We start from the raw sequence: 69996 nt of genomic DNA on the forward strand, positions 1-69996 counted from the left end.
CTTCTGCCCATTTTTTGATTGGGTTGTTTGTTTCTTTAATATTGAGCTGCATGAGCTGTTTATATATTTTGGAGATTAATCCTTTGTCCCTTGATTCATTTGCAAATATTTTCTCCCATTCTGAGCATTGTCTTTTCGTCTTGTTTATAGTTTCCTTGGCTGTGCAAAAGCTTTTAAGTTTCACTAGGTCCCATTTGTTTATTTTTGTTTTTATTTCCATTACTCTAGGAAGTGGGTCAAAAAAGATCTTGCTGTGATTTATGTCAAAGAGTTTTCTTCCTATGTTTTCCTCTAAGAATTTGATAGTGTCCAGTCTTACATTTAGGTCTTTAATCTATTTTGAGTTTATTTTTGTGTATGGTGTTAGGGAGTGTTCTAATATCATTCTTTTACATGTAGCTGTCCAGTTTTCCCAGCAGCACTTATTGAAGAGACTGTCTTTTCTCCATTGTATATCCATGTCTCCTTTGTCATAGATTAGGTAACCATAGGTGCATGAGTTTATCTCTGGGCTTTCTATCCTGCTCCATTGATCTATATTTCTGTTTTTGTGCCAGTACCATATTGTCTTGATTACTGTAGCTTTGTAGTATAGTCTGAAGTCAGGGAGTCTGATTCCTCCAGCTCCATTTTTTCCCCTCAAGATTGCTTTGGCTATTCAGGTTCTTTTGTGTTCTTTTCTCTTCTCTAAATGTTTGATAGAATTCACCTGTGAAGCCATCTGGTCCTGGACTTTTGTTTGTTGGAAGATTTTTAATCACAGTTTCAATTTCATTACTTGTGATTGGTCTGTTCATATTTTCTATTTCTTCCTGGTTCAGTCTTGGAAGGTTGTACCTTTCTAAGAATATGTCCATTTTTTCCAGGTTGTCCATTTGATTGGCATAGAGTTGCTTGTAGTAGTCTCTTAGGATGCTTTGTATTTCTGCGGTGTCTGTTGTAACTTCTCCTTTTTCATTTCTAATTTTATTGATTTGAGTCCTCTCCCTCTTTTTCTTGATGAGTCTGGCTAAAGGTTTATCAATTTTGTTTATCTTCTCAAAGAACCATCTTTTAGTTTTATTGATCTTTGCTATTGTTTTCTTAGTTTCTATTTCATTTATTTCTGCTCTGATCTTTATGATTTCTTTCCTTCTGCTAACTTTGGGTTTTGTTTGTTCTTCTTTCTCTAGTTCCTTTAGGTGTAAGTTTAGATTGTTTATTTGAGATTTTTCTTGTTTCTTGAGGTAGGATTGTATTGCTATAAACTTCCCTCATAGAGCTGCTTTTGCTGCATCCCATAGGTTATGGATTGTCGTGTTTTCATTGTCATTTGTCTCTAGGTATTTTTTGATTTCCTCTTTGATTTCTTCAGTGATCTCTTGGTTATTTAGCAATGTATTGTTTAGCCTCCATGTGTTTGTATTTTTTACGTTTTTTTCCCTGTAATTGCTTTCTAATCTCATAGCACTGTGGTCAGAAAAGATGCTTGATATGATTTCAATTTTCTTAAATTCACTGAGGCTTGATTTGTGACCTAAGATGTGATCTATCCTGGAGAATGTTCCGTGCACACTTGAGAAGAAAGTGTAATCTGCTGTTTTTGGATGGAATGTCCTATAAATATCAATGAAATATATCTGGTCTATTGTGTCATTTAAAGCTTGTGTTTCCTTATTTTCTGTCTGGATGATCTGTCCATTGGTGTAAGTGAGGTGTTAAAGTCCCCCACTATTATGGTTATTATTGTTATTATATTATTATTACTATTGATTTCCTCTTTTATAGCTGTTAGCATTTGCCTTATGTATTGAGGTGCTCCTATGTTGGGTGCATATATATTTATAATTGTGATAGCTTCTTCTTGGATTGATCCCTTGATCATTATGTAGTGTCCTTCCTTGTCTCTTATAACATTCTTTATTTTAAAGTCTATTTTATCCAGCTTTCTTTTGATCTCCTTTTGCATGGAATATCTTTTTTCCATCCCCTCACTTTCAGTCTGAATGTGTCCCTAGGTCTGAAGTGGGTCTCTTATAGACAGCATATAGCTGGGTCCATTTGTATCCATTCAGTGAGCCTGTGTCCTTTGGTTGGAGCACTTAATCCATTCACAGTTAAGGTAATTATTGATATGTATGTTCCTATTACCATTTTCTTAATTGTTGGGGGTTTGTTTTTGTAGGTCCTTTTCTTCTCTTGTGTTTCCCAGTTAGAGAAGTTCCTTTAGCATTTGTTGTAGAGCTGGTTTGGTGGTGCTGAATTCTCTTAGCTTTTGCTTGTCTGTAAAGCTTTTGATTTCTCCATTGAATCTGAATGAGATGCTTGCTGGGTAGAGTAATCTTGATTCTAGACTCTTCCTTTCATCACTTTAAATATATCATGCCACTCCCTTCTGGCTTCTAGAGTTTCTGCTGAGAAATTAGCTGTTAACCTTATGGGAATTCCCATGTATGTTATTTGTCATTTTTCCCTTGTTGCTTTTAATAATTTTTCTTTTTTTATAAATTTATTTATATTTATTTTTGGCTGCCTTGTGTCTTCCTTGTTGGGTCTTCATTGCTGTGCACAGGCTTTCTCTAGTTGGGGTGAGCAGGGGCTACTCTTCATTGCAGTGCGCAGGCTTCTCATTGCAGTCGTTTCTCTTGTTGCAGAGCTTGGGCTGTAGGCACGCGGGCTTTGGTAGTTGTGGCATGCAGGCTCAGTAGTTGTGGCTCGCAGGCTCTAGAGCGCAGGCTCTAGTTGTGGCACACGGGCTTAGTTCCTCTGCGCATGTCAGATCTTCCCAGACCAGGGCTTGAACCCATGTTCCCTGCATTGGCAGGGAGATTCTCAACCACTGCACCACCAGGGAAGTCCCAATAATTTTTCCTTGTCTTTAATTTTTGTCAATTTGATTACTATGTGTCTCAGTGTGTTTCTCCTTGGGTTTATCCTGCCTGGGGCTCTTTGCACTTCCTGGACTTGGGTGGCTATTTCCTTTCCCATGTTAGGGAAGTTTTCGACTATAATCTCTTCAAATATTTTCTCGGGTCCTTTCTCTCTCTCTTCTCCTTCTGGGACCCCTATAATGTGAATGTTGGTGCATTTAATATTGTCCTAGAGGTCTCTTAGGTTGTCTTCATTTCTTTTCATTCTTTTTTCTTCATTCTGTTCTGTGGCAGTGAATTCCACCATTCTGTCTTCCAGGTCACTTATCCGTTCTTCTGCCTCAGTTATTCTGCTATTGATTCCTTCTAGTGTATTTTTCATTTCAGTTATTGTATTGTTTATCTCTGTTTGTTTGTTCTTTAATTTTTCTAGGTCTTGGTTAAACATTTCTTACATCTTCTCAATCTTTGCCTCCATTCTTTTTCTGAGCTCCTGGATCATCTTCACTATCATTGTTTTGAATTCTTTTTCTGGAAGGTTGCCTATCTTCACTTCATTTAGTTGTTTTCTGGAGTTTTATCTTGTTCCTTCATCTGGTACAAAGTCCTCTGCCTTTTCATTTTTTCTGTGTCTGTAAATGTGGTTTTCATTCCACAGGCTGCAGGATTGTAGTTCTTCTTGCTTCTGCTGTCTGCCCTCTGGTGGATGAGGCTATCTAAGAGGCTTGTGCAAGCTTCCTGATGGGAGGGACTGGTGGTGGGTAGAGCTGGCTGTTGCTCTGGTGGGCAGAGCTCAGTAAAACTTTAATCCACTTGTCTGCTGATGGGTGGGGCTGAGTTCTCTCCCTGTTGGTTGTTTGGCCTGAGGCGACCCAGCACTGGCACCTACAGGCCCTTTGGTGGGGCTAATGGCGGACTCTGGGAGGGTTCAAAACAAGGAGTACTTCCCAGAACTTCTGCTGCCAGTGTCCTTGTCCCCTCGGTGAGCCACAGTTGCCCCCTGCCTCTGCAGGAGACCCTGCAACACTAGCAGGTAGGTCTGGTTCAGTCTCCTATGGCGTCACTGCTCCTTCCCCCTGGGTCTTGTTGCACACACTACTTTGTGTGTGCCCTCCAAGAGCGGAGTTTCTGTTTCCCCTAGACCTGTTGTAGTCCTGCAGTCAAATCCCGCTAACCTTGAAAGTCTGGGAATTGCTCCTCCTGTTGCCAGACCCCCAGGTTGGGAAACCTGACGTGGGGCTCAGAACCTTCACTCTAGTGGGTGGACTTCTGTGCTATAAGTGTTCTCCAGTCTGTGAGTCACCCACCCATCAGTTATGGGATTTGATTTTACTGTGATTGCGCCCCTCCTACCATCTCATCGTGGCTTCTCCTTTGTCTTTGGATGTGGGGTATCTTTCTTGGTGAGTTCCAGTGTCTTCCTGTTGATGACTGTTCAGCAGTTAGTTGTGATTCCGGTGCTCTCACAAGAGGGAGTGAGTTTCAACTTCTTTCTTTGAGGAATTAACATTTTACTTTATTGATTAGCTGGATCTTTCTAATCATTACAACAAAATGTTGCATTATTCATACTAATTAGGGGACGAGCCATTCCAAATAAAAGTTCTCAAATAATCCCTACACCTGGAATCACTAGTTTGGCCAATCAGAGGTTTTGCCTTGCTATGTTTAAATTCACAGGGTTAATTTGCATATCATTAATGTACTAAAGGCCTTCTAAACAGTTAATTTTCTAAAAAAGAGTTAAGTAAGACTCGTGTTTTAGCAAAAATGTGGTCTAATTTTTTTGTTTAGTATCTAATAATAACAAACATTTATTTAACATTCATTCTGTGCCAAGAACTAAGCATTTCTTATTTATTAACTAATTTAATGTTTCTTCAAACTCTATAAGAGAGGCATTAAGTTTCTACCACCACATTTTACAGAAGAGGGAACTGTAAAATGTTCTTCTTTCTTCCATTGCACCAAGAGGGAAACACAGAGGGAACGTGCCCACATTCACATGGTTAATAAGGGGTTATTATAATTCATATGGTTTCATAATAAATTCATAAGTTAAATTATGAATTCATAAATTCGTATGTTAAAGCCCTCACCCTCAGTACATCAGAATGTGATCTTATTTGGAAAAAGGTTCATTGCAGTTGTAATTAGTTAAATTAAGAGGAGGTCATACTGGAGTAGGATGGGCCCATAATCCAATATGACCGGTGTCTTTATAAAGAGGGGAAATTTGGACACAGACATGCACCCAAGGAGAAGGGCATGTGAAGATGAAGGCCGCTATTTGTTGATACTTCTACACTCCATGGAGCACCAGATTGCCACCTAACCACCAGAAGCTAGAGGAGAGGCACAGAACCGATTCTCCCTCAGAGTCTTCAGAAGGAAACAACCCTGAGGCTTGTGCAACCTTGATCTGGGACTTACAGCCTCCAGAACTGTGAGAATAAATTTCCAGCGTTTAAGTCACTCAGCTTGTGGTATTTTGTTAATGGCAGCCCTAGCAAACTAATACAGGCATGGAGTCAGGATCAAACTCAGGCAGGAAGCCTCCAGGATGGGCATGCTTATCACCTCACTCTGCAGCTCCAAAAATAGAGCTAAGCAAAATAAAAACACTCCCTGCTCCTTCCTCCCCAAATAAACAGCACAGGAGGTACCAGCTTGGAAATCTATGCGACAAGTAAGACATTGACTACTCTTTTCAGATACACACAGTATCTGTTCTGTGTGCCCTGGAACCCCCTCTTTCCTGATTGAGGGGGCTGATGGAGTGAATGATCTGGCCAGACATTTTTCATAGACCTGCAGACTAAATTCACTAACCCACCTGCCTGACTCTAAGCATGTGCCCCTACTAGGGCTTCAAAATCCCCGTATTTGATAGATTTTTGAAAGCTGCATCATCATTCTGAGATTAGTAATATCCAGGTTTGTGCTGTTTCCTTTGGGTTAAAATTAAAAGGATGTGTCCTAAGGGTGACAGTAGAGACAGTGACCCTCCCCAGTAGTCATATTAAGTTAGTACAGACAGGAAAAGGAAATGGCTCTCCAGGTGGCTGGGCGACCTGGCCCTGGGCTATGGAAAGGAACCTTAGGAGAGCATGTTCTGGAACCTTGAACAAGCACTGGCCCCGGGGGCCACAGGCTCTGAGGTAAGGGCAGCCTTTGGGTAGAGGGAGAGCTGCAACCAAGTCGGAGCCACGTGACTTGGGCCTGGGCATGGGTCCCTGCTGCCAGGGCACGGGGTGTGGGAGGTCAGGGTCTGGATCCGGTGTGGGCCCACGTGCCGGCAAGCTGGAGACCACCATCCGTCGGGGTCAGGGAAAGGCTCTGAGGATTTTGAGCTTCATTTGTGCATTTTTTTTTTCCATTGCACCAAGAGAACACCAAGTGTTTACTACACGAATTCCTATGAAACAGCTCCAAGAAAAAACCCACACGTAAAAGAAAAAACAAAAACAAAACGAACAAAGCCACACACAGGGACGGGGTGGGGGAAGGCGAGTGGTGCCCCCCCTCTTCTGCGCCCGGGCCACTGGGGGGCGGTGAGGATCTGAGGGCCGCCGCACTTCCGCACTCGCTCGAGATGCTGAGCCGGGCCAGGGTCCCCCTCTGGCACCGCGGGGAGCCCTCCACGCCCTCATTATCTCTGGGTGACTTAGGGCCACCAAGCCTGCTCCCAATGCCCCAACGCTGTACGGCTGGGCTGGCTCGTCATGGGAGCACCTCTTGGCCAGCAGGCTGAACTTTGGTGCGACCGCCATCTGCGGTGTTTGAAGCTTTGCCCCAGCAAACCGGGAAGGCCGGCCCTGGGTCGGGGCTTACGGGGTGGGCGTCTAGCTACGATCTCCCACAAGGCGCGCGGGAGGCTGCGGCGGCGCGTTCCTTCTCGCGGAGAGTGGGGAAGCCAGCCTGGGCGCGGGGTCGGATCGCCCAGGAAGCCTTCTGCGCGCGGGTTGCTGGCACTTCTGGGAGAGACGGGGAGGGAGGGAGGGAGGAAGGGCGGGGCGACCGACCTTAGGAATCGCCTGCAAGAGCGGGCGCGAGCCGGGCCTGTGCTGCGCCGAGATGTCCGGAGGGTCAGCCAGGAGCCTGGGGAAGGGTGAGGCCTGCCTGCCGCGATTCGCGGCGACCCTCAGACGCGTGTCGGAGCCAGGGCCTGGGGGCTGGGCTGCTCCGGAGCGGAGCCACGCAGGAGGTCTTCCACCCGCGGGAAACTGACCAGGCCCGGGGGGGGGGGGCGGCGGGAGGCTGAGAGTTCCCGCTGCTGTTGGGGCTGTAACCGTCTCCGCTTCTCCCCGCAGGAAGCGCGCCCCCGGGGCAGGTCCCCGAGGGCCTGATTCGCGTCTACAGCATGAGGTTCTGCCCGTTCGCCAAGAGGACGCTCCTGGTCCTGAAGGCCAAGGGAATTGGGTGAGGATCAAGGCGCGGGCCGCTCCCGGAGCCAGCCAGGAACCAACAGCTGCGGGAAGAGCGGGCGGAAATCTTCGATAGGGTCTCCGCAGCTTCCTTTACTACAAAATACATCAGCCTTTTTTTTTTGGGGAGGAGGGGGACAGAGAAAGTTATGAACCCTATCCTCGGGGGGCGGGAGGAATGCCACAGACACCACCAGTCTAGGACACCCCGTTTAGATTAACCATTTTATGGATCAGAAAAGCTGAGGCTCCAGTAAAGTTAGTGGCATGCAGAGATCCCTCGAATGGTAATCACAGGCAGCTCTTTTAGCTCTGGCAGACCCCTGATTTCTGCGGTACTTCCTTCTCTATCACCCCGCTTCTTTCATGTGCTGTTTATATTGTTTGCTGTTATTCTGAGACTATAGTCCCTTCCTGAATAGTCGGTAATTTGCCCCCTTGAAGAGTCCAGACGTTGACCCTCCGCTGGACAGAGTGCTGAGTTAACTGTACTGTGAATATTCCTATAGATTGGGTTGTTGGTTGAGTGAAATAAAGTGTTTATGTCTAAAAATTCAGACTTTTGGGAAGCCTCACTGAAAGTATTAATGTGATTGACATATGGGTTATCCACAGGAAATATGCAAGTCATTGGCTTTTCCCTGAGCTGAATAGCCATTGAACCGCCTCCCTTCCAATGACCTTTGGAATCTGTTGAACAGACATTAGATACCTGTAGTGTGGAAGTTTAAAACAAAGCCCCCATGACAAAGAAATTTTCCATGTATGTGCTTAGAATTTGTAAACTAATTTTAGTCTTCTTGGGGGAGAATTAAGCAGGCAATTCTTTTCTCTAAAAAAATAAGTAAGATATATTCTAAAGAAAAAAAACAAATTATCTTTGAATTAGTCATCACTTCAGTAGGATTTGCATCTTATTTTGGATGAAACAGATTGTGAACACATAGCAAAATATTCAACAGTAACATTTATCAAAACATTATTTTATCCAACTCTTGTAATGTTTACTGTATTAGTCAGGATTCTTTTATTGCATTTAAGAGATACCCATTTCAGTTGGATTGAAAAAAGACATATCTTGTGCTCATACAATTGAAAAGTCCAGGAGCAAGAGACAGCTGGATCTGGGGCCACAAAGTCCTGGGTTAGTGCCCTTCTGGAACTCTGGGTTGAAAACAACCATATCTTATTGGGACAGTTTCCCAAAGGAAAATTGCAGTGATTTTACATAAAAGTGTGTGTATGGAGGGTGAAGGGTGTAACAGCTGCCAGGCAGTGCGAACAACAGAGGTCTGCTGTGTTTATGGATCAGTTTTGAGTCCCAGAAGGCTTTGATTAGAGAGGTACTAGATTTTACCACATGACAGAATTTACTAAAGCATGGTTTTCTCTAAAAGGTGCATCTTCCAACTTGTTGCAGCAGATATGTTGCCTTGTTGGCTCACCATGCCAGGTTAGCAAAATGCATGTGTGTTCTGAGAACTTTCTTTATGACAAAAGCCCAGGATTTACCTTTTCTTTTCATACTATAAAATTTCAGAAATGTTGATAATTCCTTAGCAGGGAACGTCATTTTTCTTGCAGTGGCTTGTATCTGAAGTGTCCGGTAATCTGACAGGACACGAACCTTTTCGTACATACACACAGATGCCAGTGTTCAATCTGGCTGTTCCTTTGTTTCCATGGGGGGAGGGATTGCATATTTAAATCCTCAAGATAATGCTGTTGTAGCTAGCTGCTGAGGTGGATGAGGAAATAGGAAACAAAAGGTGCTGGGTATATTATTTTTGAGTAGCTAATCTGTTCTATTGAACACTCATCCAGTTTTGACAATGATATGGACCTGGCTTTAACAATTATATGAAACTTTCTTTTCTCTTATTTCCCCTAAAATCTCTTAGGCAAGATACAAGTTAGTTCTAAAAACAATCTTAGTATAGCCTGGACTTCACCTGTTTTTCACACTTAGTGTGATTTACCCATGTAACATTTTAAAAAAGTATCAAGGCATGGAGATTTAATCGGAAAGTTTATTTCGTGGATGGATTTTTTGGGTTCCCTAATATTCTTGAAAAAAGTGAGGAACTTTCTATTAAAATTAGCAAAAGGAATTGAATTTTATCATGTTGATTCTCATACAATGGAGTGGTGGGGTGTGGAGAAACTCAATTAGTTGGCTCATATATTTTTACAATTAAGATACTTCTTAGTCCCAAATGGAGTATCTAATTGACAATCTTGAAGCATTTCCACTTATTTATTCAACAAATGTGTACTGAATACCTATCTGAAAATGTTTATATTTCTTCATAGCATTTAAATCTACTTATAACTTTGCTGATTTACATGTTGGTTTATGAATATGACCAAGACACACAAGATCCCTGCTTTCATGGAGCTTACGTTCTAGGGAGGTGACATAACAAACGTAATTAAGTAAGCAAAGTAATTTCAGTTACATATTATCAGTACAATGAAGAAAGTAATTCAAGAAATATAAAAAAGGCCGGTGTGGGGTTTCCCTGGTGGCGCAGTGGTTGAGAGTCCGCCTGCCGATGCAGGGGACACGGGTTCGTGCCCCGGTCTGGGAAGATCCTGCGTGCCGCGGAGTGTCTAGGCCCGTGAGCCATGGCCGCTGAGCCTGAGCATCCGGAACCTGTGCTCCGCAACGGGAGAGGCCACGGCAGTGAGAGGCCCGCGTACTGCAAAAAAAAAAAAAAAAGGCCAGTGTGGCCAGATCATAATGACCAAAGGAAAAGTCATAGGAAGCAGATGTGACAAGTAAGCAGGGGCCACATCAAGGGGTATAGAGTTTATCCTCATTGCAATGAGGAGCAAGCGAGGGGTTGTAAGTAAGCAGGAGGGTGGCCTCATCCAATTTACTTTTGTGTGTGGAGAATGGACCGTAGGGAGGTTACAGTGGAGGCAGAGGGGCTGGTGGGACTATTGTAGAGGTCCAGGTGGCAGATGACCTCTTAGATGAGGTGGCAGTGTTAAAGCTGAGAAGTGGATGAATCCAGAACGTGATTTGAAGGTCTAGCTGACAGGTCTTGCTGATCCATTTGATTTGAGGAAGAGGTGGCAGGGGGAAGGAATCAAGGCCAAGCTGACTCCGAAATTTCGGGTCTGACCAGCTAAGTGGATGATAAGACCAATGAGGCTTTATTCAGGAGTACAAGAAAAATGTTACTCTCTTCATTGTCTTCTATGTGTTTTTCAGGCATGAAGTCATTAACATCAACCTAAAAAATAAGCCTGAGTGGTTCTTCAAGAAGAATCCCTTCGGCCTGGTGCCAGTTCTGGAAAACAGTCAGGGTCAAGTGATCTACGAATCTGCCATCACTTGTGAGTACCTGGATGAAGCATATCCAGGAAAGAAGCTGTTGCCAGATGACCCCTATGAGAAAGCTTGCCAAAAGATGGTCTTTGAGTTGTTTTCTAAGGTGTGTGTTCAAGAAATTTCAGCTCCTATATAACACCTTTGTTTTTTAAGCTAAATCACTGCTGTCACTGATGGTTCAGTGATTTGGGTGGGGAAGACAAACAGGATTATGCTCTTGTCCGCTTGGACATGTCCTACGAGCCCTTTCATGGTCCAGATCCTTTTTACTTCCCAAAGTTACACCTCTCCACTCTTCTCCTAACACTTTATATTCCTGTCATGCTGAATGTTTTTATTTTTCCCAAACTTGCCACCTTCTTCTCAACTCTTGCTGGAAGACTCTTCCCCCTTCTCACTTTGCCTGGTTGTCTCCAAGTCCTCTTTCCTGTACAGTCTGCGCTCCTGTATGTGCAGAACGTGAGGATGCTGAGGGCCCACTATACTATGCCGTTTTATAAAGGACTTGTGTATCAGTGGATTTTGGTATCTGCTGGGGGCCCTGGAACCAATCCTTCAAGGAACCAAGGGACAACAGCCTTTGCTCAGATACCTTTGTCTTCTAGAAGCTTGTCCGGGCTGGGTTAGTGCCCAGCTCTGTGTGCCCACGTGTGCTAACTTTCCCCTGTGGGGACTGCCACCTTCTTGCCTGTGTGTTGTACCAGGGCTGTGAGCTCCTTGAGGGTGAGGGCCGTGTCTCCATCACTGTTGGCCCACTGCCTAGGCTTGCGACCAGCCCTTCCTAGTTATGTGACGGTGAGCTAGTTGCTTATTAGTTTACCTCTGTGCCTCAGCTCATGTGTAAAATGAGTATAGTAATTGATCCCATCCCATTGATAAAAATCAGTTAATATAAAACACCTAGAGTCCAACAGATGGTAGATACTCAATGTTAGCTCTTGTTGTTCTAGCCACATTGTCTAGTTGTGAGCATCTTCTGTGTGTTGGCAATAGCTCCTTGTGGACTAAGTAAATGGCATTCCTATAGGAGAACTGTCTGTGTCTTAATTAGCATCAAAGTTAAACATTTGCGTGAGTTCAAACAATTAGTATTAACACAGAAATGACCAACAGTAGACAATGCGAATAGCATGGTCAGGTTATATCTCTATAATTCTGTTACTTTTGTCAGGATATATCTCAGCACAGTAAGAAACATCGTATCTCTAGGGAAAGAAATGGTTAGAGAAATATCCAGAAGGTGAGACTTGTAGGGAGAATATTTTCTTAAAGGAGACATTGCAAAGGGAAGTCAATGGGGAAGGAAGAGGGAGTTGTCTGGCTTAGCAGAACGAGAGTGAAAGAATACTAGAGATGGTTGCCATCAAAGATGATGGACAGGGAATATGGCATTTACAAGAAAGATGCTGGAGAATTTTTAAAAATAGTAACGAGATTCATTGTACTGTCCAGAAAGAAAATGAGCTAACAGCTGGAGATGCCCACCATTACTTCCCTCACACTCAGGGAAGAGGTGGCCTTAAGCACTATTATGACACCACCCTCCTGGCCCCAGTTCAGCAAACCAAAAATGCCCCCACCTGCATCCACAGCCAAATCATCTTCTCTCCTGGGAACTTGGAAATGAGACACAGAGACTAAGACAATAAATGTTGAGGTTTTAGAGGTGTATGTATATATCATTGGAGACGGCAAATCAAAGTCACACAAAAAAAGAATTTTTAAAGAATCAGAAATTAAGAGCATTGCAAAGGGATTTGACATTTGGAAAATAACAAGGAGCAGACATTTAAGGAGAAGCAGAGATGAAAGACCAGGCAGGCCCAGATAGAAACGTGGAAGGAAGGGCTGCCTGCACACCTTCAGTTCCAGTGATGGCAAGCTGTACCCTGGGATGGATGGGCTTCCAGGACATTCTCCTGTATTTTTAAAGTGCCTTTTTACTTCCACTGGACGAGTGGACTTTTGTCTCTTGCAGTGAGACAATACCAAAGACCGAGCATTAAAACACAAACACTTCCACCACAAGCATCAAAGCATCTGACAGGACACCTGTCAAGTCTTCAGGTCATCAACCACTTTGAACTGTCTTCTCATGCCCTCCCCAAGATAGAAATCAGGAAAATCCCCTTCCCAGCTCCCTTTGCAGCTGGGGCCAAGGTCTGGACCTAGACTCTTCCTCTTAGACACACACATGTTAGGGTTCAATTCAGAAATGAGCCATGTGGGGAAACAGGCTTGGTGTGGGGCACTGGTTCTACTGATGAGGGTGGCTGGTGGCAGAGCTCCTGGCTTTCAGGAGCTGCGGTGGTTGCCAGGTTGAATTCCAGAGTGGCATTGGTTACCTCAGAGTCCAACTTCTGGCAGCGGCACAGACTGTAGCATCTAGTGCTCGGTTCACTGGTGGCAGTGGGTGCCTCCCATCAGGTCAGTTCCCAGCATGATTCTGAAATGTTCCAGACCTGTTTGTTCAGCCTCTCAACAATTCTGTGAGCCACTCAGTGTCCTTTTAGGACATTTTTGACCCAAGCTCACCAATCGGCTTCTCTTATTTGCAGCTTATAAAATCCTGACCAGTACAGCATCTAAGGCCACAAAACTGTTTTTAAGATCAGTACCCGACCTCTGTGAGCAAAGGAATTGGTGTACTTTTGAAGTTTCTAGAACATCCTGACACTGGGTCTATGAGGGTTCTATGGCGCTTTCATATGAGGGGGCTGGTATAGTTAGCGTCACACTGATAAACTAAGAAATTACTCTCTGTCTAGGTACCACCTTTGTTATTAAGCTTTCTTAGAAGGCAAAATAAGGAAGACTGCTCTGGCCTGAAAGAAGAATTGCATAAAGAATTCAGCAAGCTAGAGGAGGTAATTAATCCCTTCTCCTTGATTTTTATTGAAGTGATACATTGTATCTGCTGTCACCTTCTACTCTTTTCTTCATACTCCCATTTCCAAAATCACTTTAATTAGCAATAATACCAAATAGGAAATTTTAGTTTACAACAGATAGCAGCTGTAAGCTGTTGTGTTTAAGATACAAACCAAAACACCTAAAAATGGTTTGTCATGGGCTTGCTTTTAAAACATTTTATCACACTGACATGAAAATATCACGGAAAAATTTCACCCACATTTCCAGTTTTTCACCTGTTATTTTTCCATGCTTGTTTTCAGTCCTTGAACATATATATTTTTTATATATATAAATTTATTTGTTTTTGGCTGAGTCAGGTCTCTGCTGCTGTGCACGGGCTTTCTCTAGTTGCAGCGAGCAGGGGCTACTCTTCATTGCGGTGTGCGGGCTTCTCATTGCAGTGGTTTCTCTTGTTGCGGAGCACGGGCTCTAGGCACGCGGGCTCAGTAGTTGTGGCTCGTGGGCTCTAGAGCACAGGCTCAGTAGTTGTGGCACACGGACTTAGTTGCTCCGTGACATGTGGGATCTTCCCTTCCCTGACCAGGGCTTGAACCCGTGTCCCCTGCATTGGCAGGTGGATTCTTAAACCACTTCACCACCACCCTTCACCCTGTGTATGACTCCTGTACAATTTATCCATTTTAGTCCTGATAGACAGTAAACATTTCCACTTTGGGGATGTAACAAATAGTGCTTCAGTGAACATTCTTATACCTATCTTTTGGTGAACATATGTTCACATTTCCAAGGAATATAATTACTGGGTTATACAGTATGCATGAACTCAGCTTTAGTAGATACTGTTAAAACATGGTTGTACCAAATTATTGATACATTCCTATCAGCAGTAGATCCACACCCTTACTAAGTTTGTCTTGTTCATTTTAGCCATTCTGATGGATGTGAAGTGGTATGACATTTTGGTTTTAATTTGCATTTCCCTGATGACTAATGTAGTTGAGCACCTTTTCAAATGGTTATTGGCCATTTTGACCTCCTCTTTTGTGAAGTCCAAGTCTTGCCCAGTTTTCTGATGGGTTTTCTGCCTTTTTTCTTTTTGATTCCCAGGAGTTCTTTCTATATTCTGAATACCAGTCCTTTGTTGGATATATCTATTACAAAGGTCATGCACTCTGTAGCTTGTTTTATTTTTCTCCATTTTCCAGTTTATTTTATTGACCGTTTTGCTTCATCCCAAACCAAGAGATTCTAAAGCTTAAACTAATCAGACAAAAAGCCAACTTGAATATGTCAGGGTTAAACCTGCTGCTCTCACTTTCTTAACTCTTGCCTTCATCATTTCTTTTGATGAATCTTACCAGATGCACAAATAACAAGTACTCTTATGCTGTTTAATGTTCAGGTTCTGACTAATAAGAAGACAACCTTCTTTGGTGGCAGTTCTCTTTCTATGATTGATTACCTCATCTGGCCCTGGTTTGAATGGCTGGTAGCCCTGGAGTTAAATGAGTAAGATATCTGAATATTTTGTGCTTAATTTAGGATAATGATAACTGAAATAGTATATACTAACCTTTTTTTATGAACAAAAATTAACATATCTCACTCAACTGGCATGAATGGGAGCAAGCACACAGAAGGAGACTTGGACGTGCCAGGGCATGTCCTATACCTACACTCACCATTTTTCATCCTTGGGGCCGGTAGTGGGGGGAGTTCTGTGACATGTAGTAAAATGTTTTAAAAGTAATTACTCCTTCCCTCCTGGTTAAAAATCCATAAGGATGTGCATTTTCATAAGGATTTCAGGAAGGATTGTATGACCAATTCTACCTCCCATTTACCATCAAGAGTCCCACACTATTTTCCAAACTCAGTGTTTCAAAGTTTGGCAGCGACCTTGGCTTACTGCCAATTCTTCGAGCTTAGAGCTATTCAGGGTTACTTTTAGTCACAATCTGACCATAGAATAACAAATATATAACATTCTTGGTTGTCTTTCATGTTCTCATTTTAAAAAACTATCAGCCTCCGTTTGGACAAGTTCTCATGCTAACTGAGCAAGTCACTTCACTCTAGTCTTAGATTCCTCTTCACAAAACAAGGACCTCTACAATATCTTCCAAATCTCATATTCAATGATTACATGCATCTTAAATAAGTATTTTTAAAGAACTATTTTTAAAAGTTAGAGGAAAACAATATGAAACTGCAGAGTGGTAATAATGATATATAGGAGAATTTGCAATGCCTTCCTACTTAGCCTTGCTCACACCTTCATTCTTTCCATCTCCCACAGGTATGTAAACCACACTCCAAATCTTAAGCTCTGGATGGAAGCCATGATGAAAGATCCTGCAGTATCATCCCTCTTCATTGATCCAAAAGCCTTTCGAGGTTTCTTAGATCTCTACTTGCAGAACAACCTCGAGGCCTGTGACTATGGGCTCTGAAGGGGACAGGATATATCGGATAATATATCGGTTCGCTAATATGAATAATAACATGCTTTTATTTTACCAAGTGCTCTCACGTCTCACTGGATCACCTTCTCTGATTTGACACTATGGCCTTACTGTGGGCTTTCCTCAAGTCCCTCCTGCAGAAATGTAAACACATTTCCTGTCTCAGGATGCTCAAAGGATGCTAAGGGTTCTATCACAGTCCATGCTGAAAACCTCTAAATCACCTCTAGTGAGAGCTGAACTTCAATCTGGATTTCTAACTGCCCATAGGACATTTCCACTTGGATACCGTGTTGTCATTTCAAGAGATGCCCTTTCAAGTTTGTCTTCCGGGTTCTAAGTTAAGAACCTTTCAATTTTTCATTCTTTCCTTTCCATCACTGACTCAGTTTTACACCTTTCTTCTTACTGTTGTTGCCACTGAAGTCCAGACCCACGTCACCTCAAAGCCAGGTGACTAGGTGGTCTACTTGTTCTCCCAGTCTGCAGTCACTAAGCCCTTCAAATCCTTCCAACCAAATCTTATGCTGGGCACACAGAAGGTGTCCCATATATAAGTGAATACTGTGAAGACCACCTCCATCAGTTCAGTATATAAGGCTGGATTTCATTCTACAGATGATTCAACTAAGGTCCTGAGGTTAAGTGAGGCCTTAAGACGCTGGCAGAAAGTTCTGGGGAAACACACCCAGCACAGGGCTCTTATATCAGAACTAGGAGGCGGGCTGTCGACCTGCCCCAGTACAGTCTAGTTTCCTGTCCTTATTCTTAAACGTAAGAGCGCGTTAACAGTCACCTAAGGCTCACCCCTGGATTTCCGATTCGGTAGGGTGGGCCGGGGAGTTCACATTTGAACTGAGTCTTCCGCGCCATGGTGATGCAGGCGACCAGGGGACCGCACCCTGAGAGGCAGCTGAGAATTGGTTGACTTCACAAACGGCCTCCAGCCGTCCACCTCGGCCGCCACCAACGCCCAGGCTCCGGGCGGACCCATCTCTGCCGCCGTCCGCCTGCCCCACCGGGGGCAGGCTGCGGGCAGACTTCGGTCGGATGTAGACCAGGTGACTGAGGTGCCATGACCAGCCACTACCTGGCTTCCACTTCGGCCAGCCACAGACACCCAAGTGAGGACCCAAGACTCCGGGACCTAGGAGCCTGTAACGCGGCCGCCCATTGGCTCAGCTTGGCACTGCGAGGCCGGGGTACATACAAAGGCTTGGAAGATTGGCTGAAGCTCCGGGCGCTGCGGCCAATTGGCGGATAGGATCGCGTTCTAGGGGGCGGTTTCCGCCTGGGCCCCGCCTCTTCCTGCGGCTCTCTTTCTCCCCATCCGGTTCCGTCGGCCGCGCACCTGGAGGTGCCTCGGACTCGTCTCTCTTTTCACCTGCGCCGGGTGGGTTGTTGCTGCCTGCGTAGCATTTGAAGGGACGAGGGGTTAGAGGTCAATTTTGAATTTTTCACGAATTTGGGAACCCAGAATAGGATTGCCAACTTTTAATTTTGCGTAACCGTTTTAAAAGAAAGCTCAACTACTTCACCAAAGTTTCATCAGAGATTTTACCATCAAAAAAAAAAAAAAAAGCGCAAGGGCTATAATCTGAGAGTAAGGAACAGGTCTTTAAAGCGAATACCTTTAACTTAAAGGGGAAAAAAAAGTCATTAAATTGTTCTCGTTTTCTGATTTGACTGGAGACAAGTAAAGACGACCCCATATCACTAATTGTCAGCCCTGCATTGGGCACCACTAATTTAGCTACATCATAGGGCACTGACAGACAGGGGCATTTGGTCCCCAGGAATGTTCTTTCTTGTCAGAACTATGGGTCTTCCCTGCAACATTCAAATAATAAAAATAATAGCTAACGGTTGCTACGTATTAAATGCTTCTCATCCATAGTCAGAATTACTTCAACCCAGACCATACAATGTGTTGGTACCATTAGCTCTGAATTACAGATGAGAACATCAGAGCATAGAAAGTTGCTGTGATTTGTCAAGGGTCGACCAGTAAATGTTAAAGAGGTGATTCAAACCCAGCCTGAACCCTTTAACAGTCATTCAGACCATTCTTAAAATAAGCCTTTAAATATGCCCCTGCCTCAGACTCTTTATTCATCAACTTTTAAGTTTTGGAGATTGAGCTGAGAGAGGACTGTAGCCACTTTTTTGACACACCACTGTTGTTCCTGGGACAGGACAGGAAGTGTTGATGTTCCTTTTTGAAACCCAAACAAATCGAAATTTGTTTGATTTTACAAGTGTTTCATTTTGGCTTATTTTAGGATCTTGAAAATCTGCCTTTGCTTATTCAAGTGTTATTATATAAGGTTGTTAATTTCTTTTCTTTGATCCCTTAAGCTATAAAATAGGGACAGGAAAGCAGAATCACGTACTTAAAAAGAAAGTCTCCTTTGACCCTGCTTTCCCCAGTGGGAAGATGAAGTTCCCCCACTGACAGCTTTAGTAATCTTATTTAATGTCCCAAAGACATTAGAATACAGGATTCTCTCTGATCCTAACTTCTTTGAAACAAGTCCTAAATCTAGGCCCCTTTGAAAAGAGCCTTTTTCCTCACTTGCCTAACTCTTTGAACTTGGTGAATAATAGTGGAACTCCCAGTAACACAATCTGTCATGTAAATTAGGCTTCTGAACTACTAAGAGGAATGTCCTCCAGGTTCTGCCACTATCAGACATTGGTATGACAAAAAAAATTTTTTTTAATTGCAAAATGCAAACCCCACTTCCTCTCCTCAAAACAGAGACTCAGGTAAATAGAGTGAATAGATTATTATTAATGTGGTGGCACTTTTTTCCTAGAAGGCTTAAGTCATCATCACCCAGGACTGAAGTTCTCCCCATTTTCAAAACAGATGCCGTCATATTTCAGGTAGCTGGAAATCAATTTGGAGTAGGTTTAATATAGCCTTATTACCATTTATTTCTTGAGTGACTCAGTATAATAGAGGTGTAAACATGATATACAAGGAACATTTGCAAAGAGGATTTCAAAGAGGTACTTACTGAGTTTTAGAGAGCAATAGGGTTAAGCTTAAAGGTCATAATTAAAATCTTTCTGGGGAAACCATAGTGTTCAGTGGTAAGATTAAAAACCACATTACTGAAAGGTAGCCTGCAGCATTCAACCCATTCAATTGGTATTAAACTGGTAACTGATGAAATAAGCATTCTGAGTTGAATTTTAATTCTAATGTGCTTGGCAAAGCCGAATTGCAGTGCACTTTATCTTTTTGGATATAAAATCAGAATGCACTATGCTATTAAAAATGTCCTTATTCACTAGTATTAATCATTAATTTTGAAGTACACTAAACTCTTACTATACTGAGGACGGCCACCTGAACAATTTCATTCGCTACATCAAAACCCTTCAAGTAGGTGCTTAGTGTTCTCATTTTACAGGTGAGGAAGTTGATGGTCAAAGAGGTTAGATAGCTTGCCTAAGTGCCAAAGCCAGGGTTCGAATATAGTGCCCAGTGAGAACTTTGACATAATATTGCTTCCATTCAGAGGAAGAACTTTCCATCCCTTTGTCCATTCTCCCCTGACTACATCAAATAGACTTGCATCATCTCAGAATGTGACTTCCCATATACAGGTATACAGCTGACCCTTGAACAACATGGGTTTGAACTGCAAGGGTCCACTTATGCGTGGATTTTTTTCACTAAATATGTACCGCAGTACTATATGATCTGCAGTTGATTGAATCTGCAGGTTCATAACCACGGATGCAGAGGGCTGACTGTAAAGTTATACTTGGATTTTCTTCTGTGTGGCGGACCAGCACCCTGAAACCCCTAGTTGTTAAGGGTCAGCCATACTTTTAATAAACAGTATTTTCCAACTCTTGGAGTTGCTTTTCTTGAAAAGGTGGGAATGAGGAGACACAACATGAAAATACATTCTTTTCTGGCATGGTAGAAAGGTGGAGCCAGGAACCTTTTACTTTACAATGGAATCCTTAGCTTAGCTATTGCTAATCCAGTCATTGTCAGTGTATACCAGGGGTGGGCAAACTAAAGCCAGTTGGCCGAGTCTAGCCCACTGCTCATTATTGCACAGTTCAAGAACTAAGAATGGTTGCAAAAAAGCATCAAGTGAAGAATTATGATTTGTGACGTGAAAATTACGTGGAACTCCTCAATGGTAAGAAATGTCCCTCCCACCCTGATGCAGGATGCTCAGTAGTCGGGGAGGCTGTGCTCGTGTGGGGGTCGGAGGTTAGTGGGAAACCTCTATATATTCGGCTAAATTTTGCTGTGAACCTAAAACTTCTCTAAAAAACAAAGCCTATTAAAATATATATGAAGTTCAAATTCAACGTTCATAAGTAATGTTTTATTGGAACACAGCCACACCCATTTATTTATATATTATCTACGGCTGTTTTCACCCTACAAGGATAGAGTTGAGTAGTTGAGACAAGATGGCTTGAGAAGCCTAAAACATTTACCGTCTTGGCCTTTACAGAAGAAGTTTTCTCATCTCTCGTATAGATGAGGATCCTGGTTAGAGTGCTGCCCCTGGAGTCAAACTTCCAGGCTTCATAGTACCCTTTGCACCTCTTACTAGATGTGAGGCTTTGGACAAGTGACCTAACCTTGCTAGCCTCAGTTTACCGAGGCAGGAATACAACCCTTATAGGACTCTTTTAAGGATTAAATGAGTTAATACACATAAAGCACCTAATCCATGTTAGTATAATTTATTTTGATTTTTGAGAATTTCACATTCCTCATGCGGCCTTTCCTTTTAGAATCTGTTTATATTTTCTCTCAACTATTTGAAATATACTTTCTCTATGTGAGCGTTATATTTGTCTGATCAGGAGGCAGCTCCTTGTCTACCAGAAGCTCTCACATGACATGGTTATGTTGATTGTTCCTATTTTACCCTCCAGTTTGTACTTTTTGATCAAAATTAGCTCCAGAAGAGTAGTTATCTTATTACTTCCTCTGTCTTCCAGATGCAGAACTGCCAGCATGGCAAGTCAAGAACCAATTTGTCTTTTCCAATGCCAGGCTTCTTGGTGGCATATACGCATTTTCTTCCCAGAGGACATTTATTCATACATTTTGCCATTCCCCAGTTCTTAGAAAGTGACAACTTACCATATCTTACATAAAATCACTCCGAGTAACTTAGCAAAGAATGTAGTCGAGCGACTATTCTGAAGATTTTCAGATTCTTATTCAGCAGAAAAAAATGTAAACACAGTTAGCCAAGAATTTCTGGATAGGTTGGAATTCCAAAGACCAAAAGGTGCCCATTCATAAGCTACATAATTAGGTTCTGGTACTTTAATAAAAGATATTTAGATTCAGCTAACATTTGTTGAGCAGCTATTATGTACTATATCTTTTTTGGGCTTCATGTCCTTTCCACACTGTTGCCAGCTTTAGAGGCCAAGTCAATGAGCCAGACTTCAGACTTTTAAAGTTCTTCAACCCTACTAAATGGTCACTTTGGGCAAATAATTTTCTTTTTCTTTTTTTTTGGCCACGCTGCGCAGCTTGCGGGATCCTAGTTCCCTGACCAGGGTTAGAAACTGGGCCCCTGGCAGTGGAAGCACTGAGTCCTAACCAGTGGACCACCAGGGCATTTCCTATTTTTCTGAGATTATTTTCTGACTTGTAAAATAGGAATAATAATAATAGCTGACTGAGTGGTTGTGGGAATCAAATAAGGTAACCCATGGAAATCATTTAGTCACTGTGAGTGAAACATAATACTTTTATTTCCTTCTTTACCTGTCAACCCCATAAAATGCATTTACAAGCAATTCCCATTTCAGCTCTATCCTGTAAAAATTAAAAGAATTGTATTTCCACCTGCTAAATTTTAGGATCTCAGCTTCTTAAGGTCAGAGCAAAAGATAGGTACCTCCTTTATCTCATGTAGATGGGCGTGCTATCCAAGTGGCCCCTGTATTGCTGGCTGTTCGCAATGTGTCCTTGGTAATTAAAAAGGGTCTTCTCTGAAATTTATACTGGGAGTTGGAAAGAGCTCACAAATTTGTCTTTGCCTCTAGGTATCTTGTTTCTGTTCATCACCAGTTTTTCATAGTTTGAGTAAAATCTCATAAATACGGCCAGAACTAGGGTGAGGCAATGAGGACACAAAATTTAAGGAGACACTTCTAGGGTCGTGCAAGATCTTAACACTAATACATTTTTCTTCTTATCTGCTAGATCATGAAAAAGTTTGGCCTTATTTTAAAATAAAGTACTCATTATACACAGGGTATGGCCAATTGTCTTAGATAACACAAGAGGGAGGGTTTAGAATGGGAAAGAAAACGTTAGCGTTACCCTGGTCAATTTTTTATTAAACTCCTTTGAAATAAGTGGAGTTTAAATGCCCATTCTTCACGGATTCTTGATGCAGAGAAGAGACGGCACAGGACGTTGTGAGTTCAAAGCAAGGTGTACTCTTCAGGTGTTTTTTGTTTGTTTTCTGTTGTTTGTTTTTTTTGCTTTTTGTTCTTTCCCCACTCCTGCTACGGCTTCCGAACCTGGGGCTATGTCTCTGCAGGTTGAATAATCCTAGCTGCCATCCTGGATCACTCCCCCTCTACCTCGCCAGTGACCTGTTGCTCCAAAGCTGAATATGGCGCAAGAGGGGAGAGCCGGAGCGCTGCTGTCCTTGGAGCCTGCAGTGGCGGCAGCAAGCCACACGGCCACAACTGTGAGTCTTGGTCGCTGCGCAGACTCCAGGAGAGCATGACTGACGATGCGGCCAGGACCTTGGGGAGAGGTGAGTCCTCTTGACAGCTGTCCGCGGGCTGGGGGCGCCCCGTGGCTGGATGTTGGCTCTGGTGAGGTGGCTGCCGGCCTTGGCCTCCAGACCAGCGTGGCGAGGAGGGACAGGGTTCCTCCGCACAAAAGGCACGTGCAAAAAAAAGGTGTCTTCTCTGGGACATGGGAGACGGAGCACCCGTGGCCCTCTTGGGGTCCTGGGGAGGCGAGTGAGCCCCTTTCCCCTCTGGGCTAATCCGCCTCCCTGTATCCCCCTCCGCCCGCAGGGAGCGCCCCCCCAGGGCCTGTCCCAGAGGGCCTGATCCGCCTCTACAGCATGAGGTTCTGCCCCTACGCGCACAGGACGCGCCTGGTCCTCCTGGCCAAAGGCATCAGGTGAGAAGCAGGGGCGCCCCCGTAGGCGCGTGGGAACGTCTGATATCTGGGGAGCCCTGGTCAGATTTCAGAGGCTCTCTGTGCCTTTCTTCTGAGGCAAAGTCAATAAGCGGTTAGCAAAGGACAGGTTCTTGAGAGTGCCATCCTGAAATGCAGAGACAGGCCTGTGCAGGAGACTTTTAGGGCAGCTCAGAGTAAACTGAATGATGGCTCAGTGAGCTGGTTCCTCCCCTAGAGCTTGTGAAGAAAGGCACCATGGAGGCTACCGGGGCCTTCTCTGACTGCTCTGTCCAGTGTAAACCCCACCCCACCCCAGGCGTCTTCAGGTCAATTCTGTTCTCTTCATTGCGCTTGCAATGTTTTCTTATTTGTTTATCCGTCTTTCCTTTACATCTCCCAGCCCCTCCCCCAACACACAGAGAAACACACACTGACACACACACAAATGTAAGTTCTTGAAGGTAGGGACTTGTCTCTCCTATTCATGGGCCAGAAGAGAGCCTGGCACGTAGTAGGTGCTTAAAACTATTTTTTGAATGAATGAACAAATAGTTCCAAACAGTGAAATAGAAGGAACTGCTATCAAAGAGGTGTCCTGAGGTTTCCCACACACCTGATAAATAGGTACACACCCGTCCAGAAGGAATTTTGCAAGACGAGCTCCTGCAAAGGACATCTGGATTTGGAAGGCAGAGCAACTTTGCTGGAATGTGGATGGCTGGATGGACCAGCTCAAAGCCAAGGTGTTGAGAAGTGTTACTCCAGCCTCTTGACTCTGGCCTCGGAGAATCGGTAGTTCGGGAGTTTCAGATTCATGTTAAAGAGATGCAGAGACTAATACAGAGATGTTTTAAAGAAAATTATGTAATTCTGCTCTGTGGAGTTTCTACGGCTTATATTTCCAGGTTCTTCCTTCTTGCTCAATTCTACTTGGCCTTAAGGTTACTTTTTTTTTAAGAAAAATAACAATTGATGTTTTACCCCCAGTGATGAAGTGGCAGCTTAGGAACTGATGTAAATACTTCTTGGGGGCAGGGTTTCTCACCCTCGGCACTGTTGACATTCGGAGCTGGATAGTTCTTTGCTCTGTGTGTTTGGTGAGGGAGGAGCTGTCCTGTGCACTGCTGGATGTCTAACGGCATCCTTGGCCTCTATCCGTTAGATGGCAGTAGAATCCCCTCCCTCCAGTTGTGGCAAACGAAAAATGTCTCCAGATACCAGATTTGTACTTTCAAACTTTAAAATGTACTGAAATCTGTGGCGCCATGGTTAAGCTTGTGAGCTCTGAGTCAGACTGCCTGGCCTCCCATCTCGGCTGTACCACTTCTTAGTGGGTGATATTGGGCAGGAGATTCAACCACAGGGAGGCTTATTTCTCATAGGGGCTGTGTTAAATGTTTTCTTTGCCTCCCCTCCGTTGCTGCTCATCATGATTCCCCGATTCGCTGGGGAATCATGAGGAGCTAATGGGATAAGGCATCGAAAACATCCAGCACATCTTACTGCAGGAATGAAGACGATGTTGTTATGTATTTTTCTTTGTACAAACCTAAATTAAAAAAAAACTCATTGCAAATTTTAATTTTATAGATTGATTGCTTCTGCTTTCAAGATGAGTGTCTGCCTGCCTAAGCCTTTCATTTTTGTTCTGTCCTGTTTTCCCTTTGCTTTGCAAGACATGAAGTTATCAACATTAACCTGAGAAACAAGCCTGAATGGTACTTTACAAAGCACCCTTTTGGCAAAATTCCTGTCCTGGAGAACAGCAAATGTCAACTGATCTATGAATCTGTCATTGCTTGTGAGTACCTGGATGACGCTTATCCTGGAAGGAAGCTGTATCCATGTGACTCTTATGAGCGAGCTCGCCAAAAGATGTTATTGGACCTATTCTATAAGGTATATCCAATTTTTTTTTAAAGCCACTTACACTCTGTTTTACTTTGTATGTCTCTCCCAAACTCCAATCCATTTTAAAAGTCAAATCGTTGGTGAAATTGATATGTTTTAATACACATGTGTGCCTTAGGAGGATAACTGGTGTGGAATTATGGTAAAGCTGTGACCTCTGATATTAAAGGTTAAAGGCTTAGCCGATAGGTACTTTTCCATTTGAACTAACAGTCTCAAGAGTTAACGGTTAGGGCATAGTTATGACTGTGTAACTTGAGACAGGAATATTGAAAGAATTGAAAACTGGTGATACTTTAAAGGAACCATTTCCAAGATCCCAGGTTAAAAAAAAAAAAAATTGGGATGTGAAAAAGGTAATGCACAGAAGGAGATTGGCCTTTATGGGGAACAAGAGTGCCAACCATCCAGGAAATGTGTAGAAGAGAGAAAAGGGGGCACCTGTTGATAGTGGGAGAGAATATGATGGAGAAATTTTACGACAGTTCTCTTTGAAAAGAAACAAAAATAACTCAATGATATTAATAGCTGATGTCTGTTGAGCACTTGGATGTGCCAAGCACTGTTCTAACTACCTTATAAAGATTAACTCGTTTAATCCTCACCACTGCCCTTTAAAGTGGGTATTATTATTGCTCCATTCCTCAGATGAGAACATTGAGGCTTAGAGAGGGTAAGTGCCCTACCCAAGATTGTACAGCATGGAAATAGCTGACCAAGTAAGGAACACCGGAGAGCCCCCTCTAAAACACCTTCTTTACCAGGGTGCTGTGACAAGTGGATTCCTGAAACCACAGAGGTGGCCCTCAGAGGGAGCTGGGGAGCCTGGATGTGGGTGTTGGCCTGTTCAGCTGGAGTGACAAAGCTCTGGCTGCATTTTTAGGCAGAGCAGGAGCCCTCAGACTTCTCCACTAAGAACCTGTGTCCTCTGATCAGGTCCCACATTTGACCAAGGAGTGTCTGATAGCATCGAGATGTGGGAGAGAATGCGCTGATCTGAAGCTAGCCCTGCGTCAGGAGTTCTGCAACCTGGAAGAGGTACAAAACGGGTCCCCCTCCTGGCCAGATGCAGTGGAAGAAGTGATGCAGGTCCCCACCCTGGTCACCCTGGCACCCTCCACTTTCACAGATGTATTCTTTTCCTACCAAACTTTGATAAGTTCAGTTACTAGGCATCTGATTTTAACTTGTGGATACTTGCCCTCTGCTAACCTGCTCTGGAACTTTTCTTGAAAATCTGGCAAGGAGTGAGGGAGGGCATGTGATGAATTTCTTCCTTTCCCAGAATCACCACATTCCTTAAGTATCTCTGCACGGATCCTCTAGCTTCTGCCACTGAGTCCAAGGTCTATGTGGGTTAGAGATTGTGTTTGGCTGCTAGTAAAAGGGACCTAACCACTGTAAATTTGTCCTTTAGGATTTATTCTTTCACACACACACACACACACACACACACACACACACACAGGTAAGGTAGTACAGGGCTGTTTTGATGCCTTCTTCATGAAGTTACCAGGGACTGAGGCCTTTTCTCTCTTCCTGTTCTGTTATTTTTGGTGCAAGGCTTGTATACTCAAAATAACAAGATAGCTGCTAGAACTGCAGCCATCACATCCAAGTCCCAGGTCACAGAAAGGAAAAAATGGCAAAAGGCCATACTACTTTAAAGGCTTTCCTGAAAGTCCTACCCCATGACTACTTAAATCTGATTGGCCAGAACTTAGTTGTAGAGTCATAAGTATCTGCAGGGGAGGATGGGAAATTTAGTCTTTTAGCTGGGAACACCTTGCATAAAATCAGAGTTCTATAATCAGGAAAGAAGGGGAGGGCTTCCCTGGTGGTGCAGTGATTGAGAGTCCGCCTGCCGATGCAGGGGACACGGGTTCGTGCCCCGATCTGGGAAGATCCCACATGCCGCAGAGCGGTTGGGCCCGTGGGCCCGTGGGCCATGGCCGCTGGGCCTGCGCGTCCGGAGCCTGTGCTCCGCAACGCGAGAGGCCACAATAGCGGGAGGCCACAACAGGGAGAGGCCCACATACCGCAAAAAAAAAAAAAAAAAAAAGAAGGGGAAAGTGTCTATGGGTAAGCAAGGAGCAATGACTGTTATCAGATCCTCCGTTAATCTGGCAGTAATGAGGAATTCCCTGGTGGTCCAGTGGTCCAGTGGTTAGGACTCTGCACTCTCACTGCTGAGGGCCTGGGTTCAATCCCTGGTTGAGGAACTAAGATCCCACCAGCCCTGTGGCGAGGCCAAAAAAAAAAAATCCAGCAATAATAGGGCTACTTACCCTGTACATCTAGAATAACCTGGAAGGCGGTTCTTTGACTTCCTTTATCTTTGTTCCAGAAACTGATAAATTCCCCCTATGGGTGGGTTGTAATTCTTTTGGCAGCCAGAGAATGCTATTTTTATCCCCTAAAGGGAAGGCTGATTACTAATATGCTTCCATTTGACCTTTGTTAAGTGGAAGCAGTTCAGTTTATTTACAATGCCAGCTGCCTATCTTAGATTTATACAGTTGCAGTATTTCTGGATGATGAATAGTCATGTGTAAGAAATGTCAACCTTGGGGCTTCCCTGGTGGCGCAGTGGTTGAGAGTCCGCCTGCTGATGCAGGGGACACGGGTTCGTGCCCCGGTCCGGGAAGATCCCACATGCCGCGGAGCAGCTGGGCCCGTGAGCCATGGCCGCTGAGCCTGCGTGTCCGGAGCCTGTGCTCCGCAGCGGGAGAGGCCACAACAGTGAGAGGCCCGCGTACCGCACAAAAAAAAAAGAAAAGAAATGTCAGCCTTTGGTCCTGAGAACACAGACTGTGGTCTTGACTCCAAGGAGGCAACTAGGATGAGGTAGACTCTTGGATCCTAGACTTGGCTTTACTAGATTACAGAACCTTTGGTAAGGTTCTGGACCTCTCTGTGCCTTGGTTTCCACATTTATAGGATGAGGAAGTGTTTTAAAACAGAGAGTTTCTGGGTTCTACAGAGGGACCACTGAGTAGGGGAGGTCTGGTGGGTGGTTCCAGGTCCTGCTTCAGCCACACCAGCCCTGCTCTTATCACCGGATTTAACAAGACATCCAATAAGCTCGAATTTGGAGAGGGAGGGGGACCTCTGCTTTCAAAAAGAAGTTTGAAAGCTCTTGCCCATAGAGAATGTTTAAGGTCTTTATTTCAAAGATCAGCTGAACTGATTTTATCATGTCTGGTTACCTTTTTACAGTTAATTGCTGGGCCAGGGAAAGGAGCTGGGAAACAAAACCCTTTAAACTCAGAGATAATTAAAAACACATTTTGAACTGTGTTCCTCCTACTCTGTGTTTGGATGATGGATGAACTTTGAAAATTACAGATTGCTAAAGAAACGTATAATATTACGACGGAGGCACAGTCCTTTAGCTGGGTTCTTCCAGGGGAAGTGAACCTGTATTTTTGTGCCAGGCATGATGCTACAGGTGCTTTGAATACATCCTCTCATTTAATCTTGCCAACAACCCTGTCAGATCTAATAAATAGCATCAGTGAAAGCTACCTAAACCAGGGCTGGTTCAAGGACCACTGACTATTCAGCATTGTTCTACCAGATTTGAATGTAGCTTTTGTCCCTAAAATGTTAGCAGGAATTATAACTACAACAAAGGCAGTATCAGAATCTGAAACATGCCCACTGAGCTTGAATTATTTGATTAATTCCTCTCAATACCAGTGTATTGACTCTAGGAGATTCTAGTGAAATTGAAACTTGTCCGAATAATTCTAATAGAGATGGCCCCTCTCTATTAATAGAGATGACGTGTACAATTTTTTCCCATGGTTTTGTACAATCAGGATTTTCTGTGAGTTGAAAATATTTTAAATATCCTTGGGCTTTCTGAGTGATAAACAACTTAAGAGACCAGTGTATAATTTTCTGCCACGTTATCCTCAAGCAAACGGCTCAGTTTAACTTTTGCAGCCTTACACTGACATTTTCTTCTTTTGAAATAAATGCCCTGTTTGACTTTTAAATTTTTCTTTAAAAAAAAGTTTCATCGAAATTAAAGGCTTATTGTGCTTATTATATAACCATATTTTTCTATGTCATTTTTACAATTCTTTGAGATACATTACTGCTGTTTTTCTTTCTAACCAGCAGGCTCCCCTCTTGCTTTCCTGTTCTGAACATTTTCCTGAGTTTTAAAAACTGCTGGGCTGCCCTTCTCTAACCACACGTTCTGTCTTCAAACCTATTTGCTAGTCTTTACTGAATCATTAATCTCAGCAGCGTAATTTTTTTAAGCTTTAGTTTTTTAATCTTTCTTACTGACTTTCATTTCAAAATAGCACCTGATCCCATCTTTCTTTTATCTTTGTGGATTGGAATGTTGGCAGAACCTCTCAGCTGTTCTTTTTTCGGGTGGCAGTGCCTTCATTCTAAATATTTTCATTATGGAAGTAGTCCAGTCAAGTCTAAGTTCAGTGAAGGACAGGATTCAGCCAGATTCCAGTCACTCCCCATCTCTTCCCAACCCTCCCAGTTATAGGCAACTACTAATTTACTTTCTTTCTCTATGGATTTACCTGTTTTGGACATTTCATATACATGGAATCATTTAACGTTAGCCTTCCATGTGCTTCTTTTACTCAGTGTAATGTTTTCAAGTTTCATCCTTTACTCCTTTTCATGGCTTAGTAGTATTTCGTTGTATGGATACACCAACCTTGTTTATCCACACATCAGTTGATGGATACTTGGGTTGTTTCCACTTTTTGGCTCTTATGAATAGTGTTGCTGTGAACATTCATTTATGAGATTTTGGCTCAGACATATGTTGTCAGTTCTCTTGGATTTGTTAGCTAATTCAGCATGTCCACCTACGTGCCATTTTTTGGTTGTAATCACCATTCCTCCACATTAGGGAACTGGTTATCTTCTAGTCACCGTGGCTACTTGAGCAGTTTTAGTGCTGCTAGTTTGGTAACTTAATTCATTGTCCAATTCTGACAGCTGCTTTCTAGGTAAACTAATATTTGCTGTATTTCTTTTAATAAACTTCCTCTATACCTTCTCCCACCATGTAAACAATAGAATAATAGTTCTTCTTGTTATTTAAAAATTAATTTTACTCATCTTTGATTATAAAATAATACTTGTTCATTAGAGAAAGTTTGGAAAATACAGAAAAATATAGAAACTAAGAAAAGAAATTCATAATCCCACTACCCAGAAACAACCACTGTTATTATTTTTTCTCTCCTTTTCTTATGTATATTATTATGTAGTTGAAATTGTACTGTATATAGAACTTGGTTACCATTATGACATAAGAATTTTTCCCATATTTTAATAAACTCTATAAATGCTTATTTATGGGTATAAGGGTGTTTATTAGAGCAGCCTTATTTGTTATGGTGAAAAATTATAAACCTTAATGTACATTAGATAGGGAATGGTTAAATGAAGGCTTCCCTGTGGCGCAGTGGTTAAGAATCCGCCTGCCAATGCAGGGGCCACGGGTTCCAGCCCTGGTCCGGGAAGATACCACAAGCCGCGGAGCAACTAAGCCTGTGCGCCACAACTACTGAGCCTGCGCGCCTAGAGCCCGTGCTCTGCAACAAGAGAAGCCACCGCAATGAGAAGCCCGCGCACAGCAACAAAGACCTAACGCAGCCAAAAATAAAATAAATAAAATTTTAAAAATTTATATAAAAAAGGAATGAGGTAGATCCATGTGTACTGAGATGAAAAGATTGCCTAGAAATATTAAATGAATTACACAGTAATACAAGTGATATGATCCAATTTTGTAGAAGAAAACAAAACTTAACTATATATGCATATATATATACATGTAAATAAACGCCTGGAAAAATGTCTGGAGAGACACATCAGACTCCTACTGGTGACCGCTACTGGGAAGGGGATTAGCACTGGTGTGGGAAAGAAAAGTGGTTAAGAGCAGGGATCGGAAGGGAGAGTCTTTACCTTTTATGCTGCTTTCTGTGTTTGAATTTTTTTAAAATAATGAGAATGTATTTCTCTATTAGATGTGTAATTATTAAAGATGGAAAAAAATCACTTTTCATTCTGCATAATTTACCATATGTATAAGCTATAGTTATTTATCCAGCAACACTCATTAGAGTTATTTAGTTTGTTTCAGTTGCTTACTGATGTGAATGATGCTGCCAGGAACAGCAGCTTCTTTGCATAAAAATCCTTTTCTCTATTTTAGAATATGTCCTTAGGCTGCACTTCCAGGAGTGGAGTTACCAGATCAAAGGGTATGACCACTTTAGAGGCTGGAGCTGGATGTTGCTAAATTGCTTCCTTCAAGACATGTGCTGTATACCCCCCACCCTCAGTGTATGGAAAATGCCCTTTGTATCATCCCCTTTTCACTGTTGGGAGATTTCACTTAAAAAGATATTTGCCTGTTTTGAGAAACAATAGTTTCTCATCGTTGATTTCATGTATATTTCTTTGATTGCTAGTGAGGTGGTAGATTTTCCCCCAAAGTATTCCATCTCTTCGTGTTTTATTTATGAAAATGGTCTACTACCCATCTGTCAAGGTCTTACTGATTTTCCTTGTTGATTTATTTTTTTAGAGTTCCTTATATATAAAGGATATTGGCCTGTTTCTAAGGCACATTTTTTGGTTTTGTTTTAACTTTTTGTCTTTGTTTTGTACATATATAAATATAACATTATTGTTCTATAAGTCTTTCCTGTTGTGATTTCTTCTGATACTTTTATACATAGGAAATCCTCTCCTCCTTCAGAGATTTGATATTCATTTATATTTTCATCCACCACCCATCACTTTAAAGATATTTGACTTGTCAAGACTTACCCAACTAGCTTTTACCCCTACTATCTTACAAATATATTTTGACAAAAGAATTAAGCCCGTGAAAAGGATTCCAGGATAGAATTTTCAGGGTGGTCCTTTGATCCCCCCAAATGTTGACAGGTTGCATTCCGAATCTTCACAGGGAGCTCCAGGTCGTAAGTGGTGGTCCAGTAGGAGCGGCGTGTTCTGCACAGACCCTACTTCTCAGGCTTCTTTCTAGAGAAGTGGCTTTATTTATACTCTAAGTTTGTTCTATACCCTTGGTTTGTTTTAAAGGGAATCAGTTCATCTTCGTTAGCTCAGCCTCAGCTATAGTATGTCAATGTAGCAGGGACCTGAAATTTGAAATCTTGAGAATCTCCCCCTTGTCTTATATGAACTTAAAAGATTTCTGCCCTGGAGTTGAGTACTTTGCTTCTGCTTCTGGATAAGGGCCTGCATTGCTGATGTACCAGCAAGTGGCTTTGTGTATTTTATTGGGGGAGGGGGGTCTACTTCATTTTTTTTTTTAATAAATTGCTATTTTATTTTTAAAATTTATTATTTATTAATTTACTTATTTATGGCTGCACTGGGTCTTTGTTGCTGCATGGGGGCTTTCTCTAGTTGCGGTGAGCAGGGGCTACTCTTCATTGCGGTACGCGGGCTTCTCACTGCGGTGGCTTCTCTTGTTGCAGAGCACGGGCTCTAGGCACGCGGGCTTCAGTAGTTGTGGCACGCGGGCTCAGTAGTTATGGTGCACGGGCTCAGTTGCTCCGCGGCATGTGGGATCTTCCCGGACCAGGGCTCGAACCCGTGTCCCCTGCATTGGCAGGCAGATTCTTAACCACTGTGCCACCAGGGAAGTCCCAGGTCTGCTTCTTAAGAACTATTTCCATCAAGAAAAACCTCTTTCTTTCTCCTCCAACCAGGACAGCAGCACCCGCTGAGAGCCACCAAGCTGTCCTGGTTAGAGGTCCGGGATTTGTCGGCTGTGGTGTAAATGACCACGTGCAGGGCAAGTGGCCAAGTCAAGGTCTAAAGTGCAGTTATTGAAGCTGCACTTGAGAGTCCAAGATTGTAGACTGAAGCTTTTTAGAATGCTTGGTTTGAGGAAGTCTGGGCTTTGCTTCTCTTTACAATCTTGCTCCTTAAAAAAATTTTGCAGATTTCCTTTTCCTCCTTGTTGAACCTCCTGGCGGGGAAGCCAAGCCCAGTGAGCCTCACCACGATGGCCACGAGGGAGAGCTGCGCGCCGCGCACTTCTTCCTTCTACGTGCGCTCTAGCACGAACCTCCTTTCATCCACCTGGGGGAGCCCAAGAGGCCTTCGCAGTAGATGAGTGGCCCTTCCAGGCTTTTCAAGTTTGGGGTGGAAGTAGCGATACTCACGTCTCACCAAGCAGTCCCTCCCTCTTGATTTGCATGTTCACTCCTAACCCCTTGTCACATCTAAAAGCAAGAAAAGGATCTGTAGTCATTTTTCAGTGAAGTGGAGAACAGAAAAGTTTTAAAATTAGAGTTTTCTACTATTCCAGAGCATCAAATGGCTTTCCCTAAAATATCTCAATTCTTAACCTGAATTGAAGATGTGTGAACACTTTAAGGAAGCCTGAGGGCTTGAAGCTAGAGGCTCAGTTCCCTCCCCAGGCCATGCATGGCCTTGTGGGGATGTCTAGGGCCTTGGTGGAAAAGTGTCTTCTCTAAGCAGGCCATCTTGCCTTGCTTGACGATACCAAGGACAATAGTTCTGAGAGTGAGGGAGTCCATCATGAGAAAAGCTATTCAACATTAAGAATGGCCAATATCATTATATGTGGCAGGTGGGTGACAGGAATAACTCAAAACAGTTTTTTTAAATGACATTGGATATTAACATAAGCACTGCTAAGTGGGTCGAGATGTAACCACAGCTTCCTGTTTTGTTTCTGATGACAGAACACTTAGGAACGATAAGACATTGGACATTAAGACGGTCGGTTTATTTTTAATTCTGAGTATCTGAAAATTTGTCAGAGCAGATAATTGGCTGTGAACAGGGACTTAGTTTAAACTGAGAACACAGAAGAACTCTTTTGAGTCAAGTTGCCTGAAGACCTTCTTATCCATGGAATGAAATAGGAAGGAGAGAATTTTGAAAAGTTCCTTTGCCATGATTGTGTCACACTTCTTGGTTAGTTAGCTGCTCTGGCAGAGCCCCTGACAGAGAGACTGAGAAAGAGGAAAACTGAGGGGGAAGTTCTCACAGGGATGCTCAGAGCTGAGCCAGTCCTTGGATGTAGAGGGAAAGAGGCTTTCAGAGTTTGCTGATTCTAAGCTTTTTGCTGCTACATAAATTTTAAGAACAGGCAAAGAATTCACAAGAGACTTGGGGAAGCCTCTGTGATTAGAGTCATCATACATATATATCTGAAGTTGAATGACACAGGGTTGACGCTAGTCTGGGACTTAGGAGAATGATGTTTTTGTCTCAGCTCTGGCACTAACCAGAGAGCCCTCTTACTTCCCTGGGTTGGAGTTTCCTCCTCTGTAAGCGAGAGTCTCTTGTGCTTCCACGCAGGAGACAAGAATCAGCTCACCAGCATGTTTTCCTCTCCACTTGAACTGCCAGGAAACTCAAGTCAAATCCAAAGCTTTATTTATTAAAGAACTCTGCAGGAGCCTTGGCTTGATGTCTTGAGACCGTTTTCCTTCCTTATTTTGACCTTCTGTTCTAGCTTTTACTTTCCCTGATCTTAGCATGGTATTATTTTTCATATTTAATATTTTAGTGTACACGTTTTTGTACACTGCAACTCTAATCCTTTGTGTAATGAGCATAGTATAAATAAATGGAAAAATGGAAGGGGAGTCACACTAGAAGAATCCCAGTGGCCCTTCCAGTACTGAAGTTCTGTGATTCTAAGCGGACAAGTCATTTCACGTGTCCGGAAAGTCTCAGGTTTGCAGAGGAGGGAGCTCTCCTACTTAAGATCCTGAAGACGGTAATAAACCTCCAAGGAGGCCTGGCCAGGTTGTGCTCCTGGGTTACTGCAATGTGTCTGTAGGGGAGCCAGCACTTTGTGCTGGTTTATAGGAAGACTGCTTCTCTGTTGGGATTTTTAGACTTGCTCTGTATGAAATCTGGTGGAGAAATGCTTGTTTGAGGCAGGGCTCAAGAATCTACAGCTGTATCAAGAACTCCAAGGAATTTTAATGTCACACTTGGATTAAAGAAAGTCCGAGGGAACGTGTAAATGTATTTCAGGGGCGAGGGAGAGGCTGGCAGAAGATAATTGATGCCGCATTCATTTCATCCATATGCTTATCTTGACTTTTTATTGTACCAAGCACCTTGATAAGGCTTAAATTGCTTTATGAGTGTTTATATAAAAATTGATTGTACCTATAAGATCATATATATTCAAAGGCAGACTCCTACTCTGAGTAAATGAAAAGCTTGAAAAATACATACTAAATAAACACCAATTACTAAGCAGCTATTCATTTTCAAAATATCTCATCACTTTACCAAAGGACTCATCGTGGGTTCTAGTAAATGTCCGTATGTGGTCTGTTTTAACAAGGACTTTCTCAAGAGTACCTCTGCTCTGTAAAGCAGAAGAGTTATATAGAAGTTCCAGAGTCCATCAGTTTAGATTCAGTTCTCGTTTGTGCCATGAAAGGCCAATAAGAAGCTGGAGGTATATGTTTCAAAGCCAGTGATAAAAGTTTGGGTGATTACTATCTGTTCCTGAACATAAAGAAGGTTTGGGGCTTTCTGGAATCCATAAAAACTGAATAATTTGTTCCTTTCCCCTGTAAATCAGGACTTATTTACACATGACTGAAAATAGCCTCTGTTTTGAGTTTTCATTGGCCAGATTCTTCCGCTTTAGTACCATCTTGTGAGTTTCTTCGAACAAAGTGATGCCACCTAACATTTTTTCAGACTTTCAGGACACTAGTCAGGGGGGTCTCCTCTATGCCATACTGGGAGGTAATGAAGATATAGACTTTAGGGCACCAAGATTTGCTTTCTCCTCTGAGAAGGATGGCAGGTGGAGGATCCCATTGATCTTTTCTGTTGGAGAAGGATTTGCTTTCTGTAGATGTAACCTCTGGGGGGGTCTCTGTGCTTTCTGATCACGAGAGCTCATGTATATTCATGCATGATTCTGTCACTCCTCACCATAACCTCTGAGGAGGGCACTAACATTACCACCATTATACAGATGAGAAAAATGAGGCTTGGAGGAGGAGGTGGGTAAGTTGCCCTGGGTTCCATGTTGAATGAGACGTAGAGCCCAAGGTAGGATCAGGTCTGCTGGTACCAGAGCTCATTCTTTTTTTTTTTTTGTACATTTATTTATTTATTTATTTTTGGCTGCATTGGGTCTTCGTTGCTGTGCATGGGCTTTCTCTAGTTGCAGCGAGCCGGGGCTACTCTTCGTTGCGGCTTCTCATTGCGGTGGCTTCTCTTGTTGCGGAGCACGGGTCTAGGCACGCGGGATTCAGTAGTTGTGGCATGTGGGCTCAGTAGTTGTGGCTCACGGGCTTTAGAGCGCAGGCTCAGTAGTTGTGGAGCACAGGCTTAGTTGCTCTGCGGCATGTGGGATCTTCCTGGACCAGAGCTTGAACCCGTGTCCCCTGCATTGGCAGGCAGATTCTTAACCACTGCACTACCAGGGAAGTCCCCAGAACTCATTCTTAACTTCAGCCCTAGACTACATCATAGAGGCAACAAGCTGTCCTGGAGTACAAAGAATCAAGCCTGAGAAATAAGGACACAGTAATCTAGATCTACACCTACGGGGAAGTATTTAGTTGATTATGCTTTTCGTGGGCCAAAGAGAGTCTTTTGCTTGATTTAACTAGGTAACTAGCGTCATACGTTTCTCTGTGGGAAGACCTGGCCCAGCAAAACCTCTGCTAAGCACTGTTGCTTTTTAAATTCTCAAGTACCTTTCCCCCCCACTGTCTTTGGCTATCTCTCTGTCAAGAGTTTATCTGTTTTCTTGATGATTCATCTATCCAGGTTGATTTGTCCCATTTGGGAATGCAAAATTTTATTTTAATGTAAAAAGTTGATAGTGTTGGGTGGCCAATCCATGTGAAGTTCAAAGAGCTCAAATAAACAAAGAAAATATGATAGAAAGAGAGTGTTGGGATTTGAGCGAGCCCATTAGATAGCCCTGCTCTTCCCTGCCTTAGTTTTGAATTGATTGAGAAACAAGGGAGAAGAGGAAGATGTGTGGAGACTGTGGTATCCCCTTTATTACAGATAAAGTGGACCCTGGAGAATGGGGGTCACAACTGCAACAAGTGGGGTTCCTAATGTGGCCTCTCCCTCCCAGTAACAGGCAGTGATGGTCAGGGGCAGGGCCCCCTCTCCAGGGGCTGAGCTCATCCCTGGAAAGCTTAGCACAGGGAGGAACCTGTTCTAGGCTGAGAAGGAGTGGCTGGGCTGGGCTGTCCTTCAAAATCCTCCAGTCAGATGAGCTGCACGAATGCCCCAGTGTTGAAAGGAGGGCAGGACTGAGCATGCCAGGAGTACAACCCTAAAGGAGGTGGAAGAAAACTCAGAAAAAGGGAAGACGCATTCACCTAACAAAATGGAAGGAGAATCAAAGTCTTGGTTCTCCTTCTTTGGGAATTAATTTGATATTTGTACTTAGTGTCTATAAATACATTAGTATATAGGTAAATTAACTTGCTTTTGCTCTGTTTAAACTTTCAGATTCTTGGCTATCAGAACACAGTCTTCTTTGGTGGTGACTGTATATCCATGATTGATTACCTCTTTTGGCCTTGGTTTGAGCGGCTGGATGTATATGGAATAGCTGAGTAAGACATTTAACTGTGTGGTTGTGGATTCCTAGGGTCGCCCTAGTGCTTGAAATGGTCTGTGTGCCATTTGTCCTTCTCTGGACATGTGACACATGTGAATGTGAAACACAGTCGGGTTTTAAACTGTGTGTTTCCTTGTTCAAAATGCATCTGTGCTCTTATGCCACTAACTGTGGACCCAAACTTTACCCATATTTCTGCTGATAAGACTGTGTCCGAAAGCCTCCTGCCATGCTACAGAGCCTGCTGTCCTCAACACCCACCCAGCACAGGCCGGTGGTGAACACAGAAGCAGGGAAAGGGTCTCAGTCACAGGGTTTTGGCGCCTTGTCTGCAGCTTCCTCGGTGGCCCTCCACCTGGTCCTGCTGTGTCACCCAGCGGATCCCACACACCTTACTCCTCACACCTTTGTTCCCCAAGGGATCGTTCCCCAGATAGGCAGACCCTTCAAAAAATAGATGATTTTTAAAGTTATATATGCTTGATGTTATACAAACAAACAAAATGGCCAGCCATACGCCATGGGAGTGTAGGGATGTTTAAGGTAGAAGAAATGACCTGGTAGACTCAGGGAGGCTTCATAGGAGCCCTGGGCAGAACATGTGCTTTGTTCCCACGATGCTCACAGGAGAGGTTGAACTTGTGCTGGCTCTGCTCTCAGGCCAGCCGGTTGCATGGTGGGTGCCGGCCACTCTGGTGTTTGGGAATCCAGTCCTGCAGAGGTAGAACCGCGTCTCCTTCATAATGCGCACACTTGAGTCTTCCCAGGAGGCATCTCCTGTGCGTCTCACTTAGGGAAGTTCAGATATAACAAACTTGGATATTTAAAACTATGTCACACCATAAACTTTACAAAAACCTGTCCCTTCTGGGAACAGAGTGTTGAACCACATATTAGGAACCCTCACCTCTTCTCCTGGATTTTACACTAACAAGTTTGTTGCCTGGGCAAGTCACTTTACAGATCCTAGACCTAAACATCCTGATGGGTCTTTGAAAGGACTCAGTCAGCTCCATTATTTCAAGGTTTAGTGATTGTTTTACTCATTGCTTTCCAAAAAAAGTGCTTTTGGAAACTACTTGTCTTTATTTTTTTCAAGCCTCCTAAAGTAAAATCTGAGAATGACAGAAGGATGTATCTTTCAGGGGGTTGTCTTTTTGTTGGCAAACAGTGAAGCACAGATACCTTATTTCCCCAGAGCACTCAGTCCACAAGCATTTTAACCGCAGGGTTAAAAGCAACAACTTTTGCAATTCTAAAGCACACACAGCCATTCCAAGAATTAGATTTTCCTCCAGTAAGTGATTATGCTCAGTTGATAGTAAGGTAACTGAGATAACTTTATTGCCCCAGTAAATCCATTTCTTGTAGCTTGTAAGTCTAAAAAGTGATCCATGCCCCCTTTTGCCCTTTAGCCGTGCTAATGATTCTCTCCTGTCCTGCAGCTGTGTGAACCACACCCCCGCGCTCCGGCTCTGGATCGCAGCCATGAAGCAGGACCCCACAGTATGTGCTCTTCTCATAGATAAGAACATCTTCCTCGGCTTCTTGAATCTCTATTTTCAGAACAACCCCGATGCCTTTGACTATGGGCTAAGTTGCTGAGCCTTGCAGTCCACCCATTCACCACCCAGAATTCCCAAGCATGTCGTGATTCTGCATCAGCACTTGTTTGGGTGGGGCAGTCAATCTCTGTTCATTTTCTTTGAGGTTCCCAATAAACATGGAGACAATCATTTCTGATAATCATTTGTATGGCTCCTCTAGCCCACAGCGTCCAGTGATTCTCTAGAAATCTCAGTGCTAGATTGTCCAGGGACATTTTGAGAGCCTGTGTGCCTCCCAGTTCCACGGTTATCGACCCGGTTTGACCTCCAGGTTGTTGGTGTTGAGGTTCAAGGCCGCTCCATCACTGGTGCTTGTCACTACAGATGGCACACCCTCCACAACTTCCTGGGAAGAAAATGCTTGCAGTCCAGATACTCTCCCTCTGGCAAATGAAAGCTGCAGTCCCTGCGGGTGTGCGCGAGTTTCATTCTCCCTCAAACTTTGGCTGTGGGCCCGGGAGGCACCGAGGGTCCTGTGACTGAAAGAATTCCAAAGCAGGAAATTAAACACCCATTATCACCCTGGACTACCGACGTCAGAATATCACCGGTGCTGTCAGGGCTCAGGATGGCTCACAAAATGTTCTATAGCCAACATCCTGCCTTAAAAAAGGACACACATCCCAAACCCAGTCAGAGGTAAAGGTCACTCTGTTGGATTTGCGTCACAGACGCTTTCAATTCATCCCAACACATGCCTCTGGTTGCCTGTTGTGTACCAAGCCTGGGCTGTGTGGGTGATAAAGATGACAAAGACAAAGGAGCCCCTGATCTCTCCGGTCATCTTGGTTGAGATTTTAAACGTAGAGCTTTTGGAGCTGCTTGTCTTGCAGTGGGAATGCTTCTCTTTTTTAAAAAATTATTTTTAATTGAAGTATAGTTGGTTTACAGTGTTGTGTTCATTTCAGGTGTACAGCAAAGTGATTCGGTTCTACATGTATATATTCTTTTTCAGATACTTTTCCATTATAGTTTATTACAAGATATTAAATATACTTCTCTGTTCTATACAGTAGCTTCTTGTTGTTTATCAGTTTTATACAGAGTAGTGTGTATCTGTTAATCCCAAACTCCTCCTTTCCCCTTTGGTAACCATAAGTTTGTTTTCTACGTCTGTGAGTCTGTTTGTGGGTTTTTTTGGTTTGTTTTTTTTAATTTTCCACGCCCCCTGCCTTGATTTGTGCCAAAATAAATGATGTTTCGCTTTTAAGATCAAAATCCATTAGTCCTTGATAATATGTAGGAAAACAATTGGCTTTGTACATTAACCTTGTATCCTGCAACCTTGCTATAGTTGTTTATTAGTTTCAGGAGCTTTTTTTTTTTCTTGAAGTATAGTTGATGTACAGTATTGTGTTAGTTTCAAGTGTAGAACAAATTGATTCTGTTTTATAAATATACATGTATATCCTTTTTCAGATTCTTTTCCTTTATAAGTTATTATAAGATATTGAATACAGTTCCCTGTGCTGTATGGTAGGTCCTTGTTGTTTATCTCTTTTATATAGAATAGTGTCTGTTAATCCCAAACTCCTAATTTATCCCTCCTGCCCACTTTCCCCTTTGGTAACCATAAGTTTGTTTTCTACGTCTGTGAGTCTGTTTCTGTTTTGTAATTAAGTTCATTTGTACCATATTTTTAGATTCTACATATAAGTGGTATCATATGATATTTATCTTTGTCTGACTTCACTTAGTATGGTAATTTGTAGGTCCATCCATGTTGCTGCAAATGGCAATATTTCATTCTTTTTTATGGCTGAGTAATATTCCTGTGTGTGTGTGTGTGTGTGTGTGTGTGTGTGTGTGTGTGTGTATCTTCTTTATCCATTCCTCTGTTGATGGACACTTAGGTTGCTTCCATGTCTTGGCTATTATAAATAGTGCTGCTCTGAACATTGGGGTGCATGTATCTTTTCAAATTAGAGTTTTTGTTTTTCCAAGATAAATGCTCAGGAGTGGGGTTGCTGGATCATGGTGACTCTATTTTTTTTTTAATTTATTTATTTTTGGCTGTGTTGGGTCTTTGTTGCTGCGTGCGGGCTTCCTCTATTTGTGGCGAGTGGGGGCTACTCTTTGTTGCAGTGCATGGGCTTCTCATTGTCGTGGCTTCTCTTGTTGCGGAGCATGGGCTCTAGGCGCGCAGGCTTCAGTACTTGTGGCACATGGGCTCAGTAGTTGTGTCTCATGGGCTCTAGAGCACAGGCTCAATAGTTGTGGCGCATGGGCTTAGTTGCTCCGTGGCATGTGGGCTCTTCCCGGACCAGGGATCAGACCCGTGTCCCTGCATTGGCAGGCGGATTCTCCACCACAGTGCCACCAGGGAAGCCCCTATTTTAGTTTTTGAAGGAACCTCCGTTTGCTCTCCACAGTGGCTGCACCAGTTTACGGGAGTGCTTCTCTTGGCTGGATGTGGCACCTCGGCTGGCTCCGTCCAACAATGCCCACCACTGAAGACGATAAGGAGCCCCAAAGATGGCCAGGTGTGCCAGCAGGTGCCTTAGGAGTGGGACAGCTCTGTACAATGCCATTTTCTCTCAGCGTCTCAGGATCAGCCTGTGATCATTTGCTCTGTTCACGCGGGATCTTTTCCCAGCCTCCAGCCATGCTGAGACCAGGCAGCGGCAGGAGTGATGTTTGGACTTGTCAGTGCCCATGGAAGAGCTGTCTGCTGCTCCTGCCTCTGACTCAGCCCAAACCAGCCCCTCTCTCCTCATGTCTCAGCCTGGCCTGGCCTGGCCATCTGATGCCTCTGGGTGGATTTTGACTCATGTAAATACTTACCAGTGTGACTCCGTGCCAGTTGGACAGAGCAAGCCTGCTTGGGGAAGTAGAGGGTCTGCCAGAACAGGCGCCACTTGGTGGGGCAGTCTCTGTACCATCTACTCAGGATGGGGCGCTCTGTTGCCATGGCACCCGAGCCAACAAAGAATGAGGTCTGCAAGTCACATTTCCCTAGGATCCTTGCTTGGCTTCTGTGGCCTCTCCTGGGACTCAGGGATTGATCATCTTTGCAGATGTAAATCCTGTGTGCTGGCCAGTGTTTGGCATGGGACTGAGACTGCTGTTGACTCAACAAATAAAGGCCTGTTTCTGGATGGCCAGAACCAAAGATGTTCTCTTCTGGGGCTCCACATGCTAATTCAGAAAGCTTGGAGAACCAGGAAATAAAGGATGGAGAAGAGTGTTCATGGAAAGTTTGCAGGCTGGCGGCCCACAGTCCAATTTGGGATTTGAAAGCCTTTCAGCCAGGCGTGCTCTGTGCAGTTGGCAAGGGTCACCTGCACTGCCTTACACTACTTCCTTATCTTTCCTTTATGTCACCTGTCAGCCACAGAGGAATTTGAATTGTCAACCTCTGGATGAAACTAGAAGCATTTAGCCTGGAGAAAAGAGGAAATTAAGTAAGGCTCCATGAGGAACTTTCAAAACAACTACTTCTTTTATGTGTGGGTGTTTAAAAAAATTACATCAGGGTTAACAAAAAAATCAATGAAAGAGAAACAGGAGGTCTTCCATCATCCCATATGTCAGAGATAACCACTTTCAACAATTGGAGAATATCTTTTTTTTTTTTTTAAAAGGTCCTGGATGGCCAAGTCTTTTTTTTTAATTTATTTTTATTTTTTTAAATTTATTTATTTTTGGCTGAGTCGGGTCTTCGTTGCTGCGCGTGGGCTTTCTCTAGTTGCGGCGAGCAGGGGCTACTCTTCTTTGGGGTGCACGGGCTTCTCATTGCAGTGGTTTCTCTTGTTGCAGAGCACGGGCTCTAGGGCACACTTCAGTAGTTGCGGCACATGGGCTCAGTAGTTGTGGCGCATGGGCTTAGTTGCTCCGTGGCATATGGGATCTTCCCGGACCAGGGCTCGAACCCATGTCCCCTGCATTGGCAGGTGGACTCTCAACCACTGCGCCACCAGGGAAGCCCTTGGAGAATATCTTATAAAAGCATGTTCAACTATGGATTTAAGGTGAAATCTGTCCTCTATTAGAAAAAGAGAAAGACGGTTTAAACCACAGCATTGAAAGAGCCTCCTCGTCATAGATGATGATAACATCAGAACTGATGACTAGAGGCGGTCGTGTGGACCCCTTTCCTTGGTGGCTCTGGACTGGAGCGCATCTGGGCTGAGCCCAGTTACATCCTGGCACAGTGTGGGTGGGTTGGGATGGCCAGGACAGCTGGCAGTGGTTGTGATGGGTGCTGGGGATGCTGAGTAAATGGTACTTGAGTTCCCTTCTAGCTGTAAACTTCTCTGATCTCAGACAGCAGAGTGGCTGTGTTAGAGTGGATTAAACCTATCAACAAATGGTCAGGTCCAAGGTGGAGCATCTTCACTGCTGCAGGAACTGCCCTTGGGTACCTCCACATTGCTCCTTGGAGCTTTGGTGGTGAGGGCTGTGGTGGGGTGTCTCTCCTGTAACTTCTTACCTCACATCCCACCGGGTCCACATTTCCTTTGTCAAAGTCAATGATCATCTTGATGGAGGGGAGACATTGCTGCTCTGCCTTAGGCTCCCCTGTGGTTTATGTCAGCCTGGTTCCATTTATTATCCAAAGTCTACACAGACAATTAGACATCCAGCCCGAGGAGCTTCTCACTGATTAGCCTCCAGCCCCTTCCCCGCCTTACACACACACTGAGCACTGGGTCCACCCAGGAGCCCCATTTCCCATTCATCCACCCCTGTGAGTCCCTGGAGGCCTGGGCATTTGGTCTTTGCGAACATTTTGCTCACATATGGCTTGTGCCAGAGCTCTTGAGCCTTTGCAAGTGCTGTTTCCTCCACTCTCGAATCTTCCTCAGAGCAGCCTCCTCGTGTTTTTCTTCAACCAGCTTTTTCTCTTGCAAAATTCAGATAAGAATTTTTCTTTGGGCAAAGAGGTGGTATACCATAGAGGATAAGAAGAGGGCTGTGTGGTCAGGTGTACCAGGTTCAGATTCTAGCTCTGCCGCTCATTAAATTCCATGGGCAAGATGCTTAATCACTCTGAGCCTTAGTTTCTTATCTGTAACATGGAACGACTAAGGACCTGTTTCATAGGGCCGTTGAAAAGTAATGGGGTCATCCATGTAAGGACTTAGCACCTTCCAGGGAAATGCTCAGTGAGTGGCCAACAACACTATAATCATGGCAACGCTTCTGAGGATGATTAGACATGAACTCTGCATTCATTCTCCCAACACTTTGTGGAACAAGATGCCCTGCGTTGCACACAGCTTGATGCATGGTTTGGAGTTGTTTTCTGGTTGCTTCATGTGTGCAGGTTTAGACTCAAATGACCTGTGAACCCTTTGAAGCTGGGACTATTATTCCTTCCCCCACCCCCATTCCGTGCATCCCAAGCCTAGTTTAATATTGTGAATCTTGGAATCTTGCCATGTTGCTGATGATGGTAAAATAAATACCCTCTCCTGTGTTATGGAGGAGTACTCAGAATTCAGCTTCTCACGGGGCTTCCCTGGTGGCGCAGTGGTTGAGAGTCCACCTGCCGATGCAGGGGACACGGGTTCGTGCCCCGGTCCGGGAAGATCCCACATGCCACGGAGCGGCTGGGCCCGTGAGCCATGGCCGCTGAGCCAGCGCATCCGGAGCCTGTGCTCCGCAACGGGAGAGGCCACAACAGTGAGAGGCCCGCGTACTGCAAAAAAAAAAAAAAAAAAAAAGAATTCAGCTTCTCTGCCCTCTCAGAGGATGTTATCATCTTACGAGGGTTAGTGTTAGGGATTTGAAATGCCTGCAGGCCTGCCCAGATACCAGGCAGCTTGGATGCTGCATGGAGCACAAAACCACCCAGAACCGTGCTGCTCATGGAAAGGATGATTACACACATGCTCCCGACAAGAACTGTAGGATACGTTGCCCTGTCATTTCCTCCCAAAGATCCACCACAACCAAGAATCCCCTCGCAGACAGCAAGAGTCCCCAGCCCACTTAGTAGCAGACAGCCTTCCTCAGAGGGTGTGGTTGAACAGCAACGGTCAGCTCCCTGGCAGAGAGCAAGCAGGAGAGAGCCATTCACAGGCCCGTCAGCCAAGGAGGAAAAAGCAACTAAGGCAGGCTCTGTGCTGCCCACGCAGGGGAGTCTGAGCGTGGCACCCCTCTCCTGGCAGCGCAAGACTGGGGGCCTGGGAAGCAAGGATGTCTGTTAGCAGGGGTAGCCTTTGCTAAATCTGGGTGTATACTTCCAAAGCTGTGGGATATTTGGATTATACTCAGAGGTTTAGAAAATCTCTCAAAGGGGTGTGTGTGTGTGTGTTTCTGGGCATTTCTGCCAAAGGAGGAAAGTACCAGGATGAATACTGAGGAACCCTATAAATGATCAGAGCAGGAGGTATTTTAAAAATTCCATCCTGAAATAAGTGGTACTTGGCCATTCATGTGCTAAACAGAAAGAGTCCCTTTGGGGACTTTATCTGGGACACTGTTCTGATAATCTGCTGGCAGCAGGGGGTGGGGTACACACAGACTTCCCAGGTGCAGGGGCAGTGGGGGCTGCTAAGCCTGGAAGCTGGGGTAAGAGTTAGCTGGGGCTCTGCTGAGGAAGCACTGGAGGAAGCTCTAATCTAAAACTGGCTTTGGGTATGTGGAGGAGGGAAACTGGGGTAGAGTCAGAACAATAGAAAGCCTTCTGTTTACTGAGTGCTTGCCATATGTCAGGCAGTACTTTACATATACTAGTGATACCTCACAGCCTTTGAGGTAAGTGCTAATTACCCCCATTTTACAGATGGGTAAACTAAGGCTTAGAGATGCAGTAAAGTGCCCAGATGTCACATGGCAAGTAATAGGCAGAGCCGGGGTTTGAATGCAAGCAGTCGACTCCAGAGGCCCTGCTCTTAACCTCTGCACTCCTCTGCTGCACCCTCACACATACCCCTCTGCCTCCTGCCCTCCCCGGCCTTCCCCTTCTGCTTCCCTCTCTAGACTGGGAGCTCTCTCGAGGCAGGAACAGTGTCTCACTTGAACTTTGTTTTCCTAGCAGCTGGCACAGTGCCTGTCATATAGCAGTGACAGCCACTCAGTGTTTTGTGAAGGGGCAAATACATGATTGGATGAAATAAGGGGTATATGGATGACATAGAAACCTGAACCCCTTCCAGGGAGCTCATTATTATGAGGCAGCCGTCACAGCAGTTTCCCCTATTTGCTGTCCAGAAGAGGCACCTGGTCTCCCGAGAAGCAGGGATGCCCTGCCTGGTACCCTCTCTCTGGCTCTATTGTTGCTATGGTAACTGCTGATCTAAGCACTAGCTGTTCTGCAAAAGGACCAGGAAAGCAGAGGGGGCAGAGGGGCCAAGGAAAGATACCCCTTCCTATTCCCTCAAACTGGGGCCAGTGCTGAAGACTCCCTTTGGTTAGGTGTACAGACATTTCCTGAGCATTTGCCTGGCCCTAAGGTAGGTGTGGAGGTCCTGCAGGTCCCACACTGTGTGCTAAAGGAGCCCCCAGGGAAGACAGACTAATGTGTGATTGAGTGTGGCGGAGGAGGTACTAGAGGGACAGCCTCACTATCAGTGGGAGAACCACGAAGTAGGAGTTTGGCTGTAAGGGGCCCTCCTAAGAGCAAGGGTAGAGACCTCCCTCGTGGTCCAGTGGGTAAGACTCCACACTCCCAATGCAGGGGGCCCAGGTTCGATCCCTGATTGGGGAACTAGGTCCCACGTGCCACAACTAAGAAGTCCGCATGCCACAATGAAGACCCAGTGCAGCCAAAATAAAATAAATGAAAATAATAGATAAATAAATAAATATTAAAACATGGGAGAAATTTTTTTAAAAAAGAGCAAGGGTAATAATCGCTACCTTTTTTAAAAAAATAATTAATTATTGGCTGTGTTGGGTCTTCATTGCTGTGCGCGGGCTTTCTCTAGTTGAGGCGAGCGGGGGCTACTCTTCCTTGTGGTGTGCGGGCTTCTCGTTGTGGTGACTTCTTTTGTTGCGGAGCACAGGCTTCTAGGCGCACAGGCTTCAGTAGTTGTAGCATGCAGACTCAGTAGTTGTGGCTCGCAGGCTCTAGGACGCAGGCTCAGTAGTTGTGGTGCACAGGCTTAGTTGCTCCGCGGCATGTGGGATCTTCCCGGACCAGGGCTCGAACCCATGTCCGCTGCACTGGCAGGCAGATTCTTAACCACTGCGCCACCAAGGAAGTTCCAACAACTGCTGTTTTTGTTGTTTATTATTCATCAGGCCCTAAGCTAAGTGCTTCACAGGTGCCCTTTACACTCAGTCTTCTCAATGGCTGTATGAGGTGGGCAGCATTATTCCCATTTTACAGGAGAAGAAACGAAAGCCATGACTTTCAGAAAAGCCATGACTCACAGAAATTATGTGACTTGCTAAGCAGGATGGTGGCACAGTCGGGATTTGAACACAGAGTCCAAGTTCTTAGCCCCTGTGCCATCTGCACTGTCTGGAATCTCAGTCTCATTGGTCTTTGCACGGTTTTGTCGTGGGAGAAGTCTGGGTCCCTCATGGGCAGAATTTCACACTGGGCTTCCAGTTTGAGTGGGCACATGGAGACGGGGCAGGGGGACCTCCCTTCCTTGTCTCTCTCTGGGTCACTGGACACTCAGGCTGAGCAATCTTGCTGCTTGAGGTCTTGTCTTGTCCTGGATGGGTGGGGCTTCAGTAGCTTCTATTCCTGGCTGATTACAAAATGCTGCACGGAGGAAACAGATGTGTGGAGGGAGCTTCTTAGGAATCGTTCTGGTGGAAGCTGTGGCTATCAAGAGGGCCGAACGCCACCAACCTCCCTGGCCCTGAATCTGGCTCCGCTTAAGGTTTCTGCTGCTGCATCCGTTGGCCCTGATTCCTGGGGTGTCAGCAATCGCGGAGTATGTATGGGCTGATTCCTCATCTCTGGCTGGGAGATCTCGGGGCTGACCTGAAGTTCAACTCCTGGGGGGCTGACTCAGCACTAGCCATGCCTTTTGGGAGAGACCCAAGGCCAATATCTGCCTTTGGAGGCCCAGCCACTGTCCCAGGAGACTTTGGTCTAACACAGCTCAGTTCTCTGCAGGAATAGGTGAGCAATGAGGCCGGGGGTGGCTGTGTGAGTCATCTCTGGCCAGTTGGGAAGACAGGCCCAAGGGTGCCTTGTGAGAAGTGGCAGGAAGTGGGTCTTTGCTTTCTATGTCTATTTTAAACAAAGTTACCCTAAGAGAAACCTTACTGATCGGTGGGTTTTAAAGAAATAGAAAGGACTGAATTCTTCCCAACTCCCTACCCCGCCCCTGTCCTGAAAATCTCATCTCACACTTTTTTTTTTAAGGTTTTCAACATATGTTTATTACATTGAAGCCTTCAGTGCTAGGATCAGGGGGTGACACAGGTCAACGGATGTGAGGATGCTGAGAACTCAGATGTCAGTCTCAGCTCTCTTAGGAGGAAAGAAGGAGGGGCAGCCTCCACCTGCCTAGGTCTCAGCACGTCTGAGCAGAAACCTCAAGTGTTCACAGCAGCCAGCAGCCGCAGCTCCAAAGCAGCTGTGTTGGTGCTGAGCTGAAGGGGTGGGTGGAAGACAGTCGCGGAAGTGCAGCTCAGCAGAGTTCCGGCCTTCTAAGTAGAGGGGCAACAGGAGGTGTTTCCCAGCCCAAATGAGAGGGAGGGGCCTGAGCTTCCCAGGGAACGGGCTGGGGCACAGCAGCTGTCCTCATGCCCCCTCCTCTGGGCCGGTCACCTTAACACTCCTCTTTGATGTGGTAGGTTGTGCCACCCCTGAGGCAGTGGGGCTTCCGGCAAGCCCTCTGGTGGGCCCTCCGAGAGCCAGCCTGGCTCTGGTCCCGGGGCCTTTGGGAACCAGAACCACAGCCTCCTGCGCAGGGAGGGCAAGGAGCAGAGCAGGAAACCAGGGAAGGAGTTGGGCCTTGGGGAGCGGGCATCAGAGAGCACTTGGAATCTCCTGAGATTGCCGCTTCTGCTGGGACATCACCTGGCTAGCCCGTGGAAGCCTAGAGGAAGACGTGTGGACCACTTATCCCGGAGGAGTCTGGAGGCCTCTCATCTTGCACTTTTATGACCTAACCTTTTCCCCTCGAAAAAAGAAGTAATACCTTTGAACACCTCTGAGGTTTATGTGGTTCCATTTTGCTGGGAGTTTGTTGTTGACAGTTTTATTTTCTGTTTTCTTTCCGGGGCTGTAGAGGAACACCAAAGGGATAGAAAATGCCACTCTCACCTCTAGAGCAGGTTCTACATTGTGCAGGAGGAAATAAGCCAGCCCTGGGCTCAGATGAATTTAACACAGGCATTTGGTGACAGAACGACAATCGTGTTGATTAGATTTTCTTTGGGGAGGCTCTTCACATTTTCCTGTATATAAGGACAAAGTGTCTCACGTGAACTTTGTTTTCCTAGGAGCTGGCACAGTGCCTGACATATAGAGAGTGATAGCCACTCACCAAGTATTTTGTGAAGGGGCAAATACATGAAAATGTGATTGGATGAATGACGGTATGAAGGGTGTATGCATGACACAGAAACTTACAGCTCAATCCCAAAGCTGGTCCGGCAGCTCACACACCCCTGTCGCCATGCAGGCCTCAGAGCCACATCGTTTCCCTTTCAATTACTTACCAGTCTTCATTGTTCTCTGGCTTATTTTGTGGCCATTGGTCTTGTCTTCCTAATAGATCCCGTTCACTGGGGACAAGAGCCCTCTCCTTGTCTTATATTTCTGTTCCCCACATAGCATCTGACCCAGGGTGGAACACAAGCTGTGTTGTTCAGTACTTGGTTAAAAATGGCTTTTCCTCACTCCAGAGTCATGATGATTGAATAAATCCCAGAATAAAGGGATTATTCTTATTGTTATGTTAAGATGCTTGGTGGTGAATCCATATACAGCCAGTTGGTGAGTACAGAATATAGCGATTACCAGGAGAGGATCACTTCAAAGCAGGTTTTACACACAGAGATGTTCACTGCAGTGTTGTTTAAACAGCAAAAAAAGTGGAGACACCTTAAGTGTCCCTCGGGGAAGGGTGGGTAAATTACGGTACATCTATCACACAGGGAGATAGCAAGCAGCTATTTTAAACAATAAGGTAGAGCCAAATGTTCCAAAAAGATGTCCAAGAAAAGTGAGATGGTATGGTGCAATTTATGTAAAAAAGAACTAAAGGGATGCAGCCACGCACGTGATACGTACATATATAGAAACATTTTGGAAGGAAAAACAAGATACTTCCTACTGATTAATGGGGGAATGGGCTGAGAATTCAGGAGTGGGAGCTTTTATCTGTTACTTAATTTTTCTGTGGTTGAATTTTTTTATCATGACTGTATTGCTTTTGTTTTTAAAAAGAACAGACACACAAGTTAGAAAAACAAGCTATCTTTGGATGGCAAGGAAAAATGTTAACTTTGAAAGATGTCCCTCCAGGGTAGAGGGAGGGGGCAAGTCCGGGGAGGGCAAAGTGGGGGGCCGTGGTGAGGTGAGCCGAAGGCCCACACTTCCGTTACTGCATGGCTCTTGGCTCTCTGCTTGTGGTCAAACCAAACAACTTTCCTGCTCTATCCCGTGAGGCGGAGACCAGACAGGGCATGAGGATGTTCTGAATCCCAGTCTGCCGAGTGACTTAAGTTAGAACTTCCAGGACAGTCATTCCCTGCTGCCACAGCTGCCACCAACCCCGCTCTGGAAGGATGCTTGGTACACAGTACGTGCTACTTAAGTGTTGCCTATGTCTACGGTGCTTTCCTGCCCTCACTCCATGGTTCTGGCTGAAATGCTTTGCCTGGTCAGTCCTGCTCATCTTTTAGAAACAGCATCTGGCAGCGCCCTACCGTGAGGCCTTCCCTAGTCCTCCAGTATCAGGGGTTCTTGGGCTTCCAGCATCACCTGGGAAATGCGGCAGAAAGCAGATTCCTGTTCCTGACTCCTAGAGATTCCACTGAAGTCTGCAGTGTGGCCCAGGAACCTGTGCCCCGGTGATACCCATGCGTGACCTGCTAGAAAGGAGCGCTCACCAGCTTTGCCGCCCCCATCCCCTCTCTGCTTCTCCTACCACTAGCGGAAGTGTGGGTGTACTCACGGATGGCTGTGGTGTGGCAGGTGCCGCGTGGACCATGGATCCCAAGCAGGCGGGTCGGCTTCTTCCAGGCCTTTCTCCCAACAGTTCTGCAGGTAAAGCAGTCCACTTGGGTTTTCTTTCACTTTCCATTTGGAAAGGAGGTGAAGAGCCATCCTCAGCCAGGGGTGTCATCAGTCACTTGGGGGCGCTTTAGAAATAGAGCCTTACCTGGTTGCCGTGTAGGTTCAAGGTGGGGTCTGGGCATTTGACCTAGCTCTCCATGGGATTCTGATGACACCCGTGATTACAAACAAACCAGTGCTGGCTGGTTTGATTACAAACCACGTTCTCAACCCAGGCTGTGCTTTTTTTTTTTGGTCATGCATCATGGCCTGCAGGATCTTAGTTCCTGAACGAGGGATTGAACCCGTGCCCCCCTGCAGTGGAAGTGCAGAGTACTAACCACTGGACTGCCAGGCTGTGCTTTGACAAGGCAGAGAGAGGGGCTGGGGCTTTTGAGGAGGAGGGGCCCTCGTTCAACCTAACCGACCTTGTGGCTTCAGGCCAGGCCTGCTCACTTCACTTGTCAAGAGGTGCAGCAAAAGTCCTGGGGCATTTGGTACAGCAAGTGAGCAGATGCTGGGTCATGTCAAGCATCCTCGGGAAGGAAAGAGATCCCTCGGAGAAAGTTGTCCTTACTGGAAAGGCCTAAGTGACCTAAAGGTCTAGAACTCTTCTGTTTAAAAGACATTCTCTTTTCTTCAAGCCAAAAGGTTCACATTACTCCCAGGGCCCACATTCTTTGCACACATCAGCTCTGTGAAACAAGGTTTTGTGTTGGAATCCACCCTATATAGCCTGCTTTCAAAGGCCCTTTCTGGAACTCTGCAGGCTGCCTCAAAGATGGGCCAGAAATATTCTGTTTTGCTATTTTTTAAATTTCCTGAAAGCATAAGAATAAAAAGGGAGTGAAAGCTTCCGTGTGTCAATAGGAAATCCACCCCCTCCTCAGCTCTGCCCTGGGAAGCTCACAGATTTCCTGAAGTTAAAAACAAACACTGTGACCAGTTTCTACTCCTTGCAAGAATTTAATTCTTCCTTTAACATAAATAAGGCAGCATGAAACACCAAGAGTCCCGCTGCTCTCTGCTTCAGATGCAGCTTTGGTGCATAAAAGATCCCCATTTCCCCGCTGAGTTGTTGTCTCTGTATAAACAAGAAGCCGGAAGGTAAGTTCTCAGTGAATTTTCTCCTGGAAGCAAAGGGGAAGCCGACGGAGACTCAGGCTTGGTCTTGGCTTCTGGAGGCTGCTCCTTGGTTGCTGGGGTCTCCTCAAAGCACATCAGATGAGGATGGGAAAGGCAAGGCATGGGTGACAATAAATAAGGAAATTCCCCCAAACTGCAAATGGGGCTTTGGGGTTACTGTTGGAGACCATGTGGGCCTGGGGAGGGGCAGACCCAGGTGCTGCCCAGTCTAACCCCAGCTCACATGGAAGGAAGCTTCCTACAGCTTCCTATGGGCTTCGATGCCCCATAACAGCTGAGCCTCCTACTGTGAATTAACCCTGTCAGGCAAACTGTCCGTCTTCTAGAACACGCTGAGGCTAGGTGAGAGCACTCCTGGGGTAGAGACAGGATCCTTTCTTCAGTTCATGGTGAGCCCAACACCCGTGAGGAATTGGGTACGTGTCTGGGAGGCACGGCCAGTTTCAACCATGGAAGGAGAGTGCTGGGGAAGGAGAACTCATTCTTGCTTCACCTTGGCCCTCTGCCAAGGTTACTGAGGCAATGCCAAGAGGGGAGCTCCCAAAGGGCAAGTGAAGCCATAATTGGAGGAGGGAGTGGCTTCCCAGTCCCTCTGAACCAGGCCTGGAGACCGAGGCCAGCTCTGACCGCCGGCTCTGGTGCCTGCCCAGGGGTCGCAGCCCAGCAGTGCCAAGGTGGCCTCTCTGAGGTCTGAGGGCTGTGCTTGTAGTCTGTCCTTACGTGTCCCAGTCAGCCAAGCCTCTGTCAGGCTCTTAGGGTGTTGGTCATCTGTGTGGCCAGGAAGGCCCATCCAGAAAGGAGGGCTCTGTGCAGTGAGGGAGCCCCACTGGAATGAACAGCCAAGGGGATTTGGGGGCCTGCATGTGGAGCTGGGTTTCCACAGCAATCTTGTTTCCAGGCACGCCCTGCTCTAGGATTGGAACCCTGCGGAAAACTCAGGGCCACAGTATCCCTCACCTCTCAGCTCTATGACCTTCTCTGAACTGGGCATCAGAGGCCAGACTGCAAACCAGACCCCAGGTAACAGGCTCTGCCCTTTGCCCCAGTGACCCTGTGCTCCTCTTTCTCTCTCATCGTCTATCTTCAGTGCCCCCCACCTCTCAACATACTGGTGGCCAGAGAGACCAGCTGTGGAGAGAATAACGAGGGTGAGGGGCCCACATACCATGCTTGTACCCAGCGTAGTATGTGGTACCCACAGGGTTCAGGACATAGCATCCCGGGAGAAGGGGCAGAGAAAAGGGGGTGCACCCTGAGTGAGATGTGTAGCTGAAACAACGGCCAGCTTAAACTTCTGTCTGCCACCAAGTACCCACTTCTGTGTAACAGAGACATTAGCCACCTGGGGCCTTGAATATCTCTAGGGCTTTTCTCTAAATAGTATAAAAATGGCAGCCACAGTGGGGACCCCGACTGTGCAGGCTGTGGATGGGACACTGCAAATTCCCACACTGGTGCCCACTGCTTGGCTGCAGATGCCTGGGGGCAAGGGTTACTGGAAATCAGGGTGCAAGGTCTTAACATGGGTCCCTGTTAGCATTCCTGTAGATCTTTTGTTGATATTCAAGTAACGACTGGACCTGGGATATAAAAAGAATCACACCCAAATCGATGTTTGCATTGTGTGTAACTCAGCATCCACAGAGTTCTGTCATCATCTTGGCCATTGGTGGTGATCCAAAAGTAAGCTGCGAAGGATCAGTCCCCAAACCCAGACAACAGCTTCACCAGCAAGCCCCGACGGCATGAAAGCAAACCAGCTTCGGCTTGGAATTCTGTTTCCTCTGTGCTCTAGGGTCTGGCTCCCCCGGCAGGCTGAGCCACGGCGCCCTACAAAGCCTATCGTTTTCCCGGGACCGGGCCTGCACATGCCCCCAGGGGTGTGGACATGTAGGATGCCTTGTGTCCTGGCCCTCTGGGTCGTGGATGCTCTACAAGATGACAGCTTTTGAGGGCAGGCTGCCATGGTCTGAGGGAATATGGAGGGAATACTCGCTAATGAGCGCTGGGGCATTCTTGAGCATCTCATAGAAGGAGTCCACTGTCTTCCGGTAGAGACTTCGCTGCAGGACGAAGGGCCGGAAGAGGTTGAGAGGCTCAGCCCTGCGTATGGCCTCAGGGAGCCCCATGGCCTCGGGCACCTTGCAATTGCCGATGAAAAAGTGATGGAGCTTCTTCTCCAGCAGGCTCTTCTCCAGGAAGCAGAGCAGCTCGTGCAGACGAGCATCGAGCTGCTCAGCCTTCCAGGCGGCTGGCCGCCGGGCAAGCAGGAGGTGTAGCAGGGCGGTCTTCAGGTGGTAGTTGCTGAGCCTGCTGGGGCCGGTCAGGCGGCTCTGTTTGGAGAGCAGGAAGGAGGCAATCTGCAAGCAGCTTAGGTGGCAGGCGCCCTCGGGCAGCGCCTTCGAGGTCATCCTAAGGAAGTGGCGCTCATAGACAGCGAAGGACAGGAGCCAATCTGTGCTGGATGGTGGGGTCCCCCCACAGGGCTCCCTGGTAAGATGGGAGACCAAGTACAGGTCGGAGTCATCATACTGGATCACAGGAATCAGGTTGAAGGGCATGAACTTCCCCGAGCGGAACCTGATCTTGAGGGACCCCGGGGTGTCCAGCTGGCCAAAGGCCAGGTCGAACTCGTACTTGTGGTTGATGCGGTGCCAGGCTCTGGTGAGGGCCGTCTGGAACCACTTCAGGACTCGCATCGTGTCCAGGTATGGGGAGTCTCCGACGCACAGCGGGTCTTTCGCCTCACTGCCTGGCCGCACCACGTGGTTCTTGCCGTGGAGGAGACACAGCATATCTTCCCCGAGTTTGGTCTTGCCGCAGATACAGCCCAGTGTCTCGTCATCGGCCCGGACCACCTTGATCTGGCCGTAGCCCTGGCGATCCAAGGGCACCGAGCGGCTGGAGCACCAGAGCTCTGGGTGGAAGCGGTAGGGCTCCGGCGGCATGAAGGGCACAAAGAGGTCGCACAGCAGCGGCTTGTTCACCTGCCAGTTCTCATACATGCTGTCCACGCCGATAAAGTCCTCCACCTCCATGTCCGTGTCCCGGCTGCAAAGGCTCCTCAGGGCTTCCAGCAAATCATCCACGAAGCCTTCCACAAACTCCCGGGTGCGAGGGGCGTCGGCCGGGGCCCCCCGGATGCAGCGTTCATAAAAGTGGTCGAGCGTGGCCTTGCTGGGCAGGGTGAGACCCCGGAGGGGGGCGCCCTCCAGGCCGGGCAGCTCGTCCTCGTCGGCACCCAGGCATTCAGGCGAGGGCGCGTCCTGGTGGTCCTGCCGCCACACCTCGATCACCAGGAAGAGGATCATGCAGAGGGTGCTCCACAGGTCCCAGGCGGCGCGGCTCTCGTTCTGCTGCTGGCCCTCCTCCGCTAAGCGCTCCAGCTCCTCCTTCTCGGCCTCCTTCTCGGCCGCCAGCCGCGCCACCTCCTCCTCCAGGCGCAGCTGCTCCAGCTGCAGCTTCTCCTGGTGCGCCTGCATCTGGCGGATGATCTCCTCCTCGTTCTCGGGGACCGTGGCGTTCTCTCGCGGGAACAGCAGCGGGTGGTTGATGATGGCCGTCACCACCACCAGGCACACCCGGAAGAGCCCCAGCGCCATGGCTGCAGCTTTCCTGGGAACAGGGAGAGAGAGGCCGACGGTCACACTGGGCTCCCCTCGGTGCCGCTTCTTCCCTCGTGGTTCCCTCCCACTAACCTCCGCCCCGCCGAGCTGGTGGACGGACGCCTTACGGTTCTTCCCCGTCCCCACGCCCAGCCTAGCCTCAGGAACAAGAACCCCGAAGTCGCATAGCAGCGATCCTGGCTACGCAACCGCAGTGGTGGACCTGTTTCGGTCTGCCCAGACAGCCCTCTTTCTGGCAGCAGCTCCCCACTTTCCCTGGGAACCAAACCTTTTCTACTCCCAGTCCTTATGGTCTGGGTGGGGATGAACCCACCCCCTGCTCAAGGGCTGAGCATGTAACCCAGGCCCACGGCTACTTCATGGTCCTCCTCACCAGCCACAGTGGTTGTTTCAGGGTGAGCTTATGACCCTATGCTGGCCACTGGGAGACAGAGGTAGGATTTGTTGGGACCGGTGGGGAGAAAGACTCACCCTGTTGCCTAGGGTTGCTGAGGGAACAGGAGTACACCTGCTGGTGGCTCTCTGGCTGCCTCAAAGAGGGGATGAGAAAGATGCCAACATGGAGGAAAGCATATGCCCTGGACCCAGCTGTGCCTGAAGCCATTACCTCTGGACTTCGTAGTCATATAAATCAATAGATTCTCTCTCTTTTTTTTTTTTTTTTGGTAGCACCACGTGGCTTGTGGGATCTCGGTTTCCCAACCAGGGATTGAACCTGAGCCGTGGCACTGAAAGCCCACCAGGTCGGTCACCAGAGAACTCCCGATACATTCCCTTTTTATTTAAGTCAGCTTGAGTTGTTTTCCAACACTTGAAACCAAAATAGTCCTGTATAAGACATCCCCCCCCACCCACCCAGTGAATGCCTTCCAGTGAATGCTTGTTTCCGCAGTACAGTATAGCCTAGTGGTTAAGAACAGGAGGGTTGGGTTCCAAAGCCAGCCCTGTCACTCACTGGGTAGCTGTGTGACCTTGGGCATGTTAACTCACCCCTCTGAGCCCCAGTTTCCTTACTGTACAAAAGGAAAGCCAGAGCACCCAGAGGGTCATCGTGTTGATGGATGTGTTGATCCATGCAAACTGCCTACACAGCACAGTGAATGGTGCACAGCATACGTTCATTGAACAGTAAGTGAAGCAGTCTTGAGCCCTTATCTTTCCCCACTGTAAACCTCTCCTTCTGATCTGGAAGGCTCCACCCCAAATTCAGATATTGATCTCCTGGCTACTCCTGGGTCTTTTCCCAGAACAGTCTAGGAGACAACCAGAGTGACTGAATCATTGGCTTTCCTCTCGCGAGTCATCTGAACTTTAAATTTGACTTCTTAATTGTGAAAGGAAACACACCATTCCTCCAGGATAAATGGATTTTAGCTCTCAGGTGACTTCTGGGGAAGGACTAACCTCTTACAACACAGTACTTGCTATTCAGACTGCAGCTGCAGCATCTTCTGGGAGTTGGTTGGAAGTGCAGAATCTCGGGGCTTCCCTGGTGGCACAGCGGTTAAGAATCTGCCTGCCAGTGCAGGGGACACGGGTTCAAGCCCTAGTCCGGGAAGATCCCACATGCCGCGGAGCAACTAAGCCCGTGCGCCACAACTACTGAGCCTGCGCTCTACAGTCTGTGTGCCACAACCACTGAGGCCGCATGCCACAACTACTGAAGCCTGTGTGCCTAGAGCCCGTGCTCCGCAACAAGAGAAGCCACCGCAATGAGAAACCCACGCGCCGCAACAAAGAGTAGTCCCTGCTCGCCACAACTAGAGAAAGCCAGCGCGTAGCAACAAAGACCCAACGCAGCCAAAATAGATAGATAAATAAATAAATTTATTAAAAAAAAGAAGTGCAGAATCTCTGCCCCACCCCAGACCTATTGAACCAGAATCTGCATTTTAATACCATCCACATTAAAGTCTGAGAAGCAGACTCACATGGTAAGTCTTATATTATACCCTCTTCTCCCTGGCTGGAATCTTGGGAAGTAACAACTGGCCTTTTCCACATTTGCCCCACTTGCTTCCTGCCGGGGACCTCAGCTAGGAGAGCAAATGGCCAAAGGAGGTCATTGTTGGAGAACCAAGAGCCCACCCCCCCAATATATGCCAATACACCCCATTCCCTGACCTTGAATTTGCACCCTGAAAGCCACCTGTTCTGGTTCTTACCCTAATGGTGCCAAGAGGCAGGTATCTGTCATTAGGTAAGAGGACCTCTGTGGGTTGTACCCAGCAGTGCCAGGATGTACTGGTTTGGCCAGAAAGTTTGTTCAGGTTTTTCCAACGTTACGGAAAAACCCGAACGAACTCTCTGGCCAACCCAGTAGATGTTGCCACACTTGGGCAAAGCCTGCTGCTCAGATGTGATCCCACCCTGTCAGTGAGAACCAAAAGGCTTGGCAGGGAGGAGGGAGGTCCAGCAGCAGCAGAGTTCAGTGTGCAGACACATTCAGGCCTCTGAGGTGAACTCTGAAGCCCTTATGTATTTCTACTAGAGGAGGAAATGGAGGACAGGAGAAAGTGGAGGAAGTCTCAGGGTGGAAGGGAGGTGGGGTGAGGAAAAAGAACGGGGTCAGCCAGCCAGCTTCTCTTCCCCAAGACAAGAAGCGGCTTGCTGGATAATTGAAGAAACAGGTCAGCCCCAGATTCTACATTAGACAAATATCAGTGGACAGTTTGGCCAGGGTGGTCCAAGATAAAACTGTAAGGCCGGCTGATAAACGTGGATCAGAGTTTTAGGATAAAGGTATGGAGTACTAATAGTAGAATACTAGGCAGCAGCCAGTTAGGAGATAATTTGGGGGTTTTGAGGCCCTTCCGGGCCTCTGTACTATAGGCAGCCACATTTGGGCACAGCGGGCCCTGACAAGTCACAGCAAAAGTCTTTGGCAGCACCTGATTCCAGAGGTCAGTTTCCACGCCAGCTCAGGGTAGGATGCTACCAGCCGGGAAGGGGTGCCGTCACCACGTCCTGTGACTGGGAAGTCCCCCTCCTCTCTACCCAACAGCTTCCACAGGGCTACCTGTATATGTCCTCATGTCTGCTGGAAGATGATGGGCTGTACTGGGGCAGGCAAGGTTCAAAACTCCTAACCAACTGGAGCAACTGACACAGTGCATGAGGGGCTAAAGAGGATGGACTCTGGAGGAGACGGACCGACTTAGCACCCAGCATGTGTACCTACTGGATATGTGACCTTGGACAAATCATTCAACTTCTCAGAACCTCAGTCTCATCATCTGTAAAATGGGAATAATTATACCTGCTGTTGTAAAGGAGATAATGCATAGAAAGCACTCAGCAAAATGCTTGCCCCTGAGCAAGTTTTCTTATAAAAGGGTAGCTGTGATGGGATGGGAATAGCAGATGAACTTGCCTGCAGGGGTTTGCGATGCAGTGGGCCACAGAGATGCCCCTACAAGGGACTCGGGCAGGAAGCAGGCAGCCACAGGAACACTGCAACAGCAGGGTTACCAACAAGACTCAACAGGAGCACAAGGGAAACAGGAAGGAGCCCAGGCTGTAGAAGCAGACAGGTCCAGGTTTGAACCGCGACCGCTCCTTGCTGAGGGGTCTTGGGTGAGTCACTTGGCTTCCCTGGGGCTCCACTGCTGTACCTGTGAGATGGCGCTAACAGCAGGCCCTCCTTCATAGGAAGGGAAGGCTAAGCGAGACCATCCAGCTCAGGTGCTGAGCACAGTGCCCGGCATAGGGTCAGCACCTTACAATACCAGCTCCTTCCCCCTTGGCGTCCATGGGCCTATTTTCTCACCTGTCAAGCACACCAGCCCTGCCCAACTCCCATGGGCCTGGAGGAACACATGCTCAAAAGTGCTCTGAAAGCACAAAATGTTCCCCTGGGACCGCTGTTCCTTGGCACGCCACTCCTTCCACCCTGCCCCCAAGCAAATGGGGAGAAGCCTTTGGAGCCTTGGGTCCTCCTGGAGGTGGAGTTCTCTCTGACTCACTCCCAGCTTGAACCGCCTCCACCCTCCCATGGATGGGATGGGATCCCAGCTGTCATTTTGCTCCTGGTACCCTCTGTGCAGGCTGGCTCTGCCTGCGGCACCTAAGTGATGGTGAACAGGGCAGCGGCTGCTCAGTGCCCACGATGTGGGGCTGGGTTAGAAGCCTCCACTACTTCCCCTCCCCAAACCAAGTCACAAGAACACTGCCCTAGGGGCTGCGGGGGTCAGAAGAATGAGGGGAGAGAATCTGGACGTTTGGACTTTTGGAGACCACAGGGACAGGACAGTAGCTGGGAGCCTCTCACAAAACCGTGGATAGATGCATGCACGCGTACACACGCGCACACACACGCACACACACTACTCACCAAAGGGCCCCTTTCCCCCAATTTCAAGTATGTCCACCTCTGCCTTGGCCCAAAGCTCTCACCTCTACAAGGCTGCCCCATGCATGCAGTCTGAGACATCCAGTTGGGTTTGGCTTTGAAAACAAACCTGGGCCACTTGGAGGGCTTTTGTTGGTCTGCTTGGCCGGAAGCAGGCAGGAAACCTTCTGAGTTCCTCTCCACCCCTGCCCCGGCCCACAGAGTGTAGTGGCCCATGCAAGTCACGGCTAAACTTAGCCTGGCAAAGGGCCAGGGTCACAGGGCTGCAGGTGGTGGGCCCAGACCAATGGGTTACTCAGGCCCTTACTCTGAGCTTGGCCGGAAGCCCCAGACCCTGGGGGAGAAATCCAAGATGGCCCCTCCCTTCCACGGGTCCCTGATTCCCACGGCCCCCAGACCTCTATAGCACACCCACCACAGTTTAATCCAATAAATGCCACTGAGAGCTGGCTAACAGTGGGACTTCTCTGGCGGTTCAGTGGTTAAGACCCTGCGCTCTCAGTGCAGAGGGCACAGGTTCCATCCCCGGTCAGGGAACTAAAATCCCACATGCCACACAGCGCGGCCGGAAAAAAAAAAAAAAAGTTGGCTAATAGTGATACACTAACGTTTATCAAGCCCTCACTAGGATGTGCTGGGCGCTGCACACAGCGAGCCCTGTAACCTTCTAGGTGGTGGGTGTCACTCCTGTTTCACAGTTGGGTTAACCATAACCCAGGAGAAGTAATTTTCTAGCCCCACAACTAGAAAAGGCAAAGCTGGGCTGAGAAAGCCTACTCTGACTGCCTCCGCCAAAGCCCAAGTTCTGTCCACTGTGTTATGTCTACAGAGCACCTACAGTGTGCAAGGAACACGCTGGGTGCCACAGGGCCCACGAAGATGAGCGTGCCATGATCCTCAGCAGTAGAAACGCCACAATCCACGTGGGAGGCAGACGGCCACCAAGTACCCTCACAGGACAGAATGAGCAATAGGCTGCAACATCGCAGAGAGTTTCATGGCCGTTCTTTTGGGGACCCTCCTTGTCTGTAGACCTTCCCTGTGCCCATCTGCTTGGCTCCACATCCATGCCCCTTCCTTCCAGACAATTCTTACAACAAACTGAGACCAGTAGGAGCCTGTGTCCAGCCCCACAACGTGTTCATCAACACCCCTCTGCCCTGTCACCCACCAGCCCCCTCCCGGGGCTGGCTGACCGTGGCCTCAGCAGCGGAGGCGCCCTTCCCAGCAGCCCGGCAGCCCCCCTGGGACAGTAGTTCTCCAAATGTGGTCGCGGTTCAGCATCACCAATATCACCTGGGGACTTGTTAGATGAGCAAATTTTCAGGTGCCCTCCCAGACCTGCTGATCAGAAATTCCAGGGGCGGGGCCAGCACCTCCAGGTGGTTCTAATGCCCACTCCAGCTTGCAAAACACCCCTTCCCACACCAGGCAGGCCTCCAGGGAGGAGGGGGGTGGGGCTCCAGTGATACTGCAGCCCAGATCCTGGAGCTCGCCAAGGGTTTGCCCCATGCCCAGACTGTCAGATGCAATTAGCTCTGCTAATTACCACAGCTAAAGTAGCTCAGGCCCTGGCGTCATCTTCAGAGCCGAAAGGAGAGGTGATGTGTCCTTACGAAATGGAATAAGGAGGTGCGCTGATGGCAGGGGAGGGCACTTGTAGCCCAGGCCCCGTTGGGTGACTTGAGTCCCTTTCTCATTGCTTAGGTTCTGGGCCTCCTGAGAAAGAAGGGGCTAAGGGAGACCCAAACCGTTGATAAGTTTGGGCTGAACCCCTCCCGTGTGCTTGGCCTTGTGCTGGAGTTTCACAGTCCTGGCTAATGACATACATGTTGTTTGGGGGAAATAAATCCACAAATTTAAGAAAGTCAGAGTTTACAGTGGTACTAATCTAAGCCCCATTTTACCGAGGCGTAACGAGGAGACACACTTGACTGAGAGATGGGTGAAGGTGGAAGTGGTCCAGGCAGGCTGGACATCACGCTGTAGACCCTCACAGACAGGAGAGGTTTAGTGAAAGGTGATGATGTTTTCATTAACAGCTGATAGGAAGCTAATTACTCTGCGTGTGTTTTGTCATTTAATTTTCAGAACACCAGTTAGGTAGTTTCAACACCCCTACCTTGTGAAGAGACTGATGGTCAGGGAGGTGCACTGGGTGGCCTCTAAGATTCCCTGGACTGCAGTTTGAGACGGAGTCTGCCCCCCTCTCTGTTCCACCTCCATCCCCCAGGGGCTGATGGGAAACTGAGTGAGCCCTGCCACCTCCCTGGCATCACTGTCAGTGGCAACCACCAAAATCATCAGGTTGACTGTCCCCCAAGTCTCCCAGGCCTTGGAGACACAGGACTGTAAGAAAAGAGAGATTGAGGGGACTTCCTGGAGGTCCAGGGGTTAAGACTCCGCGCTTCCAACGCAGGGGGCGTGGTTTCCATCCCTGGTTGGGGAACTAAGATCCCACATGCCACGCAGACAAAAAAAAAAAAAAAAGAAGAAGGAAAAGAAAAGAGAGGTTGAATGCAGAGCACAGAGTTTGACCCTGAGTCTTGGTTTGGAGTGTGGGCCCCAGGAGCAGTTCGTCTGAGCCCTGGTGAGGCGCCCCTCCTGTGGTCCCGCCTGTCCCATCCCCGATTCCACACTTCTCTCTGGCAGAGCCCAGGCCGCGTGCTGGAGTCTGACCAGCTTTCCTGCTGTTGAACAACACCCGCCGTTCAGGCCCAGCTCAGGGACCCCTCCTCCAGGGGACCTGCCCTTCTCCAAACTCCTGCGGGTCAGGCCGCCTTCCTGCTCTTTACTGCGTTGGTTTACCCGTGGGTCCCTGCCTTCCCACCCACGGTGCCAGCAGGGGCCCCCTCTAGGCACCAGGCATGAGGCTGGACACCTGCAGGCGCCCAGTGTGTCAGTGGGAGTTGGCTTATCCCATACTTGGGAGGAGACGGCCGGCTGTGCGAGTGATGGGTCTCCACACACTCCTTCCTCGTAGCCTCAGGGCCAGGGGACAGACAGGCTCGGCACAGACGGTTCCAGAAGGGCAGCTCTGCAGCCACTGTCTGCCACCCTTACAGGATGGGGCTTCCCTGCTGGAGAGGAGAGAGGCCCAGCAGGGGCAAGGCCAGAGAGCCACTGTCTTCATCTGCATCCCACACAGTGATGGGGGAGGCAGTTTAGGGGGGTGGGAGCGGGACGGCCTCAGGCGTGGGCAGAGAGGGAGGGGCGGGCAAGGAGAGGAAGTGAGGAAGGAGGAAGGAAGGGGACCAACAAAAATTAATTGAGCAAGTGGGTAGAAAGGGTGTGGTTCTGGGCTCCCAGGGCCTCCTCTTCTCAGTGCCTTTGCAGTGACCTCCTCCATCACCTTCCACCCCTCCCACTGGGCAGGACCTCTGTCATGGCCTCCAGCCTGTGTCACCTTCCTGGGACCTGCCACCCTCAGGGCCACTGGGCTCCTTCCCTTATCCCCTTTCCCCTTCCTGGGGGCAGGAGTGGCGGTGGGAGACATGCCTGGAGTAGGGGCGTGGAGAGGGGACACTTCCCCACCACAGATGAGCTTGGCTGCCGACTCCAGACAACTGGGCCAAACAGCCCTTCTCTAGGGGGAGCTACCGTACTGCGGTTCTATGCACCCAAAATGGCATAATCTTTTTTGTTTCCCCCAAGAGAAGCCAGAAATCTGGATTTTATCAAAAATCCCAAGTTTACAATGTCTTCTACTCTTTCAAAAATTCTTTAAAACTCATGTGAGCCAAATAAAATATGTCAGTGGGCCACCCAGAGCCTGCTGCCCCTCAGCCGCCTCCTCTCCCTGCCCACTGCTGCCCCCCACTCCCCACCAAGCATCCCTCAAGGCGGCCCGTGACCCCAGGGCTCGCCTCACTCTTCCCCCTCATACCACCACCTGCTAGCACCCCTGCATCCAGGACTCCCCAAAATACCCCCCTGGCTTGACTTTTCACCCCAAGTCCAGGGCTGACTCTAACCCAGTGTCTCCCAGTCGGCCCTGGCAGCCACCCTCAGAATAATCCTAACCAGCCTGTGCTAGGGGCTTATACGTGCCTTCCCCACAGCCTCTCTAGGGACTAGAAGGAAAGAGAGAGACTGTGTGGCCTAATGGGTGTGCATCAAGGCCTGTGGTCCCTAGGACTGAGAGCTGGACCCCCACCAGTCCTCCCTAACCTGGGGAAACCCCAAGGGTCAAGACTGGGCCCTGATGGAGGTTGGGGAGCAGGGCAGAATGAGGGGGAGAGCAGAGACCCCGCCCCCATGCCAGAGAGGTGGACCTACTGATGGGTCCGTGGGAAAGTGCACACTGCGAGGAGAGTGGCCTTTCCACTGACATGAGCTCTGCTGTCGCCGCACGTGGCCACACTGGCCAGACTCACAGAGGATACCCAGTCATACCCGCCAAAGTGTGAAGTTTCCTCGAGGCCCACTCTCGGAAGAGGGAGGCGTTTCCAAAAAAGTCACCAGGATGCCAAACCCATCCTCTGGACTGGGGTCATGCAGCCAGCCAGCCCAGGTGCAGGAAGGACAGTGGGCTGGACTCCAGCCACGTGGGTGGGAGAGCCCACATCCTTCCTGTTTCCGCTCCTCCATCATAGCCCATGCATGTCCCTTGGTGGGCAAGGGATGGAAAAGGCAGGGAAGCAATCAATCTCCCAGGAAGGACAGGGCATCCTTCCTCCAAGCCATGCTGCCTGACTTCCCCACAGCAGAGGCCCTGACCCACAGGGAGTCATGGAAAATCACAGCATCTTAGGACAGACAGACAGACTGCAGCCTGGGGTCTCAGAGGCTAAGGGATGACAAGGAGGCCTGCAGGTCACAGAGATAAGGAAAGGCTCCCCTGGCAGCCCTGAGTCAGGGCCCACACCTCCCCCGCTCTCATCCATATTCCCCAGGGCTCCTCTGGCAGTCACTGCAGTGGGTCGAATGGCAGCCCTCAAAAAGACAAGTCCACGTGCTAATACCTGGACCCTGCGGACGGGACTTTATTTGGAAGAAGGATCTTTACGGATGTAGTTAAATGAAGGCTCTTGAGATGAGACAGTTCTGGATTACCCTAAATTCAAAGACAAGTGTCCTTATAAAGAGACAGAAAAGGAGAGAACAGACAAAGAGGAGAAGGTGATGGAAGACAGAGGCAGAGGATGGAGTGATACTCCACAGCCCAGGAAGGTCTGGAGCCACAAGAAGCTGGGACAGGCAAGAGAGGATTCTTCCTTAGAGCGTTTGGAGGGAGTGTGGTCCTTCGAGTACCCTGATTTCAGACTTTTGGCCTCCCGAGCTATGAGATAGTACATTCCTGTTGTTTTAAGCCACCGCGTTTATGGTCTTTGGTTATGGCAGCCCCAGGAGGCCAATGCAGTCTCAAAGCACAATGCACCCCCCTCCCCTCCCAGTTTGGCCACTGACATTCCCATTTCTGCTGGGCACCTCCAACCTCCCCAGCTGCCGCAGCCATCGCTGTGCACTGAAGCCTGGGGCTTCCACACCAATGGGACTCTCCCTTCTGGCCTGGTGTGGTCCTTTGGAATCAGCTCCTCTAAGCTCTCCCTAATTCCCAGACACCTCAGGTAGCCCTGGCCCTGGAGGTCTCCCTGCCCCACTTCAGGGAGTTCTTGTGTCCATGAGACACAGGCCTGAGCTTTAGTTCAGTCTGATGTTCGGGGCCTGGTCTCAACCAGCCTCAGGGGACCTCTCAGGTCACTCCCCTCCTGCCCAGGCCGCTTCAGATTATCTACTGTCTTCTGAACACCTCCTGGACTTACTTTCCCACCATTCCCTGCAATGTCCACGCCTAACCCTACCCAATGGTCCTCACAGCCAGCCCATTTCAGAAACTGCTTCCAAGATTCTTCCAGATCCCTCCTGAGGGATCCCTTCTGAGACAAATCCTTTCTTGAAAGGGATAGAAGAACAAGGGGAGGGAGATGGCCCATTTATTAAGCCCCTCCGAGTGCAGGCTGGTGTCTGGTGCCTCGTGTAGATGGTGTCTCCATAGATGCGCCCCTAGCAGGGACCCAACAAACACTTGCTCCTCAAGCCTTTATTCTCAGCTCATTTCACCTGTGCAGCAGCCCCATTTCCCAGGCAGAAGCCCAAGGCGATGAGAGGTTGAGCAACTGCTCAAGGTCACACATGTAGGAAGAGAGCAGAGGAGAGCCAGACACCATGCCAGGCCCAAGGCTCCAGACCCTGCTGTCTGCCTGGTGGACCCCAGGCTATTCTTTCATCACAGCAAGCTGCTTGCCTGAGATCTGGTCTTATCCCACTGCCTTCCTTGGTTGGGCTCCTCTTGGGTCAAGGTGGGCCTGTTTGCCTTGACGCTCTGCAGAGCGCCTGGCAGAGACCAAATGCAGGGCTGCCTGCTTAGTGTGCTAAGGACAGGGCGGGCGACCTTGGGGACCCACCAGCTCACACACTGCACGTGGGAGACACCCGCTTTCTAAAGACGGCCTCTATAAACGCCTCCATTCTTAGGAAGGATGCATTTCCTACAGCAAGCGTGCACCCAAGGGCCTCCCTTGACCCCCAATTCCCTCATCAGGTTTCTAGACCTGAAATCACAGGGTGCGTTTTAAAAATACGAGCGCAGTGCTAACCATTTCCCACAGCGAAGCAGCCCTCACGACTGTCAGACGTTGGCGTGGCTTGAACTAGTATTTCTTGTAAGTTCCCCTCTGCCCATGGGCCCCATGTCACTCACAAGAGCGGTTGCCCAGAGGGAAGAGGCACACCCACCTCAGGGCAGCCAGGCCAGGGCTCCCAAACCTGTCCGCTGTCTCGCCCTTCACCCTGCGTTTTCTACACCCCAGGCCTCCAAGCACAGCAGCAAACACTCAGGACAAACCCCACTTTTGCTACGGGTCAGGGAGGGCAGTCTGCAGCAGGGGGCGGGGGACGCAGGCTCCCGACGACGCCGCCAGCAAACTCGGCAAACTCGCGGGCTTAGGGGAGGGGACTTAGGGGGTGGAGCAGGAAGCCGAGAGTAAATACGAAGGACAACAAAGGGAAGACAGGGCCCTCGCTCGGCCACCAGCTCAGAGCTCAGCTGGGGATGGATGGGATCAAATAGCCTGTCAGTGCCCAGCAGCCCCCTTCCCTGTGAGCCCTGGATGGGAACAAAGAGAGCCCAGCTCAGGAAAACACCCCGGCGTCTCCCGCATGGGCGTGGGGGATGGGCCCCGGGGGCTTTTCTGTGGCCACAGAACAGCCGGGTCCCCCACTCCCTCCCTCCCCACCCAGCGCCTCTTATCCCTGTTACTCACGTGCCGGCTTAGAGGGATGCTGGCCCCTACACGGTGAAGTCCCAGGCTGCGTTCCCACCCTGGTCCCTGAGGCTTGGGTGTACCTGACACAATGCCTGGGCCCCAGCTGGGCTGGGAGAGGGGGAGAGAGATGGGGAAGGGAAGTGCTCTGGGCCTCCTGCACACACACACGCGCGCACACACACACACACACACACACACATGCACACGAGTCATGCTCTGTGACTGCAAAGATCTAAAGACCCCTTTCATCTTAATAAAGGGGAACAGCAAGAGACACAAAGGCAAGTGGGAGGCCAACACAGCTGTAAAAAACTTAAGAGTTGTGTTTGGCCTCTTGGCTGTGCTCTCTGCTGCAGGGACCTGGGCTGAAAACAAAGCAGGCAGTCTGCCTGTCCTCCCTCACCAGAGCTGCATCGTCAGAGCAAACCAGTTCTCCTCCACCAGGGGAAGCTGCGGGCCTAGGCTGTAAGGCCAGGAACTGTTAGAAAAATGACCCCCAGAATCATCTATGAACAGTCACCCGCCCTGTGAATTACACAAAACAACGACCTACAACCACATGGTTTTCCAGCCACAGGGATGGAGTGATGATGAGGTTGTGAGGATGCCCATGCTCTGTCCTGGCTTCTGCTCGAGGCTGCACATGGCACACAGTAGGTGTCCCAGAACCAACACACAGGTCAGGCTGGCGTAAGGTGCAAGCAGCCACCGATACTGCTGAGTTCACCTGGACATATTATACTCCCCTCCCAAGGCCGCCCAGAATGAAATAGCTCAAAGCTCTTCAGCCCAGAAGAGCCTAACACTTCGTAGAGGCTTAGCAGCAAAGGGGCCAAACTCTGGAATCAGAGGCCCAGAATTGAATCCTGGTTCTCCCACTTGCTGTGACAATAGCACCTACTTCATGGCATGGCAGTCACATGGTCGTGCTCTGGAAAGGACATTGTTATTGCCATTGGTATTGGTGACAGGGCCAGGTCTCCGTTTTGATTTGTTAAATCCTGCCGGGTGCATCTTAGGGACTCCTCTGGGCAGAGGAGGGTGGCCTGTATCCCTGCAGCAACTCCAGAAGCCTGGGGACAGGGTGAATTTGTCTCCTCTACCTCCCCGTTTTCTTCTAAAGGCCCCCAGGGGCTGCCACAGAGGGAGAGCAGGAAGTTTGGCACCTGGGAAGTTCACAGCTCCCTCCTGCCCATCTGGCAGCGACACTGAAAGCTCCTCTACTGCACGTAGAAGGAGAAACCAGTGTTGGTCTCTGCTGGCTGGCATTAAAGGTGCAGGCGCTCCATGGATGCTTGCTTGCTGAATGAATGAATGAAGTCAGGACTGGGAAAAGAACCTCACTGCCTTTACTCCCAGGAGCAGGAATTTGAGATGGGAATGGAGCAGGGCAACCTGGATGAAGTAACTTCTAAGTTTTTTTTCTGGGAGGCACCCTGCCGTTAGAAAAGCAAAGCAAAGCACTAACAGTGGTAAATGACTCGGGAAATGTGAGCAAAAACCCAGACACACCCCTGGAGACAGACCACAGCCGCTTTAGCTCTGGACAGCCTTCAGCTAATTGCAGGCTGACTGAGTCACCACCAGCGCTGACCATGATAATGACCCAGGAATGAACTCTGACACAAGTTATCTGACCCCCAGCTGCGTCTCTCCTTGACACCCACATCCTCGCTTGAGACCCTTGTAGAAATGGACGATAAATGGAGGATGACAGGGTTTGATGCAAAGCAGGTGAGAGAAGAAGCAGAGGAGCAACCCTTGGTAGAGTGACGATCAACTCCCCCTTTCTGGAGAATACCAGACGAGCCGCATGGCCCTGACACCCAGGGGAAGGTTTAGTAAATAGCAACCAATGCACTACATTTATTGAGATTTAAACATTGTGCAAAATGCTTTACATTGCTATATCATCCTCACAATAAACCTCTGAAGGAGTCACTATCCTCGTAAGGAAACTGAGGCACAGAGAGGGGAGGCCATCCACTCAACATCACAGAGCCAGGATCTGAACCCAGGACTGCCCAACTTTCAAGCCTCCGATCTTCCCATGACACCATGTTGCTCAGTGACCCGTGAAACATCAGTCATGCACCTGTGGGCTTTCCTTCCCTGCACTGTTTATGGAAAAGCAGGTGACAATTTAGGTGAAATATGGGCATGAAGCAGGGAGTCAGACTTAATGAACCTA

General features: G+C 47.4%; 3 protein-coding genes across 5 annotated transcripts in view; 2 read left to right on the forward strand and 1 right to left on the reverse strand.

Moving 5' to 3' along the window:
* The first annotated feature begins 3716 nt into the window (after positions 1 to 3716).
* GSTO1 (glutathione S-transferase omega 1) lies at positions 3717 to 15997 on the forward strand. 2 transcript variants are annotated; one of them, XM_082673029.1, is made up of 6 exons: positions 3717 to 3882; positions 7163 to 7271; positions 10497 to 10719; positions 13385 to 13483; positions 14896 to 15002; positions 15793 to 15997. In XM_082673029.1, the coding sequence occupies exons 2-6, from the start codon at positions 7213 to 7215 to the stop codon at positions 15944 to 15946; spliced, it is 642 nt and encodes a 213-aa protein (XP_082529155.1). In that variant the 5' UTR covers positions 3717 to 3882; positions 7163 to 7212; the 3' UTR covers positions 15947 to 15997. The 2 variants fall into 2 exon arrangements, with proteins under 2 accessions (XP_082529155.1, XP_082529154.1); XM_082673028.1 differs by lacking the exon at positions 3717 to 3882 and adding an exon at positions 6867 to 6960.
* Positions 15998 to 17289: 1292 nt separating this feature from the next.
* Positions 17290 to 39378, forward strand: LOC309834359 (glutathione S-transferase omega-2-like). Of its 2 annotated transcripts, XM_082673026.1 has the most exons (8): positions 17290 to 17351; positions 20044 to 20127; positions 22516 to 22737; positions 23006 to 23114; positions 24791 to 25013; positions 25962 to 26063; positions 37554 to 37660; positions 39111 to 39378. In XM_082673026.1, the coding sequence occupies exons 3-8, from the start codon at positions 22704 to 22706 to the stop codon at positions 39268 to 39270; spliced, it is 735 nt and encodes a 244-aa protein (XP_082529152.1). In that variant the 5' UTR covers positions 17290 to 17351; positions 20044 to 20127; positions 22516 to 22703; the 3' UTR covers positions 39271 to 39378. The 2 variants fall into 2 exon arrangements, with proteins under 2 accessions (XP_082529152.1, XP_082529153.1); XM_082673027.1 differs by lacking the exon at positions 20044 to 20127 and having other exon boundaries at positions 17292 to 17351.
* A 12994-nt stretch (positions 39379 to 52372) lies between these two features.
* The window catches only part of ITPRIP (inositol 1,4,5-trisphosphate receptor interacting protein), a 24406-nt gene continuing 6782 nt past the window's right edge, over positions 52373 to 69996 (reverse strand). The window contains exon 2 of the mRNA XM_082674272.1: positions 52373 to 56175. Coding sequence (XP_082530398.1) covers positions 54492 to 56162 — 1671 coding nt within the window. The 5' untranslated portion in view covers positions 56163 to 56175 and the 3' untranslated portion in view covers positions 52373 to 54491. The remainder of the gene's footprint in view (positions 56176 to 69996) is intronic.

The sequence above is a fragment of the Grampus griseus genome (assembly GCF_964374135.1).
Source record: "Grampus griseus genome assembly, chromosome: 16".
NCBI lineage: Eukaryota > Metazoa > Chordata > Mammalia > Artiodactyla > Delphinidae > Grampus > Grampus griseus.

Bases quoted from the DNA above. Each gene is read 5' to 3' on its own strand.
- GSTO1 (XM_082673028.1), top strand. From the start codon at position 6,927: ATGTCCGGAGGGTCAGCCAGGAGCCTGGGGAAGG. The intron at 7,272-10,496 runs GTGAGGATCAAG...TGTGTTTTTCAG, and splicing joins CTGAAGGCCAAGGGAATTGG to GCATGAAGTCATTAACATCA. The intron at 13,484-14,895 runs GTAATTAATCCC...TTTAATGTTCAG, and splicing joins AATTCAGCAAGCTAGAGGAG to GTTCTGACTAATAAGAAGAC.
- LOC309834359 (XM_082673026.1), top strand. From the start codon at position 22,704: ATGACTGACGATGCGGCCAGGACCTTGGGGAGAG. The intron at 26,064-37,553 runs GTACAAAACGGG...TTAAACTTTCAG, and splicing joins AGTTCTGCAACCTGGAAGAG to ATTCTTGGCTATCAGAACAC. The intron at 37,661-39,110 runs GTAAGACATTTA...CCTGTCCTGCAG, and splicing joins GATGTATATGGAATAGCTGA to CTGTGTGAACCACACCCCCG.